Source organism: Takifugu flavidus, chromosome 17 (assembly GCF_003711565.1).
Source record: "Takifugu flavidus isolate HTHZ2018 chromosome 17, ASM371156v2, whole genome shotgun sequence".
Classification (NCBI taxonomy): Eukaryota; Metazoa; Chordata; class Actinopteri; order Tetraodontiformes; family Tetraodontidae; genus Takifugu; species Takifugu flavidus.
Genome location: NC_079536.1, coordinates 3927923 through 3988870, shown reverse-complemented (window position 1 = coordinate 3988870; position 60948 = coordinate 3927923). Strand labels below are relative to the sequence as shown.

The following is a 60948-nucleotide window of genomic DNA, read 5'->3' as shown; positions in this document are numbered from 1 at the left end:
CTCAGTGAACTGGGCCCTGTCCTGTTGCGACTCTCCTGAGGTAGCAACAAACATCACATTCGTGTATTTATATATGTTTTATCAATGATACAACTATAAGATTTTATTTAGCCTTGCAACAAATGTAAAATTTGGTTTAGGTACTTTAAATGCACATGTTATATATATTACAACTTTACTTACTAGGTTTAAAATGTTTTTTCCCCCCACTTTGTACTGGAAATCACAGACTATGTCTCAAGCATAGTTTAAACTTTTTAGGTTAGAACGCATGAATGTATACATTTGAAACGTTCTGTCATTAAAGCTCATTGTTATGAGTAAATAAGTGAACAAATTAATTTATATTGCATTGGAAACTCGGTGGATGCGCTGTAAAACAGATACAATCCACTAGGGGCGACAAACAGCTTCAAATCAACGCTAATCGCCTCTCAAGGAGCAGAAGAAGAAAACGGCGCTGAATGATGACGTTATTCCAGCGCAGAAATTTTCTTTTTCGAGTTTATTATTAAGTGTGGAGTTATTAATCCGTCGTGAGCTTGTTTTCTGTGTTTTTCCTGTAAAGAGTTGTATTTGTCAAGTCGGATGTCTTGGTTAAAAGCTGCATCGAGCTGCGGGGACGACATTTTTGACGAGAATGCGGATGAAATGAGCGTGATGAGCAAAGAATGGGCATCCAACATGAAGAAACGAATCCGGGTAAACACTGCTCGCTGTGTTTGCAGTATTGCTCAGTCTCTTAGTTAAATTACTGTAAAGTTATGTGAAGTTGAGTTTTTGTGTTCCTGACTGCTGTCGTGGACAGGATGGCTATGTAGACGGGTCTGATGCAGGGATGGAGGCCTCGCTTCAGGTCGGTTTCAAACAGGGGTACCTGGAAGGAGCTGCAATGACTGCACCCGTTGGCCGCCTTAAGGGGATGTTAAGGTGTGTTGTATCAGTTTGTTTGTGTGTGTATGACTGGGTTGTGTAGCTCAAGACGAATTATTTGTCCATTTCCCTTTTCTTTTTTTTTACAAACAAAACCAAATTCTAGGACCTTTTTAACAGTCGCACAGACTTTAGGTAACGGTGCCATCTAGTGGCCTTACATGGGTTAACATACTTTGTACCATTTTTCGTGTTTGTTCCATTGTGCCCTCTCGAGGATGTCTTGTTTTGGGTTCGTTGTTTTTCTTGTCATCATGGATTCGTTTTACACATAAAGAGGCATTAGATATTTCCATCTTTTTCTTACATGGAAACATCAGGACCCTCTTTTGTTCTTGCTATTATTGAAGACTTTTTTTCCTGTCACTTCTGTGTCATTGTAAGTGACTCTGCTGCCTCTTTGTGCCTCTGTATGCCACAGTGCTCTGTATTTCTGGTACCAAACCAAGCATCCGGAAAACCCCATCCCACCCTCTGTGACAGAGCTTCTGCATCGGGTCTCACAGTATGAAGACACAATCATTGATGGGACCAACAAAGCTTTGGAAAAGCCTACTCCCAATGTTAGCTCTGTGTCCGAGACCATGGAGGAGCTGGACTTGGAGCAGTCAGTGTCAGGCTGTTGTGAAGAGGGATGTAATGACATGGAATGCTGCAAAGAGGCTAAAAAAAATGACTTGAATGTTACAAACACACAGGAAAACCTTAGTTCTGGGTCATCTGAAAGCCTAAGTTGCCTCTTGCAGGAGTGTATAGAACTTTTTTCAGAATTTGGGTTGCCACAGGAGCTGATCCATCACATGGAGGAATTAAAGCCTATGTAGCAGATTAACTTGAGTTTAGAAAATCACTTGTTTTGAACTTTAAACAATGACAATTAATTTTATATAGCAATAAATGTGTGAATACTTGTATATATATAAAATGTAATTGTATATTCACAGATTTGTACATAAAAGATACATTTTGAAGCTTTTTTGAAAATAAATGTACAGCAAGTATCTACATGTAAATGGTTTCTTTAATTAAATGTGATAAGATGCAGTTAGAAAATTGATGTTCAGCGTTACTGTGATTGCTTTATCGGCGAGCACTTGAACGCAGCACAACTCCGCGCATTCTTGTGACGTCACGGCTTCGAACTGTGCGCTGACCTGCTACGCTGGTTATGCTAGGGCTTCCTATCAAACAGGATCTGCGAAACACTGTAAATATGTTCAGAACGAATGTTAACCATTAAGCCATAAGTGTTAAATACTTTTCTCTTGTGACTCGAGCAACAGGAATGTTTTTACAAATGGTTATCAGCATTCAGTGGCGTAACTGTATTTTAACTTGCGATCTGGCTAGCTAACTGAAGCGGATACAGGAAACGGTTCAAAACAATGCACTTTTTTATTCAGTTGCGCTGTTGTATTATTATTTGAATTATTAGAAGGACGCTGACTTTTGAACGTGTGATGTGCAATCGGTGTCCCTGTGATTAATGTGCGCCATACATTTAAAAAATGGATTCCTTGGTTGTCAGATTTAAAGATATATTTTTTAACATGTATCTGCAACAGAGATTGACAGATGTGGTTTCTTAGTGCTGGTGAACTGTGGTTGACTGATAAGTTCTATTTCGCTATGTTCAAATGAAGAGTTTCTTGATTTTACGGCTGTACATCCACTTCCCTAAAATTTCAGTTTTGTTTTGTAAGTCACGTGACGTCGGATCATGTGACATCTGATCCCGAGTTGTTTTTAAAGGGATTTTAATGAAAACGCGTTTACACGAGTGATTTTTGCCCACTAATTCATCGATTCTCTCTAATAGAACAACCATGGTTGCTCTCTGGCCATAGCTGCACTTTAAACATCATCATGAACTCCTAAAATTATCAGGTCGCTTGCCGACCTTTTGGAATAGAGGTCACCGTTCAACCCCCATTTGACCTCCTGGGCCACAGGGCTAGATGGGAGGCTGTTGCTGCCACGTTGAGAGTCCGGGTTGTAAAAGTGGGGAAGAAAGAAGTGGATTGCTGTCTGATAACTCAAAGGCCTCAACACAGGAAGCCAAATTACTGCTGGGCACCTGTGGGCCCGAGGGAGACGGAGACATAAGGTAAGACCGCAGTTTCTCTAAATACTCATTATTTTCCCTTTCATCCTAATGAGTCTAGCTCTAACTTAATCAGGTTTTGTATTGATCCCCAGGATGTGTTCTGAAAGGTGATGTTGCTGATCTTTTCTTTCACATGCTTAGGAATAAACACGACAACAATGTGGAGGTGCGTGAGGACGTTAAAGCTGTGGAGCCGAAGAATAGTCCCGAAGTCCGAGAGATCATGAACGGACCCCAGAAGGTGCTCGCACCAACACCGCCTCCCACGAAAATCCCAGAAAGTCCCCACACAGCACAAACTGCAAATAGCGCTGCAGACGCCGCGCACGCTAACCTGCCCCAGTGCACTTTAATCTTGCCCGAGAAGCCGTTGAGCTCGACTCATTTCAGCGCAGTAGAAGCTGAAGCTGCGTCCTCGGCTGCTGCGGACGGGCGCCCTGATATCAGCGCTCCGTTGGCTCAGGCCGTTTGTGCTGAAAATCACGCGGAGATAAACACGATGCCGCGCGCTAACCTGGCCGCTCCCGACGATGACGGCGACGAAGCTGAGGCGTGTGGACAGGCCCCCGGAATAACCGACGTCTTATCTCAGCCAAACACTCAGCTGCCGCCCGTTGTGGTCGGACAGGAGGGGTGTGAGATCTCTCTGAGCTGGTGAGACACTCGGGGAAAACCGTTACAGTTCAGCGTTGAATGCATCTGATGGGGAGAGTTAACAGGTTTCGTGTGTTGATGTCAGACTTCAATGTGTCTCTAATTACAGCGCTGCCACTGAGCCTCCTCAGACGGAGCTCGCTTCAGCGTACAAACTGCCCGGTCCCCCTTCAGAGGAAGTTGCAAGCTGTGACATCACTGAGTCGTCTTCCAAGCTGAAACCCGGAGGACTCGATCACAATGGTGAGGAGGGAGATTCCGGGGACGTTGTTGTACCGCCTGAGATCGCAGCTCCGGAAGAAGGCGGTCGTGAAAGGTCAGTAGGTCCTTTACAGCTGGTGTATCCTTCTCGGGCCACTAGGGGGCGTATAGGCACCATTATACAATTATCTACAGTTTCAGTTTGTTCAGCTAAATAAACACATATAATCTCAAGAGTAACGATAAATTGTTTTGTTTCTGCAGCTTGGAGTCAGAACAGGATGTGAAGCCTGACCTCACCAGCCCATCAGAGAACATGGGACAGGAAGAAATGATCCTGAAAGGACAGGATAAAGACGGAGATGTTGATAAATCAGAGGAGAGTGAGGAGGAGGAGGAAGTGAAGAACGTGCTTGCTGAGTCCAGGATTCAGACTGGGGATGATGCTGAGATCCCGGAGGTGACTGGAGAAGAGGAGTGGCCTGCAGGCAGCTCAGTCAACGGTGCTGACGGGCCCGTTCTCCCCGAGGAAGGAGCCGAGGACGACCTGAGGAGCAGGTCTGGGAAGTTATTCAGTCTCAGAAAACCATCCGGTCTTTAATCACATGTTCCAAACACGCGTTCTTAATTTAGCTGTTCCAAAAATAGCCAGCTGGTCTCCTCCAGTCAATGCACGTTAAAGGTTTAGTAAATTCCCACCTAAATCCTGTAGCAACCGAAGGGATCGCAGCAAGCATGAGCAACACCAAATATGCCTTATCTCTGGCTTTAGATGCACTCTGTCCTCTTTCTGTCTGTCTTGGTGGCAACAAAGATAGAAATCATGAGGCTTTCTGTCCTTTCCAGCGAGGAAGATCTGTACAGAGGAGCCGAGGAGCTGACGGCCTCTCAAGATAACGGAGCGGGATTCCTGCCCCCAGGTCAGTCAATCACCACTCTCTTTTCCCTTTTTCTTGTCTGCTCGATCCCACTCGGGGGTCACAGGGAGGGGATGTCAGTCCATCTCTGGAACTCACCTTCCTAAAGCAATCGTGCTCTGGGTGTCACATACCGACGCTTGTGTTGATGTTTTTCAGTGTTAAATGTGGAGGACAGGTGCAGCCTGGCTCCTGCCATGGATATTCTGTCTTACAGCGAGAGGGAGTGGAGAGGAAACACCGCCAAAAGTGCCCTCATTAGGAAGGTCGGTGACGGCTTCCACTTTAAATCCAGTTCTTTTGCATGGGGGCGTCCAAGAGTCCTCCTGTGGTGTTGCTGTGTGCTGCTGCAGGGGTACACGGAGATGTCCAGCAGGTTCAGCAGTCTGAGGAGAGTGAGGGGGGACAACTACTGCGCCCTGAGAGCCACGCTGTTCCAGGTGTTCACCCACAGCACCCAGCTGCCCTCGTGGCTGCAGGACGAGGACGTCGCTATGGTAATAATGCTGCCCAGCAGTTAGCGTGCCAACTATCTTTAGCTCTGAAGCCACAACCGTGCCTGTGCTCAATTAGCTAGAGGCTAACTCGGGCAAATTCCTTTAGATTTCAGCGCAGCGAGCTGCATCAGAAACTCCCAACACGCCTCATGTTGTCGCCATCGGGGCACTGGCTGATCCTGATTAAACTGGCCTTTTTAGGCCATTAAGGGGCCCCTCTAAGCTGTAGTGTGTCCCAGCTGCCTCCACGGCATCAGCAGGCATCATTGTTGTGGTCAACTATGCCATGTTTGGGGTTTTTGGTCTGCTCTGGTGTCTGACGTCTGAGCGGTTTGAATTTTCTGTTTACAGCTCCCGGATCAGCTGGAGGCCCAGGAGGGGTTGATAAGTGGGTGGTCATTTCCTGGAGAATGCCTGCAGGGAGACGGGAGAGGAGATGCAATCCTGCAGATGAAAGGCTACACGAAGCTACTCAGAGCCAAGGTAACAGCACAGGAAACCGTCGTCTGTGTGTGTGTGTGTGTGTGTGTGTGTGTGTGTGTGTTCATCTCCTAAAGCATTCCCAAATGGCCCCTGTCTTGAGGCCCAGTCAGGATCACTGCTGCCTCACACCACTCAGGGTTTATGAGAATTAGCCACATGCTACGCTGGCTCCAGACTTTATAGATTCCCTGTATTTCCTCTCAGAATAGACTGTTGTTACTCTGGTATGTGCTGTTTCCATAAATATGAGTTTATAAGACTTTTTAAATGCTGCCTCCCACCCTTAGAGCAGTTCATAATGCCAGAGAATCGATTTGAACTCAGGTTGCTTTGTCCTCCTGCCGTTTCTGCCCTCTGATTAGCATTATTTATTTCATAACTTGGCGCTTTGTCACTGCGACAACATTGGAAATGAGTCTTGACTCAGCGTTTCCAGTCTCAAAAGTCCAAATCATGACTGGTCGTGGGTTTGTGTGGTCACGAGTGCGACACCGGCTGAGTCGTTAACAGAGAGAAGCAGCAGATAAGAACAGATAAGAAGAAGCAGAAGTGACGCTGTCCAGCCTGTTGAGCCACACACGTCCCCCTTCTCTGCTTTAACCCTCCTAATTAATGAATCAATTCCTCTAAATGGGGCATTCGGGGCCGTCTAGTCATGAGGAAATCAGCCGTTAATCTAACCTAAGACTCCAAAGGTTAATATTATAAGACTTGACGAATATGAAGCAGCACTAACGTCTGCTGTGATCTGCCCCCAGTGGCAGGCAGCGGTGGACTGCCCCTCGGTGGCCGAGCGGCAGCGTCTGTGCGAGCGCTTGTTCCAGGGGGGGGAAGAGGAGCTGGGTCTGCTGGAGGCGCTGAAGCTGCTCATGCTGGCCAGAGCGCTGGAGCTGCACGGCCGCATGCAGGCGGAGGGAGACGTGCCGCTCTTCTGCTGGCTGCTGTTCGCCCGGGACTCGTCCGACTGCCCGCGCTCCTTCCTGTCCAACCACCTCAGCCACGTGGGCCTCAGCGCCGGGCTGGAGCAGGTAGGAAGCGCCCGGGATCAGCGCCTGACATTTTCCAGTCCCTCAGTCCAAACGTGCTGCTGCGCGTCCCGGCGTTCTCTCCCCTGGGAGTTTGCTCCTTTCAGGTGCCGTCGGAGTGATTTAATTGCTATTTTCCAGCTTTTAAATGGGGGCTGAAGTGATCCCAGCTGTAAATCTGGCGTTCTTGAGCGGCTGATGACAGTCAAAACATTCTCCAACTCTGCAATTATTCCCCTCATTCTCTTTTTCCTTTTGTGAAGGTGGAGATGTTCCTGCTGGGCTACACCTTGGAATGCACTATTCAAGTTTACAGACTGTACAAGGCAGACACGGAGGAGTTTGTCACCTTTTACCCAGACGACCACAGGGACGACTGGCCGTCCGTGTGCCTCGTCACCGAGGACGACCGTCACTACAATGTGCCCATTGTAGAAGCCGTCGAACGCGCGGAGCTGGACTCGAGCTGATGGCCGCCGCAGGAGCGACCTCCTGCCATCGCGACAGTCCTCAGGTGGACCGCCAAAACGAAGGGTTTAGTAAAGGAATAGTTTGACATTTTGGAAAATGTGCTTTCTTGCTGAGAGTTAGACGAGAAGTAGCCAAATAAATATGTAAGGCGGCTCTGGGCGGAGCTAATAGCTGGGCGGAGCCAATAGAACACACCAGCATATTTAAGGTTCGTTGCTGTCAATGGTTAACTGGACTGCTCAGTAAATTTGGCCCGTTTGGCTGGTGTTGCCCACTTTTTCCTCACTGAACAGAGGTGTTTACAAGAGCCACCTAAACTGCACTGTTGAGATCCCTCCCCGGGCTGCTTGACCCCCCCACCCCACTCATTTACACCTTGACCCTTATGGCCCTGAAGGGTGACAGGCTGGATTTCTCTCAGGACCGCCTCCGAAGCCAAACCTCCTAGCGTTAGCCTAGCATAGCGTACAGCCTCTCTCCAGATCTACCTCACAGTACGACCAGTTATGCATATTAGCCAAAATGTCTATTCCTTCAAAATATGCAGATTTGAGACCTTGTACAACTTTATTTGTACGCGCTGCACTGTAAAGTTTTCAAGTTGCTCGTCGTGCGTGTTGATCTGTCCCCGGTTTCGGCGTTTCTCTGTAAACGACTGATCAGAACGCTGCCGCGAGGCTAAAGCGGGGGCGCTTTTGGCTTTTAATTTATTGCTGCGATGAAATCGAATTTTAACCGAGCGACTGCGGCGAATCATCGGGAAACGGTCACCGTTGTAGCGTGTGTGAGTGTCTGATTCCTGTAACATGCTGCCTTTAACCAAGCCGATGGAACCGTCAGAAAGATCCTGGCCACAGCCTCCGGATCCAGTCGCAGACGCCCGCTTGGTCCTCCGCGTTGCCTTAGAAACGATGCACAACAACGAGCGAATGTGGGCCGCCGCACCGGCGCCCAGCGCGAATAAACGGCGTTTCCTCGCCCATCCGGGTTTGTCTCCTTAATGGTCTGATTGAGGCGAAAATTCTGTTGTTTTTGGGCGAACTGGTCACCTGACCCGACGCCATTCGTGGTTCTCTTCCTCTTTTAGCCCCCCCCCCCCCCCGGTTGGTTTGTGCAGCATCACACTCCGTACCGTTACCCGCCATCGCCGCGGAAACGCTCATTCACTGCACATGAGGAAGCAGTTCTGAGTAACAGGCTTTTATTGCTCTTTAGAGTGGGGGGGGTGGAAAAAAGTTAAAGCTAAAGTCAAAAGTCGTAACAATAAAGCAATTTATTTCCCAAATAAGAATGCCTATACAGTATTTACAGCACATGTGACAGTGGGAACACTACCAGCAGAAGGAGATGGACCTCAGACTGCAGAACCAGGGAACGATCAGAACTGATAGAAGGAGAGATTCCCGACCCCTCTTAAATATTCCCGTGGCGACGCCTCTAGAAAACAATCTGTACACGGCTGTATGTCAAATACGATTGCACAACCCAACAAGTCCCACAACACGTCTTTAAGTCGGCGTGCTCCCGCCGCCCTGTCCAGAAAAGAACACAGTTAAAGGTGGGGTTGGTGTCCCCGCGGCGGCTCCACCGAGGCTCAGGTGTTTGGCTCGTCCGGAGGAGGACGGCTTCTCCACGCCGTCTCGCCATCTTTTTTTTGTTTTTTTTGGCTTCCCTTGTTGGACCGGCGGACACACACGTGTTGATACACCCACTGATGATGCGGAATCTTAAGAAAAAACAGGTATTTACACTTGGAGGTGCATGGCTTTCTCTGCTCCTGTGGGTCAGACGGAGAGCCTCCGCGGCGTCCTCCGCGGCGTCCTCTCAGTCCTCCTCCTCCTCCTGGAGCTCCGTGATGGTGTCCATCTGGGACCGGGACTGCACCTCGCTCATCTGGGCCGAGTTGTCGCTCTCCGCCACCAGCACGTTGGACATCTCGCTGTTTTTCTGTTGGCAGACGGGGAAAGGCGAGTTTGTCGTCTCTGCCCCTCAGCGGCAGCTGGAGCTTTACTTCCGTTGCCGTTTTAAAGCAAGCGCCAAAAACCGACACCCAAGGTTGAGGCGAAATACAAAGAGCTCCGTCAGCTCACCTGCTGTCGATAAACGTAGCACGCCGCTATGGCGACCATTGTGGACTCGCCTACGAACCCGGCCAGGAGGGAGCCGACCCCGAGCGTGGCCCCGTGGACCCTGAAACGCCAAACGAGAGCAGTCCAAGAGCCGCATAATCCAGAATTATCTCACGTTTGACAACTTTTCACCGCCGCTGACCTTCGTGACCTCTGGCGTGGCGACTTACCCCATATAAGGCAGCACAACGAGACTGGTGATGAGAACAATGATGCGGAGAACTGAGCTGGGGGCCAGCACAAAGGTCTTTTTCAGGGTCATGAGCCACGCGGTCAGATGAGCCCGGAGGGTCACTGCAAACACACACACACACACACACACACACACACACGATAGAAACGTCCATGATCGGGAAGGAAAATCTGCCGTGCGCTGAAAAAAAAAACCCTGGGGGGAGGGGGGGGGGGGGGCGTCACCTGGCAGAGGAAAGAAGGAGAAGATTCGCAGCGGGACCACGCACAGCTCGGCGAAGGCGTAATCCACGCCGATGATGTCCACCAGGATCTTCTCCGACACGTGAGGAGTCCAGAACAGCACGAAGCAGAGCTGCGCGACAAAAGCACGTTAGATTACACATTCCCCCCCCCCCTTGGCCCCCGCACGCCTCGTCACAGCTCGCTACATCAGCGGCCAACGCCAAATGTGAGAAGCTCGGTGGAACCTGGAGAAGCCTCCCTCCTCTCTGCGGGGCACCAGGAGGGTCAGTTCTGCTCTGCCTCCGTCCCGACCGGCCCTGATTACAGCCCTGCGGCGCCTCCCTGTTATCACTCAGATTTAGAGCGTTAGGCCGCGCCCTGGATTAGACACCCACAATTTGGCTTTAAGAGGCCCCAGGAAAGCTTTTGTGAGTCCCAGGACAGAGAAGATGCCCCCCCCCTTCCCTGGTGGGACACAGGGCCTGCCCCAAAGTTCCGTTTTGCTGCCTCTTGCGTTTTATTAGCCACTTACTGGGATGCGCCGCCGTTGTCACGGCGCCCTCTGCTGTTTTGTCTTGTCCACTTTTTTTCACACCTCACCAGGACAGCCCCCCCCCCCACACACACACACACATGCGCACACATCCCAAGAGACCCGACTCTGGCCACAAACTTCCTGTTATTCTTTCTGGTGCAGTTATTGCAACAAACTGGGACGTGAGTTCCTTTTTTCCTCCTCAGAAACTAGCTTAGCATCGCGGCAATGGGAGGCGCCCGTGGCGCCGCTGGCTTAAGGATCATCTGCCAGGACCTTCTGGAATGTGCTTTTATGTGAATGTCTGGTTTTAATGAGCTCTTAAACATCTGAGTCTCTTCACAAACTTCCATCCTAATGGGTCGCAACTCTAAACCAAAGGGGGGGGAAGCTCTGAGCGTTAGCATGAAGCGTCCAGAACAAGGCTTTATGCAAGAATTGGTGCGGGACGGTATAGTATGGCTGCTCTAACTGGTTATACTGGTTCTGGAAGAGAAACCTGCTGCAGGTATGAGTGAATCACTGCTTGACCCGAGTTTAGGGACGTTCAGACGTCTGACAGACGTTTCCTCAACTGCGAATAACAAAAGAATCTTATCCTGATGTAAATATTGACCCGTCAAACAGCGCCGCTGCAATCTGGATCTGCCTTTTTTGGATCGCCTCAGCAGAGGTGCAGCTAACGTAGAAAGATTGCGCGGAATGAGGCGGGACTGTCACCCTGGAGCTGCGTCGTTTAACATTTAATCCAAGTGCGGGCTGATGGTTCTGGGGTCGTCTGAGGTGACGATGTCAGCGAGTTCATGTGGGTTTCCAATAATGTGTAAGCAGCTGGAATTATCCAGTAACCCACGATCAACCCATCACTAGTTAAAGGCTACACTACTACGGGAGCCTGGTCCCGATAGGGGTTTCTCCCTGTTCAAATGAATAATATCGTCTCTGGACGTGGACGGTGGACGCAAGTGCCGATAGAAGCGGGTGCGGCGTGCCGGGACTCACCATGAGGGACAGCGCCAGGCAGCAGAAGGTGAACTTCTTGATGTGGGACTTGGTGACGGCGCTGCTGGCGTTGATCTTGTTGCTGGGATTATTCTGCAGGAGGGAGAAACCGTTCACCTGCCGTGATCTCTCCGAGCTACAGGCGTTGGCGGTCGCCGGGATTACCTTGTCGAAGGCTGGGTACACGGCCCTCAGCTCCGTCAGCCACCCGTAAGGCATGTGACCCACGGGATACGTGGCCGTGAGGACGGCAACGGCCTGGAATGACAAAGTCGCCGCTGCGATTAGCCGCGGGCACGCTAACGCAGGAGCAAAATTAGCCTGGTGTCTAACAATAGACTTGAACGCCACGCGCTGGGTGTGTTTTCACAGCCTTGGTCTTGTTTTTGTGCCCCCGAACAACAACAGCCTTGCGCGGGAACAGTAGGGCCGCGTACTGTAGAAAATGTTTTCACTCGGGATAATCGGGCTCCGCGTGGACGTGGTGAATCACCCCAACCGCTGGCAGGTGGCGTTGTCAATGATTTCCAGTTCATTCTGGTAAACAGCTTTGTGTTGCCTCCGTTAGTGAGGGAGCCAGAACGCTCCAGAGGGGAGGGGGCTTGTTAGCATCTGATACTTCATCTGTGACCACTTGACTGTGGGAAGGGAGGGGGGGGGGGGGAAGGGGAAAATAACGTAGGGACACAAAGACGTGTCCCCGGTTTGTGGAGGTAAACACCCACCTTGGTAGCGTCGGAGGTCCCCTTCAGGTCACGAGACACAAAGAGGTTGACGATGGGTCGGCTGATGCGCTGGGTGGCCAGGATGAGGGCCAGGGGCCACCAGAAGCTCAGCATCTTTTTGATGGTGGCGTCGCCCTGAAGGCATCAGATGCCCGTTAGCTTGTGTGTAAACAGAGCTAAACGGAATCTAAAAAACAACCCAAACTTACCCCCACGTCCAGTCCGCTGGTGTCCGGGATGTTGTCGTGGATGTTGCAGTAATAACCCAGGCCGACGATGGTGAAGCGCACCAGGGCGCCCATGTACAGGGACAGGATGGGGATGAGCAGCGGCTCGGCGCACTCCAGGTTACTGTGGAGGAGGATGGCCACGAAGACGATCTGGGGAGAGACGCACGCGCTGAACGGCGGAGTTCAAAAGGGCGCCCGGGACCCTCGGCCGCGGCGAAGCGTACCTGAGCCACCACGTCAGAGACGGACGCCGAGCCCACGATGAGGCTGTACTTGTGCTTGAGGAGGATCCCCGCGTGGATCCAGGCCTTGGGAGTAAAACAGAAGCAGAGGCGGGTCATGGAGGGCGCGGCTCGGGGGCGTGTCCCACCGCGCTGACTCACCATGGCGTCCAGCAGAGGGAACGCCGCCAGGAACAGGAACGCCTTCCTCGTCTTGCGTCCCACAGAGTCGTCCACATGGTGGAGCTTGTTTATGATGTAGTAGCCTAAATCGGTGTACGCTGCGGAGAGCGGGCAGGCGTTAGTGCACGCTAGCAGCACGCCGTCGCTAATGAGGGCTGCGCCATCTATACAGGTTGGGATTTCTGAGGGGAAACATGCTAACCGCTAGCATGGGCTAACTCAGACGTTAGCCAGCGGGTTAGGGTTAGCCTGGCGGCTGACTGCTGCGTCATGGCGTCCTTTTTTGAGTGTACACGTCTTGACACGCACCTATTAAGATGTGGAGCACGAAGGCGGTGGCCCCGGCCGTCACCAGCAGGAACATGGCCTTCCGCCGGTCCCGCTTGCTGTTGACGAACACCAAGCCCACGTTCTTGAAGTCGCTCAAGGGTCCGGTGAAGAACTTCATGAGCGAGTAGGCCAGGCCGTAGCTGGCCAGCATTTCCACGGCATCTTCTTTAACCGTCGCTATGCCCCTGTTGAGGGCCTGGAAGACATGTGGAAACGTGCGATGAGTCGGCGCCACGTGAGCGTGACCATGACCATGACACGCGTTATCTTCCAGCGCCACTTCTGCTTTTTAACATCCGCTATGCTGCACCATCAAATTGCATTTCCACGCTCATTTTATCTCGCGTCAAAGGGTGTTTTCCAGGGAAATGTTGCCCCAAAAGAGGAAAAGTAGCACTTTTAACGTCCAAGTTGTTGGATTTTCCTCAGCTTTAACTCGACATAAATGAGAATTTCTGATAAGGCGTCAAAAGCCCGAGTGGCGTGGGACAAATCTGCCATCTAAACCTGCTGTAATCTCCTGTCCTCATCCAGTTCTTCCTCCAGGAGAGTCCCTACAGCTGCCCTCTTCCTCTGCTTCCCTGTGCTATTTATAACAGATTCCAGCCGTTGCATAAGCTTAATCCTGACATCTAGCAGCGTTTGTTTTTAATTCAAATAGTCCAAGCAAGACCAAAAAAAGGTGAAGGAATTAGAGATGACGCTTCTGCCATCTACAAACCACAGCATCATACTTTGCTTCTTGTTATTATTATAAAAACCGGACAGATGTGCTTTGATTCCAGATTAACAGAGAAATAGTCCACAATTTGTGTGGAATTTGGTGGCCGGCGTGACACAAATTCAGGGGGAGAAAAACAAGGGCGTGATTTCCTTTTCCCTAAATAATGTATATAATCATGGATTCCTCCAGTTTCCAGCTAGGCTAGCTGAAGCTAGGCCGAGTAATCTGGGGCTCAGCGGGGCCGTCGCGGGGGAACTGCGGATTAGAGAATTAAAGGTTAAAGAACCGAGCGAAATAAGGAAAAAGACGCAGCGGCGGCGGCGGATGCGTCCCACGAGGAAGCAAATCCAGTGTTTTGCGTCGTTAGCCGCGGCTAACGGAGACACGGTCCCGTGTTTGGGACCTAACGCGCCGAAAAAGGACGAAGAGAGCCGAAGCCTTACCTGCTCCCCCAGGTCGATGGCAACATTGGTGATCGCCAGAGGCACCAGGAAGCGGATGAGGGGCCAGTACGGGCTGAGGGATGGGAACTCCACCATAGTAGAAGCCGGGCTGACAGAGCGAGGGGCATCTGCCTCGGTCTGGGTGGGTTGGAAGGGAAAACCCGCTGCTGGCGGCTGCTGAGCGGTCCGAGCACCTGCGTTCACTGCGCGGTCGAAGTGGGGCAGCGGCGGGAGCCGAGGCGCTCCTGGGGCGGCGGTGGTGGCGGCGGCGGCGGCGGCGCGTCACAATGCTTCGGTGCTGCGGAGCGGAGGCGAAGGTCAGCGGAAATCTCACACATCTTCCTCTCAAATCATCCTCGAGGGTGGGGGGGTGGGGGGGGGGGGGGGGGGATGGGGGCGGTGGCGGAGACGCGGGCTGACACCTAACAGCGCGGAGGTTTAAACCCGAGGGGGCGTCCAGGTGTGACAGCGATCGGAATGCGGGTCCGAGCGCGCACCGGTCCGTTTTTGCACGCTGCGCACTGGGCTGCGCAGTAGGGCTTCCTCCGAGGCTCCGCGGCCGTGACATCAGCAGCGCGCCGCGACGTCACACACGCCAATGCACACTTTCTTGACATTAATCACACGCCGATGCCCCCCCCCCCAGATAATTGATCAGGGACATTTTAAAATATAGGCGGGTGAAAACGGCGTTCTTTGATCAATAAGCGGGGGCTAACTGTTCCAAAGTCAATAAAAGTGTTTCGTTAATTTTTATATTGTATATTATAAAGGTAGGAAACTTCCAAATGGTAAAGAGGGTAGATTCTGTAAAGGCGCGACCTCTGTGTGTGTGTGTGTGTGTGTGCGTGTAGACTCGGGAGCGCCTGCAGTGATTTTAACTGTTGACTCGGGTTTTTTTTTATTATTTTTACAAGCAGACATGCCTTAACTCGGCAGCTGTAAAGTCAGATGTTTACTCGTATCCTGCAAGCATAAACTGGAGCTATAATTCCATCATAACTTCAGGATTGTTGCTGTAACTGTGCTGTTCACGTGTTTATATACAGCCATGAAGGGTGTTTAACCCGGCCGCTTGTGGAGTCATTTTGAAGTTATGGTTCAAGGAAAACAGCCCACAATGCTGCAGAGTATTTCAGAAAACGTCTCATTATTGCTACAGCAGATTGTTGTTTTCCAGGTTTAATCAGGGAAACGTTACACGGCGTTTAATGTTCTTACTTCCTATTTACCTGTGTCTCTAAATTGAAGACCGGCATCATTTGCAATTTAGAGATATTTTGATCAGTTGTGAGAACATTTTGCTATCATTAAAATAATAATAATTCACTAATTACTCACCGCAAAATAAAGTTTTTTTTAACCCTGTCCGTGTATTGGGTGGTGTTTTCAGATGGTGCGACAGCTCCCTCTAGTGGCCATAAACTGCAGGTGTGCTTTTTTGCAGGCTCGTAAAAGTGCACATTTGTCTGCACTTCGCAGCTGCTTCGTGTCATAAATAGTTGACTCAAACACGCAGATAAGATTAGAATTTTTATGAACAAAAAGATATTGTAGCTCATAATCCTGCTGGAAAAACCCAACCCACATGTGAACTAATATTTCTGACAATATAATATGATGAACAGGGACAGAAATGCTTTTAATAATTCGACTGCACATAGAAATCTGTTTTGCAGACTTCGTATGTTTTAATGGAATTTGGCAGAGCTTCCAACTGATTTTTCTTTTAGCATATATGTGCGACACATTTGCACCTGTATCTGTCCGGGTCCATTTTAACAACCATCTGTTGACAGCATCCATAATTAATGGAGCGATGAGCTCTGGAGTCAGGCGACTGTTTGTCATGTGTTTCATTTTCAGCTGCTTAGTTGGCAGTAATCTCCCCCAGGAGTTGAGCAACTATTGATTTTCTGTCTCTCAGGAATGGTGCTGCTGATGGACTGTGATGCGTCTGTAGAAGACCATCCTGGGACTGTCAGGAGACCCATTTCAGCTGTGACTGAAAGCCTTTTTTGGGGGGTTAGTTTCTGGAAGAACGCCGGTTGTCACTCTGTGTTTGAGTGTGATGGGCAGCTTCCTTCCTCACCAGCATCCAGAGCTGATTATGCAACGGGTGAAAGTAATATTCCCGTAACATCTGTCCCCATCTGCGCTTTTTAGAACAGGAAACGACATCTATAGTTAAATTTGGACCATCTGTTGAAATATTCGAGATGCAATTTTGAGTATGTTTAAGGGCAAATGTGATAAATACGTAAAAAAAAAGAGAACAAAACGTTTTATTTTTAATGGGGGAATAAAGTCAAAATGTAACAAAAAGAAGTTTGTTGAAGAATGATCTGTTGCAGTGTTAAATTACCGGAACATTTATCCAACATAACTTTATTAATCTCTTCCATGAACAGATGTTCCAACAGCAGATGAGGAGTGATTTAGATCTCTTTTCACAGGAAGTGATGTCAGACGCTCTCAGAGTGTCTCCAGGCGCTCCAGAGCATCTGATAAATGCACCGACCACAACTCAGGCTCTGATGGATGTGGATGGCGGCTCAGCATCCCCAATTGGGGAATAGGAGAGAAGGGGCAACAGTTAAAGAGTTTTTTTATTACATCCTGGACAGTAAGAAAGGGGTTTATCACCCCCTTCCTCTGGTATGGATTTAAAGAGTACGCACTGTGGGTCCGTCCAAATCCCAGCCTATTATTAAATTGACTGACTCTTAAACACAAAAATTTCAAGTAAAGCTGACATATCAGCCTATTTTCAAGAAAATCTCCCTTTTGGCTTGGACCCCAAGACTTGTAATCATGATGTCATTTAACTGGAGCGCTACCTTGTCGAGCAGATGCAATAATGGCTTTAACTTCCAGAGATCCTGTGTTCAGTATAAGGTAAAAACCACCCACAGTAATGAACGAGAGCCTACAGTCTTGAATTATTCTCTCTAACCACTTGTTTGGGGACACACTGCTGGGCATTTTTACTTTTGAGAACTCAAACGATCAAATAAACATTGCCTATTTTAGTGGAAAAGGTTGATTGTTTTCCCCTATATAATCCCCCCATCTGACTGACGTTCCATACCCATGGCCCATGACCGCTGCATGGGCAGCTCGTGGGGTTCAAAGTTCTTGCATCAGTGACCTTGGACCCACCTGGCTGCCGTCCAGTCCTGGCACAGTCTGGCCGTCAGGGGGCGCTCAGAACCCGCTGAATCTCTCCTCCCCTCCACGGCAGAGGAGGGCACTTCCATCCATCCGCAGCACCCATCTGATTTAATTGCTTCCTTCCTGTCGTTAATTGATGCCAATCTCTCCGGACGACGACTAGAGCCACTTTACACGGTCACCATCCCGCAAACTCGCTGTCATTTATCTCCACCGTCGTTTGCAGCCTGCAGTTGTTGCGTGTGCCCGTCGAATTCACCTGTTTCTGGCCGTCTGGGAGCTGTGAGCACCCGCAGAGACCGAGGTAAACTCCCACACCTGTTAGCTCACACGTTCACTGCTGCTGAGATCGTGCATACGTTGCAGTTTGGACTCTTTTTCTGCAAAATGTTAATTAAAAAAGTGCAGCGGGCATCTTCCTCTGTAGGATATTAAAGCTTTTCCCCCAAAAAATAAATGCGTGGCAACGCCCAACAGGTTCTGATTCGTGTATTTGACAGTGTTTTTAAAAATCTAACAGTTAAACACATCGCACTAAATAGCTACTACTACTACATTGGTGTTTTTTTTCTGCACGTCAGCCGTCAATGGACCTCCACTGTGACGTCCTTAAAATTCAGAGCGAAATAGACTCAACCGTATTTAAACGCTTGGTTCGATTCATGGTGCTCAAATGAAAAATCCGTCACCATTAAACGCGTTATGGTGCACAATGTGAGGTTCTTTGGGGTTCGAAAAACGGGGAAATTAACTGGCGGGAGGTGAAATCTTGAAACCGGCAAGTGTTTCGCGGGGAAACACGCGGAAGGACACAGCGGGGTAGTGCTGAGGTTTATAAATAAGCGTAGTAAGACGTCTGAGCTCTGATTCGCACGCAGCCGCTGAGAGCGTGCGTGTCGCCGTGATCTGTCCGCTCCTCATGCACGCCTCACTCGGGCTGAACCCGCCTGCATCACTGTGGAACTGGAAGGATTTAATGCTGCTTTCGTGTTGGATTAACTTTTTTGCGCCTTTCGGATCGACTTTGCGCCGCATTCTCAGGACGACGGTTTCATAAAAATTGTAAAAGAAAGGTAAGAAACGGTCGTGCACGTCACTTCTCCCCGCGAGTGTAGTTTTTAAAGATTATTGCTCTTTGCCAGCGCCGGTTCATTCTAGTTTTCTTTCTTGCACTACATTTGCGTGTGCTGGAGCCCCGGCCGAGCACCTGCTGCAGCAGCCCCGGTGCACGCATATGAGGCGTGCACACGGTTTGCTGTTTAAGTCACCATATGACGTTGTAACGCCGTCGTGCGCTCCGAACCCGCACACCCCTTTTCCAGATGAATCAGATCTTCTTTCTTCTTCTTCCACTCAGCTCCGTAATAAAAGGTCGACAGCAGAGACGACATGCCGCTGAATTCAAGTTTGGCGAGTAAAAACTACGACTACGATTACGATTCTCTCCAGCCGTATTTCTACTATGACAACGAGGAGGAGGACTTTTACCCGCAGCAGCTTCAGCCTCCGGCGCCCAGCGAGGACATCTGGAAGAAGTTCGAGCTGCTCCCGACCCCTCCTCTCTCCCCGAGCCGCCGGCCGTCCCTGTCGAGCCTCTTCCCCTCCGTGGCCGATCAGCTGGAGATGCTCACGGAGTTCCTGGGCGACGACGTGGTGAACCAGAGCATCTGCGACGCCGACTACTCCCAGTCCTTCCTCAAGACCATCATCATCCAGGACTGCATGTGGAGCGGCTTCTCCGCCGCTGCCAAGCTGGAGAAGGTGGTGTCGGAGCGGCTCGCCTCCCTGCACGCCGCTCGGAAGGAATCGGCGGGCGGGGACTGCACGGAGCCCTCCGGCGCTCTTTCGTGGAAGCTTAACAGCAGCTATCTGCAAGATTTGAACACGTCTGCGTCGGAGTGCATTGATCCATCCGTGGTTTTCCCGTACCCGGTGGCGGAGACGCCGAAGCACAGCGCAGGGACGGTGCATAGTAAGGATCTGGGACTGGATACGCCGCCCAACAGTGGCAGCAGCAGCAGCTGTAGTGACTCAGGTAAGCTGCATTTTGTGGTCACCGTGCCAGTTTCACGACTGCCACTGGGAATTCACCTCCTATAGAAAACTTGGGTGTCAGTGGTTTTGATTAATTGACAGGCAGGAGGTAGACATGCTGCAGACATGTTTCACCCATGTTGTGAGATTAGCTGGGGGCTACAGCTGCAGCGTCAGACGGTGTAATGATGTGGAAGACTGTACAGAGTGTTCAGTCAGAAGCATGTAGCCTGGACGTGACACAACTGCTGTGACACGTGTGATTGAATTATTTTTATGTTGCAGACGATGGAGATGATGACGACGACGACGACGATGATGAGGAGGACCAGGAGGAGGAGGAGGAGGAGATCGATGTGGTCACGGTGGAGAAGAGACAGGCGGTGAAACGCTGCGACCCCAGCCCGTCGGAGACCAGGCTCCCCAGCCCGCTCGTGTTGAAGAGATGCCACGTCTCCACCCACCAGCATAATTACGCCGCCCATCCTTCCATGAGGCACGAGCAGCCGGCTGTCAAGAGGCTGAAGCTGGAGAGCGGCAACGGCGGCCACAGTAGGGTCCTCAAACAGATCAGCAGCAACCGCAAGTGCTCGAGCCCGCGGACGTCTGACACCGAGGATTACGACAAGAGAAGGACTCACAATGTTCTGGAGCGCCAGAGGAGGAACGAGCTGAAGCTGAGCTTCTTCGCCCTGCGGGACGAGATCCCCGAGGTGGCTAACAACGAGAAAGCGGCCAAGGTGGTGATCCTGAAGAAGGCGACGGAGTGCATCTACAGCATGCAGTCGGACGAGCAGAGACTTCTCCTACTCAAGGAACAGCTGAACAGGAAAAGTGAACTTTTAAAGCAGAGACTGGCACAGCTACAGGGCTCACGTGTTAAAGTTTGAATCATACACTTTCTGGCCTTTTTTTTATTTTTGTTTTTTTTATTGCAAGTTCAAGACTTCGGGTGTACAGTTGTTGTTGTTGCATGCAAATGCAAAAAAAGGATTAAGTTGTTTGGAATCTTGGTTGATTTCAATGTTAAAACTGCCTCAATTGAAGTTATGGGTGGATTAAATATTTAAAGTTTATTTTTATTAATAAAATATTAAAAAGGGGACTACCCTGTTTGAGTACCCAAACTAAAATATAAATTTTTATGTTTTGTATATACTTAATATTTCCTAAGAAAATGTATTTTTGGATCTCAATTGTCTGGATGTTCAGACCCAGTGTTTGTTTATTCCATTATGTTCCTGGATTCTTTTTGAAATATAAAAAAAATGTTCTTCTCAAATTTGTGTGTGTGTCTTTCAAAGTGAATGAGCAGATGTAAGGAGGTGGGGGCACATTCAGGGTAAAGAAGTAAAATAATGACTATCAGCTCTAAGATCACTTAAATTAGTCCTCCAATAGGCTCCTGAAGCACATGGTTTGGCAAAAAGTGAAGCATTTCCTTTTTTGGTTAATGTCTTATTGTGTGCTGGAATGTTGGATTTAAAATTAATTCCCTCAATTTCCTGAATTTTTAAAAAAAAACTGGACAGGAAACAAAGTTTTGTGGTCAGTGATTCTAATGAAATCACTGCACTTCCGGTCTTTGAAGAATTTGAATCTATTTTTAGCGTCAGACCAATCCTATCTTCAAAAGAAAAACAAGATAAAAAATCCCAAACAAACACGGGAATAAAACCTTTAAATCCTAATCGAGATATAAAAACAATTACAGATTTAATCGCTAAAAACGCGACGGCGCCGGAAGCGTCGCGGGTCACCTGACCTGGCTGACGCACCTGCGGGCTGATTATCGGTTATTGATCTCGCGCAGATTTTCCGACCCTCTCGCCGTCTCGCCGTGACGTCACGCGCCGTAACCACGGCGCTCCGCTGAGCGCGTGGTCCCGTTCGCGAGCACGTGGAAGCATGGTGGAGATTTTGTGTCTGAGAGACGCGACTGATCGCCGCAGGGAATAAATGGATATAAAAGCGACAAATGGGCAGCGAAACGCAGCAGAACATCACGGTAAGAGCTGTTTGGACTCTCCCCCGACGGACACTTTGCATTTTATCCCACCAAAACATTGATAACATGAATTATTCGCCTGATAAATCTGGTAACTCCAGCCTCTGCAGTGTCTGCTAAAAAAATACTTAATTCTCACCTCCACCTCGTCGTGCGTTACCCCGGCTCATGTTAAACCCCTTTTTGTGCTCCATTCTTCAAATATTGTCCTCATTAGGAGTCTATTTTCGTCTTTTGTCGACCGAACTCCTGTTGCAGCCCAGAGCTGGAGATGTTTACAACACATGTTCTGCCATTCTATTGTTCTTTAAAGTGATCGCCACACTCGTGTTTTCTTTAATCTCCATATTCTTTCCAAACCTTAGTATTCTCCATGGACAACAAAGTCTGTTGCTGTTAAATCTCTGCTGTCAGTGTGCGATCACAGTCTTTTGGCTCATGACTAATCATGACAGAATGCATCTGGGATTGCGTCAGGTACTGGTCACAGTGTGTTTTACACATGACATAGGGGGTTTATTTTGCATGCAACAGTAGGAAAAGTCTGGCTCAAGTCGGTTTTTGAAGGCATAAAAGTGGAAAGTGTTGGAGCGGCGCGCCTGAGACATGAGCTGCACACTCTGACACATGGGTGGACCACAAAAGATGGGATTAGTGCAGGCGTCTTTGTGTGGACTTGCATGGTGTATTGTGAGCAGGGGAAAGTGTGCTGTAGCTGGCTGACCCGGGAACACGCCCCCACGGCGACCCGCATTCACCCCGCTGGAGTTCAGGCTCTGGAAAATGCAGAATTCCCATGCAGGGATCTGTCAGTGGTAGACAATGGTAGGCGGAATTTTGTCCCGCTAGGAAAAAAAAAACAGCCACAAATGGAAAGTTATGCTGTATTTCTTTTTTTTAGCCTTCAATCAGAATAATCCAACCAAAAATGAGGAGGCGTCTAATGGGCGTGCTGATTCTGTACGGTTGTTATTAAATCAACAAAACCTTATTAACCCATTATTAACGTCAAAACTGGGAAACAAAAACGTTGCTTTTGACATAACCACCTATTTTTTGCTGATGGGGGGGGGCTAACGCCCAAATTTAAATTCGACTATCAACACAGCGCATCACCGCAGGCGCTTAACGACCCGTCGTCATGGCGACACAGACAACAGCAGCTCTGATTGGTCCGCTGGTTTGTTGTTTATTTCCCTCCCGCAGGTCTCCATCCGGTTTCTGTCTACCTCGTAGAACATTTACCGACTCGAGAGGCCCGCAAATAGCCGGCCAGATGGCCGCCAATTCGCAGAAGCAAACTCCTGTTCGGGGCAGAGCGAGAAAACGTAGAGTGGCGCCGACGCACCAGCGCCGCGGGACCCGTGGGGTAAGCTACACTCGGACAATTACCAATCCTGACTGACCACAGGGGGCGCAGCCGTGGCCGATACAGTGGATTGTGAGATTGCGTCAGCTCCCCTTGCGAGACCTGTGGGTCCCCGCCGCCGTCGCTTCGCCCCACATGTTGCTCCCCCTGCAGCGTGTCTCAGTTGTGTGTTCCCATTTCCATGCCAGCTTACTCATAGTGAGACTCGACTGCCTCGCCGCAGCGACTGCACACATACTTTTTAGATACTGAGAGGCCCGGGAACACATCGGAGGTCTGCTCTTATGTAATCGGGGTTGTTTTGGTTTTTTTTTTCCACTGCTGAAAGCTGGAATAGATTAGACGACTTCATACTCCTGAAGTCAGAACGGTACCCAAGCCAGTTAGAACTTTCTCTCTGGACGCATCTCATTTCGCTCTTTTATTGTGATCAGTTGTTCTCCACGTCGTGTGTTCCTCACTGACGGTTTCTGTCTGCTACCCCACAGTGGTGACGTTTCTCTCGACGACCTGTTTATGACACCAGGACGACCATAATGTTAACCGCACCTTTGCACCATGCACGTTTTGCACGTTGGTATCTCAATAAGTATAGTTTTGGTATTTCACAGCCCTTTGTTTTACTTATTTTTTTTTAACTTTTATATAATTATAATTATAATTATAATAATTTAACTTTTTTATAATACCTTGTTTTCAGATCCTGCATGTAGCTTTCGACTTCTCCATTTCACGTGAAACGAGGGAGCTAACCATTAATTAGCCTCCGCGCTAGCCGGCCCACGTTCCATCCAGGAAATTACATCATTGAAACAAATGTTCAAGGCTTTTCTAGCAACCAAGCAGGGGGACCCCCATCAATATTTGCATAAAGGGCTCCCTTGTTATTTAACAAAAAGGCGGTAATTAGTATGCTAATGTAATTATATGCTTTTTAAAGCGCATTGGTTACACCTTTTAAGTGTTTTTGCTCAAAACAATAAGGTTGGAGTGACTACCTTTTAACAGTTTGAAGCTGCAGAGAAAAGCCTTTTGGAGCGGTGCTGAGGTCGCCCACAGTAAAGTCTGGTTGTTGCGTAACAGTATTAGTCCCTGGTGAATGATGTCATCGCCAAACCTCATGCGCTCTTAATATATGGACAATTTGATAAAGCAAAGTAACCAAAATGTGGAAAAATGTATGCTGCGCGCACCAAAGCCCTATTTATACATATTTAATTTGAGTTTTGGATGTTGCTAAACCTTCCTCATCTATTCAAAGTGGTTCAAGTCCTGTGAGTAGAACACAGCAATTATAAGCGTGTATAACAAAAAGATTTTTTTTTCTGTTTAGATTGATATGACCTCGTGTAGGAAATTGAATTCCTGTCAGATTTTCCTTTCATGGTCTCAATCAAGGCCTGAAATGATTTCTAGATTGTGTAAAACATCATTTCAGGGGAAATTGAAAATAAGAAATCTAAAGAAAGCAGCTAGGTGCTAACCCAAGTGCTAATTGGCTTAGCCTGGATGTAAAGCGTGGGTTGAGGACTCTGGCCTCGCATACGTAAGTGATAAATTCAGACCAAAAATGACACGTGGCTGCGTTTCTTGTGTTGACAGAGGGCTTACGTTAGACCACAAGTGTAGGCAGTTGTAAAACCATCTATGGCATTAACCGTCCTTATCAAAGAGGAAGAACTCTATAGATTTATAACTGCCTGAAGGAGACCTGTCCAAATTGACTTTATCAACACGTTTACTTCGAAATGTGAAGTAGATTAAAACCGCAGTTATTTGCATAACCCCGCCTCCGGCCAGGGATACTGCACAGGCTCCGCCCCCACCCCTTTAGGTTTAGTGGCTGATACACACACAACCGTACTGTGATGTATGGCGCGCCCAACCACCACAAATGCCTTATGTTGTCTTCACATTGAAACCCTTGTACCCGGTGCCAAAGGACGTACTTTATACGTCCGCTCGTGTAGATAACTGATAAGAGTAAGCTGAAATAAACCCTTTCATAATGTTTAACACATGCTATAGGAGTGCTTTCCCTGGAAGCAAGCCCGCGACCTTTTAGCTCTTCTGGACTAAATCCAATAAATAATATGTTTTAGCTCAAACCAGAAACTGTGTATTTGTTTCAAGGATGGAAATGTGAAACACACGGATGTTGGGTCAAAGCAAAAAAACAAAAAAACCCAACCTGTTTCCACAATGACACTCGGGTTGACAGACGCCGTCATAGAACCAAGCCCACGGCGAGCGGCGGCGCGCTGAAAACATCAGGTGTGGGTGGAAAAAAAAAAACAACCAGCGCAGCGTCTTTAATGTGGAAGCTTCAGAGCATTTCCTTAAACTTCAGCAGCATCTCCACAGACAGCCCTGCAGTGTCTGCCTTTTTTTAAATACCAGATTTACTCCATTTAACCCCCCCCCCGCGCTAATTCTCGACTCCTTTTTCACTTACAGTTGGAGTTTTCCAGTCGGGCTGTACGCTAGTGTTCCACATAATCTCCTGCCTGCTCCAGGGCTCAGTTGAACTTCACCACAGAAAGTTTTCACTCTCCCTAACAGCGCTGTCAGATTCAATGGAAAATCTTGGGTTCAATTCCCATAATTTATATGGTACAAGAAGGGGTGGGGGGCACAGCTAAAATGCCCTGAATAAACACCAGGTCAGAACTGACCATCAGTCGTGTTCTCCGGGGCAGCAGGTAGATGTTTGTGGTTGGCGGAGGCGAATTCCGGTACCCCTCCCTGGCTCTCTGGGTCACATGAGTCACCCTCTGCAAACAATGCATTTGATTTTGCTGTCTGTTCACCTCAGGCGGGGAGGGAGAGAGCCAAAACCACCCGTCCGCCTGACCTACATAGTGCGCGGCCCGCCGCCCGTGGTGGCGGAGCCTGAACGGAAACAATCCCACACGTTTACTGAGCGTGTTTCAGAAATGCCATTGTGTGGCTGACAGGGCAGCGGAGGAGCACGTGATGGAGGGGCTCCTCTGTTTGCCTGCGGTGAAAGGTAAAAACCCACACCAGCGGCGATGGCGGCTGATGCACAGCGACTCCTCAGATGAATAATCCGACCATCAGTTACCAGCACTGAACACATGAAACATTCTTTTGAATGTTAAACAGTGACTTTGTTTTGGTTCCCGCCCCGGGAGCCATCTGAGGGATCACAAGATGACTACCAGAGAAGGCGCTAAGGAAAACAGACGCCTTTGACTGTTACACTGGCCCACATTTTGACGGGTCATGATCAGCCCGCGGGACTGTCAGCTAATCCTCCACTGCACGTTTGAATGATGCCTAAATTCCTATCAGGTTACCGCACAACTTCCTGTTGCCTCCTTTTCTCCGAAATTTGCAGTATCTCCTAAAGAAGGGGGGGAATTTTTATGATTGAGGGGACGGAGTGAAGCCGTGCCGCCGCCGCCGGGCGTCGCCTGCATCTGATAGATTTACAACGGAGTCCAGAAAAGCCTTGTCGACCATCCCGATTAGAGCGTTAGCTGCCGAGGAGCGCTAAAGGACCAGTTAGCAAAGGCGCTCTTAGCCAGGGGAGTTAAAATATTAATTGCGTCCTCTCTGTGACAACTGTTTCCGTCATTTTCTCATGGGGGGTCAGGCAGCGGTGTGTCTGAATCCGCCCGGCTAATTACCACCGCCAAAAGGTTAATGTAGTTGTTGTTCGCAGATTGAGGGCGCCCAGTGTGCTGGTTCATTGCCAAAACCATTACGGAAGGGAGTCGGGCTCCTCCCGGATGCTCACGGAGACGGCTTTCGCTCCCTTTGTCTGCTCCTGATGCTTTTTAATCAAAGCAGCTGGTGTGGAAGCGTGAAAACCGCCGCCTTCCTAAACAAACAGAAGCACGTTTGCAGTGGCGGCGTGTTTTACATTTCACAAGGCGGCCTTTGACACCTTAATGCAACCCAGCCCTGGATTGTCGCTGATGGCTGCCTGGCTGGAGTTGAGGGTTTTTGGGGACTAGGCAAAATGACCCTTGACCCCTCCGGGTCCGGATCAGGGTTTCTTGCCTGCAGGGTTGAGCGTGGATGGATTTTACGGAAACCTAAAACGAAGGAAGATCCCTGTAAAGACAGGTGTGAATCGGCAGGAACGGCGTTTGGCGACTGTGATGAATGAAATGGACGCGATCTGACCACTGGCAGCAGGCTGGGCTGGGCCTCGACTTGCACCCTCTCACCCAATCCCTCCCCCTCTGCTGAAGCCACGCTGAGAGGACACGTCTTATCTTACTGCATGAGATGTGGAGACGCCGCTGCCAACTGGGACTTAGGTCAGCGCACGCCAAAATTAGAGCAACATATAAAATGGGGGGGGGGGGGGGGGTTGCAGGTAATAAGAGGATGAGACGGCGTCTTGAAAACACACTTGTATCAACTCGCAATATACGAAAGGGTGATTTGACCTCAAGTGCGTCTTTAAGAATACATCCCGGGGTCGAAGGTCACTCAAACCACCTCTTGAAGCAGATGTTTGTTTATTGGTGGCGGCTCGTAAATTCTTTCCCCCTCCTTCACCTTTCTCAGTTATTCTTGGAGGACAGTTGTGAAAACACAGACAGAGACAACAGAGGAACTGAAACGGCGGTCGGCTGACACCTCCAGCCTCGGTTGGAGCTTCAGCGTGAAGAGGAGGAGGAAGAGGAGGAGGAGGAGCGTTTGCGCCACTTCTGGCTGGCTGCCGACAGCCCAGTAGGCCTGCCTGGTCCTGATTGATGAAGCTGTCTACAGGGACTTGATGGGGAAGAGCAGGGCTGTTTTTATTTGCCTACAACAGATGGGCCCCCCGGGGCCCCCCTGGCTTGTTCACACCCCTCATGAGCTCAGCATCCTTCATCTTAATCAGCGAACAGGTTCCTGAGCGCCACCACCTGACCTACAGGCGACCTCGATGACTGGGGCGCCTTTTCAAAGTTAACGGATGCTGGACGGACTATGGCTCATTACTCCACAGCTCCCAGTCAGGAACTGGAGGCTGTTAGGGTTTGTCGTCTCCTGAAGGGCAACACAATGACAGATCCAGCTGTGCCCATGTTATATTTAGTTTGCCATAGTCACAAGAGAAAGTGGAATTGTAGGCGAGTTGGTGTTCCCTTAATGGCGTTTGCACACCAGTCAAAATAATTGCTTACTGACATTGCTATGCTAACAAGATAGCCCCTGCCAAACTGGTGTCACTCCCAGGTCCTCAAGAGACACAAACGTGTCAAACGGCGACGCTGAGAAACGCCCCTGCAGTGCTCGACAGCACATCACCCCGGGGCGTTGAGATTTACCGAAAATCTGCAGAAAAATGACACTAGGACGGCCGTAGCTGTTGTTTGAAGCATAAGACGACACGCGTGGGGAGTCGTTTTCATGCGCTCCCTTCGCTGCAACCTTCGGAATTCCATTTTTTTCCCTCTCTCCTTTGCTCAAGGCCCAAATGTATCCTCCCTCTGGTTTCTGCCAGCTGTGGCTCATCAACCCTACCTGCTGTCGTCTACCTGCCCTCCAACAGGCTCAGGTCACAGGCTGAGCCTCACATTCCGTTGCTGTCATAAGTTAGCGGGTTCACGCCGCTATTTTAGCTCCTCTTGCTAAACAGGCTCACTGTAGCTCACGTTCCGGACAGCTTCTGGTTTCAGCGCTTTGCCAACGTTTTTGCTCCAGCATGTGTGTTTCCTTTCAGAATAAACCCATGTTTGGCGTGGTTGTAAATCTAATCCCCACATTCCGCCAGATCAGACAAACGCGGCGCCAGATGCAACGCCATGCCATGTTCCGGGCTGGCGTTCCGATCGTCTTTGTCTGTTCTTGTAGAATTCCTGCGTCTGGGAGACCGTTTTTCAACCCCCCCCCCCTTCATTGTCACAAATGTAAGAATTAATTTCCTTTGTTTAGGATTTGGGAGAGCCGCGCGGGTCTTATCCCCCCTCCTCGCTCTCCTCTGTGGTGACATTGGACATTGTTTCCTCTTCCTGCTGATGGCTGTTGTTCTTTTCACTATCAGGCAGAAGCAGCACAGGACTTTTACAGTTGCTGCTGATTCACCACAGATTAGATTGCACATCCCTGAGAGTGAGATTGCTCAGTTTTACTCTGAAACCTTACATGAAGCCTGCCACGGGTCTCCTGACCCCAGAACGCAGAGGAAGTTTAGCTCTTGCAAATCCCATAGTGAGACAGCCACTTCCTCTATATAAGTGTAAAACAGATTCTTTATCATAGATGATCAGATAGCTCTCTGGCTATAAAGACATCAGGCCCAAGAAGGTTGGGGTGAGCTTTCAGTGATAGTGCACCTTTTATCTTTCAGCTTCCTAGCTTTTGTCTTTGTTTGTTTGTCTTTAAACCCCCTATTCTCGTCCTCCACCATGTTTTCCTGTATCACAGGTCCCAGTAACAGTCTTTTAATTACATGTACTTCAGAACTAAGTGTAAAGAAAGCTTAATATATCTCCAACATCTGGGCATCGTGGTGCAAACTACAGGCTGCAAGATATATCTCGCTATACGCGAAGAATCTGACAGCTCCGTCCAAGTTCCCCACCCCAGTAAAGAACTTTGTGTCTCAACATTTATCTGTTTTGCTAATAGGTGTAATACCAACAGTAGCCACTGGGCTGCATTTGATGTAGCTACACCTGTAGAGCGTCACCGTATTGAGGTTGTGGGGTCATTCGGGTCATTTGTCAGGAATGTCAACAACATAACGTAGCGTGTTCTGTCTTTTCTTTTGTCCCTGCGGGTTCCACAGTGAAACTGGGTGCTGACTAGCTGTTTGGGCCAGTTCGTGAGGCAAATGACTGGATAAACATCGCGACGTGTGGATTTTCTGCCTAAAAATCAAGCAGTGGTCCAAGAAATTCTCGAGAAAATCCGGATTGGGAAAGTCTAACAGTGCAAATGGCTAACATGCTTCTGGGATGGTGAGCGCCATGATGGCAGCTGATCGGACGGCTTGTTGTCTTTGCCCTCACATGGTGTTCCTGCTCACTTCCACCTATTCTCTTTGGACATGATCCAGCTCTAAATGCACAGATCGCCTCTTTTCACAGAGACAGCAGAGTCAGCATGGCTACAGCCCCCAACAGACCCCTGGGTCACTGTCTCCCATGCCCTGAAAAGGAGGTTGAACCTTTGGGGGCCAGCGCCGTGAAGTGGCCTGGTACTCATCAGCCGCTGGAGGTGTTTTGTCTAAAGCTTTTTCATTCATTTACTGTGCTGCGCGAGCGCGCCCTTAAATTAAACAAGCAAGCGCAGACGTGTAAATATTTATCCTTCCGCATTTGAGGGCCGTTCAAAGCGGACAAAGACGTGAATGGGGACGATAAATTTAGATATTCGCAGCTAAAGTTTGCAGTTTTTATTGGACGATTCCTTTTATTCCGAATTTTTATTTATTTATTTTTTCCGCTGCGATTTTTGATAAGTGATCGGACGGAGAGTTGTGAAAATGAGGTCCTCGACCTGGTCACCGGCGCTCCAAGAGCCGTCCACGTAGTCTGCTGAAGTCTTTTAAACTGTGTGGGAGACACATGTGAAGCTATTTAAGGGGGACGTAATTGACGCGGCGGAAGATTTTTCTCTTATCCTAAATGTGACTTTTTTCCACTTAAAAATGCAGCTGAACTGGAAGCAGAGTTTCGCTCCGCTCGAAGTCAAAATGTGGAAAAAACCCACATTAAATGCTTTAGCTGATTTTCTGTGCATGATAATGCTGTCATTCTTGCCACAGGAAATGAACGTTTTTCCGTCCGAATGCTAATGTGAGGCCTGGTTGTTCATTTATTGGATTTGTGTGGGATTTTTTTTTTTTTGTCCTAATGACTAGAAGTGAAGATGAAAGAAGCATAAACGAGTTTAAATTCCACAAATACCACAGAGAACAGCCTGCATAACTCCCGATCCTTTCTGGGCAGAATCACATGTGTCCTCCGGCTCTACTGTATCCTTATAGGACACCAGTGCGTCCTAATAGGACACCAGTGCGTCCTTATAGGACACCAGTGCGTCCGTATAGGACACCAGTGCGTCCGTATAGGACACCAGTGCGTCCGTATAGGACACCAGTGCGTCCGTATAGGACACCAGTCCATCCTTATACGACACCAGTGTGTCCTTATAGGACACCAGCGTGTCCTTATGGTGTGTCCTTGTAGGACACAGTACAGCCACAGTACAAATCCTACACCAATATTTACATCATCAGACTGGGATGATGTCACGGGCTTCCAATTAGTGTATTACCAGTATAAATTTCCAAATGGGAAGTAAACATGAATGAATTCATATGAATGAACGTGACCCCAGCTAGAGTTAATGCCCTTTAAGCGGCAGCCCCTTTCAAGAGTAGATTCCTCTGTCACAGACATCCCAGCAGTGACTCGTCTTAAATTTGAGGCTGTTTTTTTCCTCATTAAAATATTGTTTACTTGCGTCATCGCGTGCTATAATGTTCCAGGAAATGGCACCATTTCATGCTCTGGTTTGGGAGTCATGTGATGAAGGAGGGAGTCTCAGATGATCGAGGAATGGATCATTATTCTGATCAAGCGTGAACACGGTGACGAGAAAAACGCCGCAAACATCAACTGGAATTTGTTCTCAAGGGATGAAACACCAGATCTACGCAAGAAAAGCCCCATTCAGGCATTATTTAGCCCACATGGTCCCTCCAGGAACGGGGTCTGTATTTCACCTCCGATGGCTCATGTGACATCATCTCTCCCCGCGTCGCCGTTAGCTTCACGCGGGAGGCCGCGGCTGCACATAGAGTTGTCCGACTGTTTCATTCAGGCGAGAAGTTATAGCCTCGGAGTCGGTGAAACCAGCCAAGTTTCTGTCTGACTTAATTTGCAGGGCTCTAATGAAGAACAGGCTTTGTTTTAGCCCGGGCCATTTCAGGACCCCAGATTCCCCCGTCCTGACGCGCCCCTCTTTGTCCTTGCCCCTAAAATTTATTTTAAAAAAGAGAGAGACACGAGGCGCTTTAGGGTTCATCTTGTATCTGCACCTGTTGATTTGAGTGTATGTGTTTGCCATTTCCCATCTTGAATTTACAGCCCTCAGCTGGGGGCAATGACCTTTTAGTCGGCCTCTGAGCAAAAGCCGGAGCAGCTGGGATGACTTCACTGGACCCTCGTGCAGAAAGGACACTGACAAAGGTCCACGCTGTCCACCTAAATCCCGCGCGCAGCCCGATTTTACAGCTGTTTCTTTCTGATGCTGCAGGTTTTTTAACAACTCAAAAGGTGCATTCATTCCTCATCGCTGCGCCATGTGTCTTATTCACGAAAGTGAAAGCGGGTCCAGGAAGAAACCGCCGGTTCCTCCCATGTGGTCCTTGGCATCGCAAAATGGATTTTTATATGGGGCTGGCAGCTGCGTGAAGCGCAACATTAGCAACGCCGGCTCGTTACAAAGGGAAGCTGAACGGTCCGTGTCAAATTTATTTCTCGTTTGGCAGGGCACGGCGGGCTGCCACAGTGTCTCAGTGTGAGGAGAAATGGCTGGATGGTTTTAGGAAGTGCCCCATTACCGGCGGGCTCCTCTTGCCTGTTGGCTTCCCTCTGGAGCAGCTGTCGGTCAGTGTGTCACTGGGTAAACCTCGGGACCACGGTGCTAATGACGCCAGCGTTCTTAAAGAGACGTCACGCGTACTTAACGCATCAAAGCAACTTTTCGTATCGATTCTGCGCACCCGTTCAGAGCTTCCAGGTTTTAGTGCTTTACATCAGGTGGGCTCACAGCGGCTCCATGTCAGACCTCGAACCCACTTCCTTGATTTTGTCTCGGCCGTCTGCTGATCTCACCCTTGTCAGTCCGGGTCAAGAGGTTTTCGGTTAATGAGCGCGCTGTTAAAGAAAGAGCGGCGGCAGCTCGCGGGAGCAGCAGCAGCAGCTGCTAGCATCAGCGCTGGCGCACATTCCTGCAGGTTCACGTTACAAGAAGAGAGATGGAGCAGCTGGAGTTTGACAAGTTTAGAAACTGGTGACTCAAAGGGGCTGACATTGCTTTCATTGAACTGGTCAGAAGCGGCATGTTGCAGCTCCTCAATGACTCAGTAGCCAAAGATGGAGATTTAGAACGTGGACTGAATGACCATTATTATGTATATAACACGCAATTGTTGCTCTTGGCTGTGCTGCTACCTTCTCGCCGTATCTGCCCTTTGGTATTTCAGCGGTTGAAGGTCATAGTTAACGCTTCGAATTTCATTTGCTACCAAGCTAATTTTCTCACCACTGTCCTAGCACCTTAGCTTTTGCCGGCGGCATGTCTGAATCGGTTTGACTGGGCCGCCGTTTATTTGAAAGCCACAGTCCAGGTGCCAAAAATCCACCCGTCCCTTCCTTTTTTGGTACCCCGCTTTTGGGGGCGTCCACTGATTGGTCCACGCAGGCTGACCAGCTGTGCCGGCTACAACTGAGAGGGATCGGAGTGAGTACTGGGTGAGTCCTACCACGTTAGCGTTTCTATTTTTACCGCTAATGTCAGTCCATAACGTACTGGCACTCCAGTGTTATCCGTTCAGGTTTTACTGTGTCACGCTGCAGTGATGTCACACGGCTTATGTAGCTGACTCAGCGGCCTCGTGCCCCCCGTTAGAAACGCGACTCGAATGAAAGCAAATCATCTTTCTCTTTCCTCTGCACTGAACAGTGAGGTGATATTTGATCAGATTTAAGCCAAATGGAGGAGGGGGGGGGGTTCTGGTGTAGGATCACAGTTTTATGAATGGCAACCCGGCGCTTTCGGTGAGTGATCTATCGTGGGCCGTTCTTTTCTGCTTTAATCAGCATCAGATGAAACAGGATTTCCCACAGATCAGAAAAATCCCAGCCCTCCCACATGCCTGGTGCTTTTAGCATTTCGGTCGCTCCTGATTTCGTATTAATAGCAGCGGCGGATAGATGAGAGTGCGGTCCTCTGCCGGCTTCATGCGAATATGCAGCATCTGCATGTTCGCCACATATTGCACGAGCGTATGTGAGCGACTGCCTGCGCGTGGATTTCGTCGCCTCGCCTGTTATAGTAGGGCCGCGCTCGGATACCAGACCTCCCCAAATAGTGCGGTCACGTGAGGAGGCACGCTGCCAGATGGGTCGAGTTGCTTACAACCTCGCCCACATTCCTTTATTTCACTGTCATCCCCCTGGAAATTCACTTTCTCCGACACGTGGCGTCCCTGAATATACACCGACTCGGAAGCCGCCCGCTGAAATCAACCTTAAAGCCACGAAGAGCCTGATTCAATATTGGCAGGAAATATTGTAGGGTGTCATATTTTAACAAAAATGACACCCTTTAATTAGTCATTCTGGTAAAATCTAACATTTTTCCAATGCTACATTTATTATAATAAAGCATCTCTAAAAATGCTTTAAAAAAAACCCCCAAAAAGCTCATAATTCTTAATGATCAGTATGAGGACTGCAGGTTTTATTTCTGTGCAAAAATCATCTCACACGTGTGCCATCCGCTGCCGTTGCCGAGCGACAACTGTTGCAGTGACAGTTGAAAGCAGAACTGCCCACTGTGGCGCCCGTATCACTTCTGTGAAATGTTCCCCCCTTTCAGACAAAGGCCAAACTGTCATGTGTGTTTGCTTAAACAGATAAAATGGCCGTAAAGCCAACGTGTTTGTGCTCCTTTGATGCTTCAAAACTCAGCGCGCGAGTCGTTGGACCGACATTCAGTCGACTCAAAGTATGAATTGAAACTCGTGAAGTCGGCGAATCAAAAAGATACCAGCAGAATTTGAGGGAGCTGTGAATAAAGGACGCCTGATTTAGGGGAAAGGGCTGCTCTGCCCTTTTTCTTGTCTTTTGGAGGCGTCTCTGCTGGCTACATCCCAAAATCAGCTGTGAAATTAAAAAAGAGGTGCGAACATGTTCTCAGTGCTATCAATGTTGATCTGTGGCGAATGTCGTCACCTTCAGGAGAGTTGAAAAACGACCAACCCCAAACTCCCCCCCCCCCCCAATCCCCAGGTGCTGTTGCAGACCCTGGGGGCCAGTTTAAACTACTGAGGTGTAGAGGTTGAAGCAGGCGGCGTTGGATTGTGTTTCGCTGAGACACATGTGTGAACACACAGGATATGGGTTTTACTACTTCCTCCTTTCTTTGAGAAGATGCACCCCCCCCCCACCCCTCTGCATGGGCCCCTGCGGTGATGGACAGTGGTTGGGAAGTACCTAGCGCTACAACTGTTGCGCTGTCATGCAGAAAGGGGCGACTTTCGCGTCCGTTGCGTTCTGCACTCGTGAGCGAGGGATGGAAGCGGGAATCGTGCTGTGCTGGGGGTTATTCCAGCCCGTGTGCTCGCTATCGCTGTGCATCGGCGCGTCTGGTGCCGCGCTGCAGAGAGGGAAAGTGTTTTCTCACACTTCTCACGTGGGCTAATTTAGTTGACGTGGGCTAATTTAGTTGACAGTCTGTGCATCAACTGCACGAGCTAAAACTGATTGTTGCATCATTTTCAATGGAAGGCATTAGCTGGAATTCATCGAAACGTCCGCGGTGTAAATTCCAGCCGACGTGCAGAACTGGCGGCTCATGTGCGGTGTTTAACTGTTCCTCCGACTCTGGCAACTGTCGTAGCAGGTGGGCAAGTGCCTTGCTCAAGGGCGGCTCTGAAATCGCTCGACTTGTCCGGCCTTTCCGGTTCGGTGTCCAACGACGGGAAAACTTCATGTCTGCCGGGAATCTTCAGATCCAGGGCAGTTCTTCCTCTCCGGTCCAAAACGTTAGCGGGTGAGTCCGTCTCACGCGTGTTCGGGTTCGGAGCAGGAAGAGAACCCGATGAGGTTAATTAATGAGAGAAACTCATTAAAGCGCAGCGCTCGACGCTCCCACTCGCTCCCTGTGTGGAGCAGGAATGTGCTGCAGATCACTCACGGGGTCGCTTCAGGTAATGAATGAACTCAGAATGATGGCGCACCAGTAAATTCCAGGCCGGATTGTAAAGGCTGAATGAGTTTCTCACAACTGACACCTCAGCACACACACACACACACACGCACACACCCAGTTCATTCATTCATTAAGTTATATATTTACATTACTTGTGGTGTCGGCTCACTATAAAAACGCTGTCAATGAATGGCCGGTAACTATTTCCTGTTTCTGCCACATTTTTCTCTCTTCTTTTTGTTTCTTAGACTTATTTGCATTTTTATTCTGTATATTTTCTCATTTCTAAATGCTCTCAAACACGACAGTGTTGCTGACCTACTCGTCAATAAATCATTGGAAGGAAATTCTCGCGGGAATATCAAGTTTTTTTCCCTGTATTCCTTTTCATTCATTCCTTTGATTTGGCCGATCTATAGTGAGAAAGATTTGAAATCATTAGATTGGCGAAAGCTCGGCTACATTTAGAAAAGGTTTACCTCCAGCGTGAATGTTGACGTGGGAATAATGAATAAGATGCTGAAATATCAGGACAGGTTTTCTCCTGCTCGTGCACGTTATTTGCATTTCTTTGCATTCCAACGCTCTTTCCCCGGCCGCCTGACCCCCCGTCGGTTCACGCCCTTTGCCTTTTGATGTGGCTGCTCTGTTTGTTCACCAGCGCCAGCGGTCTGTTCGCTCCCATTCAGCCGTCCGCCACTGGCTAAATCCCTCGCCCCGACCGGGCCGCGGCTGCATTGTTTGCTTCGCGCCAGGAGGCGGGAAACACGTGGCCTCGTTCACGCGCCTCTGCCTCGACGGCCCGCCGCCGAAGAAACAGGTGTGGCTTCTCACCTGCGTCCAACCTGACCTAACAGCCACGGCGGAGCCGGAAAAGTGAGCGTTTGAGGCTAATAAACGGCTAAGGTTGATCTTCCTTCTTAAATGCCGCAAAAGTCCTGACGGCCTTAAGAGAAAGGTGAAACCCAGGTGACTCATTACCAGTTTAAAATGTCATTTTTCTTTTCTTGTAAAAGTCAACTGGTTTTCAGAGTCTCATAAAGAGAAATTCTTATATGACTCACTATAAACATTGAAAGCAGTTGGGTTAGTCATGCTCCGGCCCGGGAGGCATCCGTGTAATTACAAAGCAAATAACGCGATAGCTTTAGTTTGCTTAGCGACGATTAGCCGGCGAGTTACAAACCCAAAGGCGTCTCTGAACTCGTGCATCCTGCAGTTATTTTTAAAATTCATTGACAAGAAGAGGCAGCAGTTAGACCAAAGAGAGGAAGCCAGAAAAGTGTCGGCTTTGGTTCCCTTTTGTCTTCGCAGCCGCCCCCCCCCAGCTCGCTTCATTCACGAGCCTGCACGCTCTGAGACCGCGTCTCATATACCGGGTCGCTTGCGGCAATAAGCCTGTTACCAAACACGTACAAACACAAATAGTTCACTACTTCACTTCCTGTGTGTAATTTCTCTAGAAAGTGCTGACTTAAAAGGTCAGTTGAGTTGTGGCCGCCCTGAGCAACGTTTGATTCTGAGGTCGTCCGCTTGCACGCTGAACCTGTGCGCCGTCGCTAACACGCTACGTTGCCGCAACAGTTGGTTCTACCTGCGCACGTTAGCAACCGTTGCTATGTGTCTGCAGGAGCAGCAGCCGATCATTTAAGCTCTTTAATGGCCAAGTTGATCCCAACTTCTCCACTCTCCAAGATCAACAGGGCCAGATTTTTACTCGAGTGATGCGCTAGCATCTCCTTGCAGGACGGGGTTGATGACCACCGTTTGAAATGACATTTATAGACCTTCTAATATTTGAAATATGTTTTCACAGTCAGCTCGGCAGCAGCGATTCCAATGGCAAAACTCTGTATGTTGTCCTTTAAGTTCATTATGTGGCACCTCAACACATTTTTTTTGGTCTCGCCCAGCGACCCGCCCGCATTCACATCATTTTTCCCGTTCTCACATGTCTGAATTTGCATGAGAATTTCACCCATTTCAGGGCTCTCCCTGCAGACATCCCACCTCCAAGCGCTCCGGGGCTCTGCCCAACACCTCCATTTTTGTTCCTCTCTGATTTTAACGTATCCTGGTCAGAGAAGTGTGTTTTTAAGTATTTTTTGAGTATTTTTGTCTGAGCTAGTTTAAAAAAAAGGCTTTGTCTACTCCAAAAGAGTGTAGTTAAAACCAGCCGGCGTGAGTATTTTTCCATTTCATGGATCAGATTTCGAGAGTTATTTAAGAGCATTAATGTCAGTGATATATTTTACTTTGACTTTTTGGCAGCGCGGTCTACTTAAGGTCAACAAGGTCGAGATGAGCTAAAAATAAAAATGGCCTATTAGGTCTTACTATGTCTTCATCAGCAAATCTTTAATTAAAATAGACTGCTCAGACCTCCAGTCACTTAATCCCTTTATCTAAAGGATAAAAAGACAGCACCTATGTGAGTGTGTGTGTGCAGTGACATCTATATATATGCTCTATCTTTTTAAACATTTTAGACAGATCTTAAAGGCAGCAGTTTTCCAAAACTCTCCGAACCGCAGCGTCTGTAGATTAAAAAGTGTCCAGGCATGTCGCAGGTGAGTAGCCGCCCCAGCTTTCCCAGGCTCGTGTTAAAAACAAAAAAAAAGAAAGAAAGTGCGACAGCTGTGGGAGGTCTCGGAGCGCCTGGAACTTGGCAGGAGCCCATTAGAAAGTATTCATCTCTCCAACTCAAACGCCGCCACAGGCCGCCACTCGCTCCTGCCCACGCGCGGGAATGCTCTTTCCAGGAATCGCGCTGCGCCGATCTCCCTGCCCAGCCAGGCACTGTAATTTCATTTAAACCCACCTCTTCTGTTTGGGTTCAGAAGATTCTTTGGAATAACGTTCCGCACTGCGAGAGGCTGAAAAGTTCCAGCAGAAATTTGAAGAGCGCTCTTTAATCTGTGGCTTGGCTCGCCGCCGCCGATCCAGTAACAATGACACAGCGGAGAGTGGATTTAGTGCGTCCAGATCTGTTCCACATTACACTGCAGAGGCCAGATCTGCGCCGCTGATAATGATCACTTTGATCCCCCCCCTCCTCCCCCAGAGGTCAGATTCAGCCCATCTTCCCTTGACTCCTGAGGTTTTCAGGTTAGCTAGCTAATGCTAGCTAGCTGCACAGAGCTGAATCAACTGTTCTGAGCTTCTGGGAAAGTGGAAACTGCACAGCCATTCAAGTATTGAAAAATTCAGTTCACCTTCTTCGCTTGGCAGCTTCGCTTTGAGTCACGGTTAGGGGAAGTTTGCGCCGATATAAACCCCAGGCTTGTGAGAACCGGTTCTTCTTTAAAGTTGCTGTTTAGCAGCCTCGGGGCCTCCCCCCAGGTCAGCCCATCTCTCTGTTCCGCTTAGAAGAACTTTGTCTTTCCATTAACCTCAATGAGTGTGTGTTTTACTATTTTGGGTGGGGGTGGGGTCAAATCAGACTCAAGGTTGTTTAACTCTATTAATGCCTGGTGTAAAAAGGTGTAATTATCTTCTGAGAGGAACCACAGCAGCTGATCAGGAGGACGCAGCAGGAAGCTACCTTAGCGTTTACACAGATGCTGACATTTAAATGGGGGGGTGGGGGTGGGGGGGGGGGGGGGGGGGGAAATGGGAAAGAGAGGGATCGGGTTGCAGGCGGTGAATCATTTTGTCCACCTCGGATCAGGTGTGTTTGTGGTGGACCCTGTTGTTCCGGGCTAACATAACAGCCGGAGAGAGCGGCGGCTTAGTGGGTGTCGCTGCGGCTCGCTGCCCTCCCCCGGGTCTCTCTGGGTCGCCCTTTGAGGCCATGAATGTGGGTTAAACAAACTCCCCGAGACCCGAAATGCAGAAAACAACAAGGAACCTGGAAAAAGACACAGAAGCTGATAGAATCTACACACTCGTTTAAGCTCGGAGAGGAAATTGCATCATAAGCTTTTCTATCAAAAGCCGCTGTGCATTATAGCTGAAGCGCTCCGCAGCTATAAATAAAGCAATCTGCATCTCGGAGCGGACCTTTGCACGTTTCAAGGAATGATAGTTGTCACATCTGTGCAGAATGTCACGCACGTTCTTCACGCCGCCCTGAAATAAGACAGAAGTTAGCGTGGAGTCGCCTCTCGAGAGGCTCTGCGAGGAGCCGCTGCGTCATCATCAGGGGTCAGAATCACTCCTAAAAGGCACAAAGGTGCATCAAACATGCATCAACGCCAGGACAATTTGCTGGAGGCTGAATTATGGAATGTTCCACGTCATTCCTGAGGGTGTCGGCATATCGAGCTGCGATTTCCCGCCCCCCCCCCCCCAAAGCACCACTGTCCACGCTTCCCTGGCGGCGCCTTTAAAGATCAAAGAACCAGCCAATCAGAATTATTGATGTCGGCGATTCGTGCAGGGGGGGAGATTACCGAGGGCGGCAGACGTGCGCGTGCGTATGTTAACGGGAGGGTTTTATGGCCGTGCTAATATTCATGAGCGCCCGTGAACCTGTTTGACTGGCATTCCTTCTGATCCGTCCCTTGTTTGGATTGACGCTGTAAAAAATGATCAGGTTGTTCCCACTTGGTGATCAACCGCTCGGCTATCGGAACCCTCCAGGTTGGAATTTGATTGACCAGATTGTGTAGCTTCACCTTTTAAAGTTCAGTTTTTTGAATTTTTTACAGTGTATTTTATCTCCACCATAAATCTTTCCTAATCATTCGCTGATGATACAGCTGATTTGATATGTTTTGAACACTTCTTTAACCCTCATTGGGACTAGCAACTAGATTTAACATAAAGAATCTCATTAAATATAGTTGGAGTGATATTTTCCACCCTTTAAAACGCTCCAGCTGTTCACACGATCTGAAATGGAAAACCTTTGCGTAAACCTTTTGTCCCCTGCCCGTCCATGCGTGCACGCTGCTGTGAAGGCTTTTCAGGTGACACATGCAAATTCATTCTCAGTCATTTTGATTCCAGGTTACTTTTCATTTTCTCTTCCTCTGCAGACCTTCTGACTCAGACCGGATTAAACCCGATCACGGGCCACGTCGATGACTAAAACCTCCGCACACCCTGATTCACTCCCAAAAAATCCAAGCACCGGAGCGCCGGCGTCACTCGACTGTAAACCGCCGGGATGACGAGGAAGGAGGGGAGCGCTTCCGCCCACCGCTGGTGATCTGATGGCCAGAGATCATGTGACGTCCGGGCAGGAAGCGGCTCAGACTCTCTCTCTCCGGCGCACGCAGAAACCACAGTCGGAAAGCTTGTAATTTTCTGCGCCGCGGCGTTCCAGCGTCCCCCTCCGCTGCGAGCGGCTCCAGCTCGGGATGAGTGTATTTCTGGAGGAGCAGCATAGAATCATGTGCATCCACAAATGACAGATCAGCTCCTGAAAAAGAAAAGCTGCTCGGCCGCTGGGATTAATGCCCCGTTTCATCGTTTCGGATCCAGTCGTTGGGGGACAGAAAGGACGGCTTAAAAAAGAACGTGGGGCCGGCCTCCTCCGTCCCGACGCGCTGACTTTTCTCAGCCAAACTGACTAAATCAATTGTCATCTTTGTTTGCAGCCAGGGCCACCAGACAAGATGTCTCCTTCAGAGACGGCGTGTTAATGAGGGGGCTGATAAAGAGCGCCGGGGGCGTGAGGGTCATGTGCCGCAGTGTGACGGGCGCTGAATGGTCAGCTGTGTTGGCTCACAGAGGAGGAGGCTCAGGGATGCCGCGTACGTGAAGGCGCCCTCTGTGCGCCCGCCGTGCACGCAAATATGCATGTCATTAGTGATTTTTGGACTGGAAGAGCTCCGCTCAGGCTTCTGGGACGGGGCCCGCTCAGGCAAAGACGCACTGTCTCACCTCCCCCCCTTCCCAAAAAACTATAAGATATCCCTTTCTAATAACACACCTGGAGAACGTCACCTGTGTCAACAGCAGCCGTGCAAATATTGTAAAGTATCTGATATTAAAGCTTAAACCTGATGTCAACATCATTAAGAGGAGTAAATGTGTGATTTGTACTGTTTGTGTAAGTGTCCCTGGGAGCCAAGGCAAACCTCTATATTATCTAAATGCAAATAAAGATAATTTGGAAACACAGAAAAGTGCAATATTCATAAATGCAGGGGAGTGAACGTGCGCTCGGGTGCAGTTAATCGGGGCTAAAATCTGACGTGGAGCAGCTCCAAACGCTCAGCATGACCTCGGGACATAAAACAAGCCAGAGAAAGAGACGAGATGACCAGAAAAAGGCGCATTTGAAGTCATCTGGAACGTTTGAAGTGCAAAACCTGGGTAAAATTCTGCCCGTCAGCAGAGAAAATCACAGATGACAGCGCAACTTCAGAAATCCGAAGGCATTTACATACTCGTGTCTCTCAGGGCGGCTAATTAGGAGCTCCCGGAAAAGCCCGTAAAATAAAGGCTGAGGTCATTATCCAGTACTTTGCATTTTACCCTGTTGGGGATTTTTAACTGTCGAATATTCACGGCCGCTGAAGGTGCCTCCAGCCTTCTCAACGCACAAAAATGGTCAAACGTGCAATTAATAAATGTACGCACGTGAAATAAGTCCCCAGTATGGCCAGTGGATCCAAAGTTCCCAGAACTTTCTGCCTCATTGTATCGTTTGGAGTCATAAATCTGTTGGGATTGCCAGCAGCAAGTGTGCGGACGCCCAGCGGGGTGCCTCCGTTTAGCCCGACACGGTGAACCCCGCGTCTGTGGCGTGATGGAAGCCCACAGCTGCTGCGTGCACGTCGCCGTCCCTCGCTGTCGAAGCGTGGCAGCCAACCAAAGCCCTGCTGCCCCCGGTGGCGGCGGCGGCGGCTGCACGCTACCCGGGACCACAGCCAGGGGCTCTGCAGAAGGATCCTGTGTGTAATATTACAGCATTTGACATTAAACCCTCCCCAGATTTATATCTGTGTGTGTGTGTGTGTGTGTGTGTGTGTGTGTGTGTGTGTTGCACTGTGTTACGTCCAGCTATGAGTGTGGTTCCACGTGGGCTCAAGTTGGCTCCGACTACACGTTTTTAGTGCGTATTATCTGGTGGTCCCGGAGGCTTCTCAGTACAAAGATTGCAACATTTATGACTCATATCTGCGTGATTTATCTCTGGGCTCGCTCTTTTGCGGCCTGGTCTGAGTGTGTGTAGATACGGGGCGAATCTCACAGGCGAGAAAGGGTCTCAGTGGAAAGTTTCTTCTTAAAAACAAAATTGAAAGCCTATTTTGGTGTTTGAACATAAAGTTGACAGAAAACATTCATCCCTCCTGACACTGGATGTGGTCAGGCAGAAAAAAAAACACGATTTTGCACCATCCTTCTAGTGGCCAAACAAGGAACTGCACATTTACGGGGCAAGATTTGCTTCGGGAGCCACCTCTGTCCATTTTATATGTACATTTCTCACCTCTAGCCATTCTTCTTCATTGGCTTTTATCTGTCGTTCTTAATCTCTACCCTTACACTGCCCCCTATGATTTCAGGCGGTACTGCAGCATTATGAATGGCATTAGCATTGGCAAAATATGTAAAAATAGGAATGACGCTAAAAGAGTGCCGACAAAAGGATCTACTCAACATCGCCTTTGAAACTCCATCCATCCATCCATCCATCCATCCATCCATCCTTCAATTTGTCCATCTCTTCCTGTTTATCCAGCTTGCTCTAAACTGGGAATTTATGAGCAACACACTTCTTTGGAGCTCTTTGTGGGAGGGGTCGTCCTTCAACATTTCCAGCCCCAGATGTGATATTTAATCCTCCCAGTAACTGTAATGAAACCCTGTTGATGTAATTGTCCTTGCACCATGTGAAATCCTTGAACGTTGAAGTGGTTCGCACACTTTCTACCCATTTGCATGTCAGTAGTGAGATCTATCTAAGAGGAAGGGCACATTATTGATTTGTTTTACAAACTAAAGGCTCCACACGCTAAAACCAAACCACGATTACAATACAGCTGGCGAATACAGCGAGGCTGCATTCACTGTACTGTTGGAAAATGGAAGATTTGCCAGCAAATGTGCCGAGACGTGGTGGCTGTTGTTAGCTAAGCAGGCCTGAAATGCTGCAGGTGTCACCCCGGTGTTGCGAGCTCATCTGACGAGCAGCTGTCTCCTCAGGTTAAGGCTCAGCAGCTGTCCCGCAACTCTGTTTTCTCATGGGAAACAGGACGACCTCCGCTCAAGAGATTGATCGCTCTCTCCTCTCCCCTTCCTTTAATCCCCAGCTCGAAAGCGCTCTAATATTCATACCTGCGTCTATCTCCCTCACTGACAGCGGCGGCGGCAGGTGGTCCGCGGCTCCCACTGTACCTACAGTAGTTTAGCATACGTGGCTAAAGCCGTGGGAGGCTCGCAGAAAGGGGATGAGTCACGGCTTCACGTGTAACCGCTCCATGTGACGTACCTGTTATTGACACGGCGCATTCAGCAGGGCTCCGGTGGGACCCTTGAACTTGGGAAGCAGTCCCTGGGAGCAGCACTGCGGGGCTGAAGAGTTCAGCACAGTTAATGTTCAACTCTTTGATCTCTGCCGAGAAGTTGCATTCCACGAATTCCTCACCAACATTTCCAGCAGCAGCCGGACTATGAATGGCTCTACAGAAGACATTAACGCCCTCCTGCACCCCCCCCCCCCCCCCCCCCCCCCCACCTCCCATAACTGCAGCAATGAAACCAGGTTTCACCTTCGCTCGGCTCATTTTTGCTATCGAATTGCCGCTATCGTCACATGGACTGAAAAAGGACGGCGTAAATGCTTTGTTTTGTCCCCTAACATTCCCCCGCAGATTCTCAGAAGCTCATTTCTTAACTTTCAGAGAAAAGGTCTGATCACAAACAAATGTGGGACATGTGGCGCCGCTGCGCTGCCATACGTCGCCGATGACTCCAGCCGCAAAGTGGCGTCCTCGCGAAAAAGTTTCAGGTGGTAAACACATTCGCAGCCAAATCAATAGGGGTGACATCAGCCGGGGGCCCTTCCTATCAACCCACCGAGCAGCAGATAAACAGGAGAAACGCCGGGTTGCTATGGCGCTCTCGGGGCCAGACGTTCAAACTCGACTCAAAATAGTGTCATTTACGCCGCCTCCTCCAGGAGTGCTGGATTTACGGTTGTGTGTTTCTGGTCACGGCTCCTGCACAGAGCCAGCATTCATGCTGATGCACTGGGACGTGTCCGCAGCGCCGCCGCTGCACAGCTGATGGACGCGGTCGCGGCCGCCCGGCTGCCTTTGTGACGCTTTAACGAAGACGCGTGCAGATGCAAATATTTGCAGAAAATTAGCCGGCAAACGGGAGGAAATGGGGCAGAAAGTCAACTGTGGGTTTAGGAGCATAGCGTAGCTTTTGTCCCGTGCTCCTCGGCGCCGCTGGAAGATGCAACTCGCCACCCAAACGTACAGCGACAGTCAGCGACCTTTCACCTGACGCGGGGTTCCCTCTTGACTTTAAACCGAGCGCCCCAATCCCCAACATCAAAGGATCAGATAGCGTGGGCCGTGCTGTGATTTCGGGGGGGAATTCTGCAATCATTACTCAATCTGATGAGATCACACCGGCAGAATTTGGCCCGTTCACGTGCGACTGTGTACCCAACCGATCTGGTCAGACTGCCCCGCAGCTTTGAACTCGTGAGCGACAGGTTAAGCGTGGTTGGGTGATACACTCGTTATCTTCAAAGCCCAGAAGCTTTTATCCTGACTACGCAATCGGGTTTGGACACTTACTGCCTGGGAGTGTTAACCCCCTCAGACATGAAACCTCTTTAACGACCTTAAAAGTGATCACTCTAGCGAGGGCAATGTGTTTGGTAATTGAGTTAAAATGCCTGCCGCGTGGATGCCAGACTTTATTCCCGGAGTTCCAGCAGCTGTCGCAGCAGAGACGACCAATTTATGGCCGCGTGAATCATACGTTGCCGAGCTGCTGATCCGACCGAGCCGCGACGTTGTAAAACGCTGATTGATTGTGTTGGATGTTTTCTATTGTTTGAGCGCCGAGGCTTAGGAGCTTTAGCGCGAGAGTGATTAACTAATGGAGGGACTTAATCCCAGGTAAGAGTCAGGCGCTGGGGCCCAAAGCAAACAATGAGCCACCTCCATTTAACCCCGGCAGAAAAACCTCAACCCGCAGGCCTCCGTCACCTGGAGGACGACATTCTGGACGGCTGCCTGTGCTGGAGAGGACTGGACAAGGAAGTCCAGCTGGTTTGAGAACGGGGGGGGGGGGGGTGAACCAATTAGAGTGTCTCGGTTGATCCCCGCTGCCGGTGACATTAACTGACGGAGAGCTGCGCTCGGGCTTACGCCTGTCTGGAGGGGCGGTGACAAAGAGAAAGAAAGTCTACCAGGGGCTTAGGACTGTCCAACAACTGCACCCACACTGCAGGGCTGAGCCCTCCTTCATGACCCCAACCCCAGGATTAGGGGTTGGGCATCGGAAATCTGGAATTCAGCCAATACTCGAGCTGCCATGGCAACAATAGCATCGCTGTCCAATACACATGGTCCGCACCATGTGAGCGTCTGATCCATTCTTGAATGGAGGATACCTGTTCAGCCACCTCATGCTAATGGGGATTAGTAGAATCTGAATCTGCATCTAATTTATGGGCTAATTAAATCTTTCAGTGTGCTGGCGAGCCGGAACCTGCTGGAAATACGGGCCTTCTCTCTCAGTGTGTTTTTTCCCCTGCTTTATTACCCCCCTTAATCAACTCCTGACTATGTTGTTGCCCCTTGGGTGGGTTCCAAGACCTCCTGAAATGGTGCTGAATGGTTTCTCTTCACGAGCGAGCTGTGGTTGGAGGAGACGTGATCTTGGATCAACGGCGTCCAGCAGCCAGTTCGGGAGCAAAAAGCGGCATTCCGAGGGAATTCCGTGCAAGAGCTCATCTGTGTCAAAGAGCAAATGGCGTCTATAAGGTCTTGAAGGCACCTTTCCTGCCCCCATATGGCTGACTGTGTCCCGAGGCCACTTTGTCACTTGTTCCGTCACTCAACCCACTCAGCGACGTAAAAAGCATCCGAGTCAGTGCAGGAGCGTCTGTGGTCACTGTCCTTATGGGAAGGGGGGAGGGGGAGGGGGGGGGCTTTGTGGTGACATCAGGGGATTGGTGATATAATCCTCTTAAAGGACCCTGTGCGCTGGGTCCAGACAGACCTGGATCAGGACAGTTGTGACAGGTAAAACACGGAGTTTCACTTCCTGTCAGACGGGGAGGGGACCTTTGGGACCCCCCAGGCACGCTCACAGTGTCGCGGAGCTGCTTTTGGAGGCGGCGCCGCTCTCGGATGCTTCTGCGGGCACTGATTCAGGAGAAAAACGGCTGTGATTTTTCTGTAAGTGGCCTTGAGAGCGAACGCTGTGTTTATCCACCGACTGCAGCGCAATAATGTTTTACGAGTACATGTTGCATTTTTATGAACACCTGACTCCCTGAGTCGTGGATCAGGACTCCCTGTGCGAGTAACCTTTATGTTTGACACTTCCATAACTCAGCTGATATGAGAGTGGGGTTTTTTATGCCTCTGAAGAGCCTCTGGCCTGGAGTCAGCTGTCTTTTAAAGGCTCAACTCAATCTAAATTTAGATTTAAGGAGACACTGTGCTGAAAGTCAGGCTTAAATGTGTAAAAATCCTTATTTTGCAGAAATATGAAGTGTTGAGTGTATACAATTTGGCGACATCTAGTGGTAAGGATCAGTATCCAGCCCCCGTGTTTACATTGATATTGTACTGCTACAATTCTCTGTATGCTCATCCTGTGACATTCGTAATAGTAGAAGTAAATGAGGAAGTGCAGCCGGGTTTTCGGATCATTTGAAACCAGCAGGATGAGTTAATTTGTTTATAGCCGTCCTGGAAAACTGCATCTGAAGAACAGCAATGCATGTGGACAGATGTCAAAGGTCGCCAGCCTTTAGATGACCTTGTTAAGATCTGCAGGACTCCAATTTGGAGCATTTTATTAGCATAACAAGGTGATCTGTCAGCAGGAGTGAGGGGGGGGGGGGGGGGGGGGGGGGGGGGGGGGGGGGGGGGGTAACAGTTGTTGGATCGAGACGTCTCCTCCGTTTTGGTTAACGTCACTTTAAAAGGTCAAAGGTCACAGTTGGGACCGGCCTCCTCGGTGGGACTCGTTCAGACGTCACCCGACCTTAAAGTCTCTGAGACCTGATCAGAGGCTTCTGAGAGCGACGCTTCGTCTCCGCAACGTTCACACCTTCAACGGGTTTCAAACGTGCTTCAGAGAAGTGTGGGCGGGGTGGACCCGGCGCCGTGGGTGTTGAGGGAGGGGGCCCGGGTCCTGCTGGAGGACTCTGCTGCTGCTGCAGCAGCTGCAGAGTTTCTCACAGTAGCAATTTCAAGGACGCCAAGATGAATTACGCACGGGGAGCGCGCGTTTGGTGGAATCTCTCCGCCTGATCCTTCCAATCCACCTCGGCTAATTCCATATCCGAGGAGCGCCGTCCGCCCACCCGCGCCGACGCTCCCCCCCCGGTCCCGTCGTCCCCTCGCGCTCCGCCATCCTTTCACCAAATTGCGCGGTCGGACGAGTGAGTTGCGAGCAAAAAAATTTGGGGGTGGGAGATTTAAACGCCATCAGAGAGTGTTACCCTGAAGAGGCTAATGGTGCGTGTGTGTGGTGTGTGTGTGGTGTGGGGGGGGGGGGGGTCATCAACAAGCATCACTCAGGCTGCAGCCATGTGTTCTACAGGTACACACAGGAAAAACAGGGTAGATATGAGAAGTTGTGTTTGCTGGAGTGTGTGTGTGTGTGTGTGTGTGTGTGTGTGTGTGTGTGTGAACCAGCAGCCGGTCTGGAACTGCTCCATCCTTCACCCCGCTCTTATCCCACAAGGCCTCGGTCCTTTTCTCATCTGCTAGCGTCTTATCAGTGGACAGCTCGTCAGGGACACACGTGCCATGGTTCTGACACTGACCGCGGGTCATTGAAATGCAAACACAGAACACACTCAACCGAATGGGGTCGAAGAGCAGCAAATATTTGGCCAGGACCCCCCCCCCCCTTCCTTTTTCACTGATGTAGCCGTCCTGTTTATGGTCGATGAGACGGGGTTAGAGCAGATGGACGTCCGGCCGTCGAATGGGACGGTAGAACCGAACGGAACCGACGCCGTTAGATCCAGGCGCGGAGGGGAGGTGACCCGCCCCTGACCCGATCCCCGCGCATTCAGACCTGAATGAAAGGAAGGTAAAAGAGGAGGAATTTTAAACAAATGGGGGGGTGGAATGAATGATTTTCTCTCCAGGTAAACAGGAGGCTGCTGATGAGCCTGGAGGAGCCGGACAGCAGCTCCCTCTCCCTTCCCCTCGCACCGCTCTGGAAAACCGGGAACACTCTTCCCTGCCACCACTCCCTCTTCAGTGCCCTTTTCACCGTTTATTCCGATGCGCGACTCTTGATCTCACCTCGCCGCCGAGTTGATTTGCACAACAGACCCGTCGCTCGCCGCTCGGGACATAAATTCAGGACAAATTCGGACCTTTTTTGTCAGAACCGACTGATTTAGTGATTCTTTTTTAAACTCAGCTGAGGTGAATCACATCTTGCGGTCGAGCGCTTCGGTGTGAACGCGAGAAGAAAAGGCGAGGGGGGGGTGAACACTCATAGTGCAACAAATACAGAGCAGATGTAAGAACACTCTGACTTTTGCCTCCTTTTGTGTACTCGGCGCCTTTGAATCAAAAGAAAACTCCGTATTCAGAGTGAGATGTTGTGCAGTCGTGTGTCTTCTACATCTGGAGCTTCTGGCACGTCTGCAGAGATCCTGTCACATAACGAAAACACGGGAATTTTCTTTTCTCCCCCACACATGTGACACCCTCCCACTTAATGATACTTTAAGAAGAAGAAGAAAAAAACCCCACGTCACTGAAATTTACATTTTTCAAGAAACTGCAACTTGGAGTTTTCTGAAATGATCTTCAGTTTTGTTTTTGCTGGTATGTTAAACAGTGCACGCGAATCCTGGATCTTCTATAGATGTTATATTCATTCATGACGTTTAGTGCTTGATTTCCGCTAATTAGTTGTCCAATGATATTCTTGAAAGCAGCGTATCACGCGCTTATGCTTTCAAATAAAGATAATCTAGTAATCGCTTACGCACCGACGGTCAAATGTCATTTCTCAACGTGCGCTCTTGTCATCAATTGCAAGCACGGCTCCAATTTTAGGCGCGCAAGCTTCCGTTTGGCTCTTGGTGGCAGCTAGCTTATCTGTGTGCTGCCTGCTAACAGAAATTGAAGGAAAATCTTTAAAAACACAACCCCAGGCTGTGTGTGTGTATGGGGGGGGCTCTAACCACTCAGGGATGTTACAGAGGAGAAATCTTCCCGTCCGGGGGGCTTTGGTGTAACATCATGTACTTTTAGTGTCTTTGGATCACGTCTGATGACCGTAACCTGATGCAGGTCTACGGTTAATGAATCCTCCCTCCGTTACCAAATCAACTTAAAACATGATTTTTTCCGTCAATGGAAAATGAGGATGAGGTCACCGGGCCAGCGTATTATTATCTGTCGTAAGCTCCCTTCTGAGCAGCTCAGTGCTGCTCCAGCTGGGAAATGATGCTTTTGACATTTATAGCAGCGGCGCGTCCATCCCTGACGCACTTGTTGTTTGCTCTTTGTTTTATTGAGCGTGATGAGTCAGTCTTTCCCTTCCACTGTCCAGCAGAGCCACCTCTGTTGCCACAGTGATGCATCCACCAGACGGCATCCGCCGCGCCGCTGGAGGTGACCTGCCGCTGCCACGGTGGGCGCCGCGGCATCAGACCTCCGACTCCCGTTAGAATCTCATCAGAGCTCCCGGGGAGACAGAAACTCGTTATGTGCCCCGCATTTGATGGTAAATGACCGTGTTTAGTCCGGCTGTGTCTCATTATGGCCGCGGCGCGGCGGTTAGCAGGGGGGCTGTAAAGGCTCCGCCCCCTTTTATTTTATTTCCCCCCGTGAGGCTGTTTTGTTGCCCTAGCCTTGGCTTGCTTTTCTTGAATGGGGATCCCACACCTGCAGCCTTTACAGGCTGTTCTAAGGTCCGACGACGGGAACGCTGGGGCAGAAGAGCTCCTGCGTTATTCAGCACATTCCAGCCTGAAACACTTTCTATTTTGTCTCCGAGCTCTCTGTAATTACACAGCCGCTCCTCCCCACAGGCCCCAGAGGGCCAGAGGGCGCTGACCTCCGCGCGGTTGTCCAGAAAACCTCTGGGCAGTTGTGCAGGAAATGGAGGAAATAGCGCGGCTGAGCTGACGCGCCGATATTCCAGAAAATATGTGAATAAGTGACGTTTTGGATGGTTTCTGTGGGGTTTTTTTTTTTTTCTAACTGCATAAAGTTTCAGCCAATCAGTAGCTGCAATTTGTATCGAGCAAGTTAATTGTCAAAACTGTCCATTTACTCTCGCCTGAGAGTAAATAAGAGCCTTATCATCGTAAAACCTGCAGGGAGCACATGTCAATCAGGATTTATGGGGCTGCGGAGAGCTGCCAGCAGCACAAATCAACACCGGCCGGCGGCGGCGGCGGCGGCGCTCGCACCCCGACAGAGTCCACACAGCAACACGCAATTATCCCGGCCATCAAGTCAATACTCTCCTCCTCAATTAACCCGCGAGCTGCTCCGACATGGACGGAGGCGACAATGAAGCCGCGATGGCAGCCGACCTCTGACCCCCGCCGCCGTCTTCCAGCGTCCTCCCTTTGATGTTTTATCGCCGGCCCTTTGAAGGGACGCGAAGGCCCACAGACTCTGATTTCACATTGTCCTCTTTTTAACCATTTAATTGATTCTTCCCCATTAGCCACGCAGATCGCGGCCCAGCGGAGGATAAAAGCTTCCCTTTATTAAACGTGTTAATGGGGCGGAAACGCTGCGGGCGGCGAAATCGCTCAGCCGGGGGCGTCCCTAGCCCGATCAGCCAATGAGTCCATTTCGGTGATCGAGAGAATAATCTTTGTCATGTTTTACCGTAGTTTGAAACGTAGATTTTTCGCACATTTCCTTCCTAATTTCCGGTTTTGATGCTTCAGGCGCTCCTGAAATTAGCATTGAGGCTAATTGTTATTGGCATTATTGGACGCGCTCATTTACCTTTTCCAGGGAAAGGTCGGCGAATGACCTTTAACCCGCCTGAAGCTGAGGTGGTTCCGAGGAATTATTGCAGCTGCTCTCAGCTATGAAACCAATTTCCTCTTCCTATGAATTTTAGCGCTCATCAAAGCACTTAGCGGCGCCGTAAGTCAGTGCTAATGATGCCGCCGTCCTTCCTCCATGAAACAGCACTTAATCCAGCTTAAGTAGGCGATCATGAAGTTGTAAAATAATAAGCTGTCCTGACGGTCCGTTGGCAGCGCTGGGAAAACATAATTACAGGGTAATTAGTCATTTTCACCAATGTCGTAGCGGCGGCGCAACAGGTGCGACAGTTGAGCCGAGTGAATGGTCGATAGTCCGCTCCGGCCCCCGGGCCGACTGCTGGGAAGCAGGTGGGCGTCATCTGCCCTCATACATCACCGCTCCAACAGGCTCCTCTGCCGGCCGGTCGGGCCGGCGCTGGAAAAAAGCGTCAATAGAAATGAGGCGGTAAAGGAAAGAGAAAAACAGACAGAGGGGACAGCGTGGCCTGAGAGACGGATCAAACCGGGGGGGGGGGGGTGATGTAAGAAGAAAACGCCGGCTGCGAGCGAAACAAAAGAGTCAGCTGCTGGAGTCGTGCGCGAACAGCTGGTGCCAAAAACAGAGCCGAGGACAAAGTGGGTTCTGTTTGGACTGGAGCGGCGCCAGAGCTGGGCCGGGTTAGCGAGCAGGGAGCGCCGCCAAAACCAGAAGAGGCCTACGGGAAGATCGTTATATAACCAGGAGGGGAAACCTCAGCAGCACAACAGAGATGCTCTTGACTCCCTAATGATACGGCTGAGTTTAAAGCCATGTCGGGGGGGAGACAGGCATCTATAAAAAGGAGAAGAGGAGCGAGGGGAGCGCAGCCCGTTGTTTATGCATTAACCACAGCAGCAGAACAGAGCCGGGCCTGCACTCTTTCACCCCCCCCCCACTTCACAGGGAGTCACACGAATGTGCAATGACCCCCAAACCCCCAAACCCCACCTGGCTCCTCGCAGGTAACTGGAAAATATTACTGCTGAAACCACTGCGTTGGGTCGCTAAATACCAGCACAAAATCTCATTTTCACCAACAAAGATGCACAGATGTTAGCTTAGCATAACAGGGAAGAGGTATGTTCCTTCTTATATCGGAACTTTGACGGCGTGCTAGCTCCTCATATACAGCTGAGTCCTGAAGACGCCACCCCCGAATATCCTCCCGCCACCATGGAACCGGCTCAGCTAAGCTAACGCTGAACTTAGCGTGAGTCCGTTTCGGAGGTACGGAGTTGCCAACAGCAACGCCAGCTTGACTCCAGGACGGTGGCGCGTAAACGGCGGGTTCCAGTCGCGCGTCGGCCATCTTTTCCTGCCGCTTCTCTTCACAAGCTCGCGGCAGCCGTGCACGCTCATGCCCGGACATGTCCCCGTCCCGTCTTTCTTCTTCCTCTGAAACCGTCTTTTATGAACAGACACGGGGTCAGCGGCGTTGATGAGCAGCGCAGGACGGGGAGGCTCGTTAGCGTAGATCCCTGACTCAGGCTGGATCGGGAATACCCGCCCAAATTAATCAGCGCCGGCATCAATTCCGAGGCGACCTTGGGAGGAAATTGGAAGTAATCCGAAAGCGTCTCGTCCATTAATCAACAGCTTCAAGGATTTTATTACGGCAGCTGAAAATGACGCCTTTGAGGCTTCTGTATTTACATTTCTAAGAGTAAATTAGGACGCAGATACAGAACTGTGGGGGGGGGGGGCAGCATGGCGGGTATTAAACCCGGCTTAAAAGAAGAGGAAGCACACGCCTGCGCTGAATCTGACCTCTGACCCTCTTTGGTCACTCATTCAGGATGAGTTATGGTTGCTCCTTACCCTGCCCCATCCCTCAGAGAGGGCGACCTTTGACCCGGTACACCTAACCTGGTCCTCCGAGCGTCCAGATTTACAGTGAATTTAAAAAGGGAAAATCTTGGACGGGTTCCTATGACCTCTGACCTTTGGCCAAGACGGTTTAAATAAAAGTCAGAGGGTCGCCTTTCAAACAACCGAACACGACCTTTAGCTTCCGACATACGGTTTAAAATCCCTTTGGATTAAATTATGAGATCAATAGTGAAATTATGACGGCTAAATAACTGCCCTCTAAAATCAAACAAGTCCTTTTTCAAAGAAGATCAAAGAGGATGATGGAGACCAGGGAAGAGGCCGTGTTTCCCGGGAGCAGCAGGTGACTCCGGGCCTCAGGTTGCACCAGAATATGAGGACCTGGGATTAAGTCTCAAGGGCCGGATTTCAATTTCCCGCTACTTTGGCAACAACATCAAGGACGTCTCTAATCCGCGTCCAGCTTCAACGCTCGCTCCGGCCCTCGGTGGTCCGTCCCCCTCTGGATCCGCCGGAATAAAAACACTTGTTTCTTTCAAACCGAATCTGGCAAATTGCATCAAATCTTCCCATTTGAATGATTTCAGGAGCGGCGGCGCCTCGCCGACCCTGCTCTGCCGTCCCCGCCTGGATCTGGCAGAGCCGGTCGGAAAAGGTCTCCCTGTCCCACAATCCCCTCTTTGTTGTCTTTCCCTCTAATGGCTGCTTTATCGTTTCCTCCTCTGTTCGGAGGCCGCGTCGTACTCGACTGCCTGTAAATCTGTTTGGAGACTAATCTGCCACTACCTACCAGCTGCTCTCTTGGCACTCGCCAGGGCCAACATTCCCGTTGCCATGGAGATAGCCGGCCATGCCAGTCACACATAAGGCTTGGCGCCGAGCCGAGAGGGGAGCGCGAGCGTGCTCCCGCGAGCGCCCCGAGCGTGCCCGGTAATGTGCCTTTGTGTTATTAGGAGTCAAACCATGCGGCCCGTCAACCGCCGCCGAGAGAGGAGGTTGTTGATTAACCGCCGCCGCCGCCGGCCCGGGCATGTTAAGTGAGGGCAGAACCTGGAGCGCCGTAAACGGTTTCCTCCGCTAATGGCAGCAAACGTCGAGCGGCTTGTTCGGCTTCCTCGTTGTGCTCGTGCACACCCGGATGTTTTCACCAACTGTGGTTTCAGCGTCCCCGTAGAGCTTGTGTATGTGTAGCCGCAGCGGCAGGTTTTAGCTAATGTGTAGGCTCAAAGGCATGGAAGGAACCATCCCGCCACGGCTGGAAAGACCTGAATAAGTGACCTTTTAACAAGCTTTTCACGTGTTTGGTGGTTGGGGGGCAGTTTAGCAAGTAGCTAGCTAACTTCTGCATTAGCTCAAGAAAACTCCCAAAAAGCCGACACTGATTAATTAATCTGCCAAGCCTTTACTTCGTACTTGTTTAAGATGTGAATATGAGTCAGGTCAAGAACTAATTGGCTAATTTTTTATTCATTTTTTATTCATTTTTTAAACGGCTTCAGGGCAAAGCAGCTGTTGAGTCGCAGAACATGAGAAAAAAACAAAGAGCAAAATAGAAAACTAACGAAAAAAGCTCTCCTTGTCCATCACACACACCCCCACACACACACACACACACAGTACCTGTGCACCGTTCTTTTTTTTGTCTTTTCCCGTGTTTTTCTCAGTACGACTGAGCCCTTTCACTGAACACAACGCACAGGAAACAGCTGTGGTTTGATGAAACCAGGTGAGAGTGTGCGTGCCTCTGTGCACGTGTAGGCGTGCGTGTGAGTGTGTGTGTTCTACCGATGACATCACACCTTCCATGACAACAGCCAGTTGTGAGGGGCGGAGTTTCAGGCCTCAGTGATCAGGTCTATTTGTGTTCTGTAGATTTTTAAAGCCACAAAGAGCCATGAGGGGAAATCTGTGAAGGGAAAGCCCTGATATTTACTTTGTTGTCTGTTTTATTCGGATCACCTGGTTCCACTGAGTCACACACATGGTTTTAATCAAGTGGATCTTCCCGCAGACGGACTTTTAACCTCAAAATGGGTTTTTTGTTTTTCATTGTTCTCATTGATGTAGTCATCATGCAAAGTGCTGTTTCTTTTTACAAGTTTCAGTTTTATTCCCACTTAATCTGCCTTTTCTCACGAGCGGCGGCACAAAACTTGGACTTTTTTTTTTTTTTTAAAAACGCCCTGCAGCTCAGAACCTTAAAAACAGGGTCCCAATCGACGTGTCAAGAGAGAATAAAGCCACTAACGTCTGAAAGAGTTGGTGAATGCTAGCCACTTAGCTGATGCTAGTTTTAACAGGTACAGCTAGGTCCCATTATGTGGGGGGGGATGGGGCATATTCTAACATCAAAGCTCGATTCATTATTACCGGCCTCCATTTTCCCCTCAAAAGGATCCATTTCAGTGATTTCTGCTTCCTCCAGTTCAGGTGTGATAAAGCAGGAGGAATATTACGGTCCGGTTCTCCCAGCAGGAATCTGCCGAACCATCTCGAGCTGCTTTTCACTGGGCCGACAAAACCGCCGTGCGTGCGGTGGCGAGCTGGAGAATCGGTGCTCAATAGATCGACGGGAGCCTTTGGTTCTCTAATCTCGCTGCATTGTCACAGGAGGACGCGCGAGATGTCGGGAGGAACGGAACCACGCTGGAAATCCTGCCGGGAAAGTGAGAAACGGGCCACGTAGCGGCGGCGGGCGCCCAAACCTCGCTGCCACGCCCCTGGTTCTTTCCCAGATAGCGGCCATATTCTAAACCTTTCCCCGTAGGAAACACGTAGCAATAAGAAAACAGTCAGTTTGCTAATCCCCAGCCTGGCCCCGGGTCACGGAGGGAAGGTACCAGCGCCGCGTGCCCTCCCTCAGCTGCCTCCTAATCCGGCCCCGCAGCCGTAACCCGGCTCCAACCTCTCGGCCCCGCCTGTGTGGTCCAGCCAATCTCACCTGTTGCCTTCTCCCGCTTCTCTCCTGCCCCCTAAAGCCCAGAATTCCCTTTTCCCACTGAAAACACCAGCGTAGCGTCAAAGAACAGCATCATTTTTTTGAGGGGGAAAAAAAGGCAACGACCTCCTTGGAAAACTTCTGGAGAACGTATGTTTTCACCAGGAAGTGACTAAAGCGCAGCGACGCGTGGAACCGACGGGCGGATACGTGGAGCGGTTTGGACGAAATCGCAGCGTCACAGCGGATTCCTGACCCGCTGCGCTGTACGTTGAGGTCGCTATACGGTGAACTTTACGCCGCGGTAATTGGTTGTGACTGTAACCTTCCTCATTGTTGCGGAAGATGATGGGAGAGGGAGAAATAGCGCTTGGCAATCAAATATTCCCATGTCGTCGGTTTGCTTGGCGTGCCGCTTTGAACCTCCCGGATTCACATGCATTCCTCTCCCAATAGGAGCTGTCACTTTGCGTGGACATTGTCCCTCCAGTGTGTGTGGCTTCTGGGAGCGTCTGATGTCCACTCCGGGCCACTTGTGTGTGATGTGAATGGGAAGACAATGAGACCCCCAGTGGCTCTCTCTCCCCGTGACCCGCCCGGGGTCTGATTTGCCTTGGCAAGGGGGACAGGGGCCCAAAACAAAGCTGAAGGAGTCTCCAGCGAAGGGGTGCAGAGGTCATCCCTGACGCCTAACTAACAGGCCCGTCCTCTGGTTTAGGCTCCTAAATGGGGAAGAGACACAGAGAAGGAGAGACAATGGGATAAAAGGGAGCTCCAAAACCATTAAATTCTGAGGAAGTGATGGCCGTGAATGATGACAGAGACTGAATGGGAGCTCTTGAGGTGGGAGGTACGCTCCATTAATGACCATGGATGCTCCATTATGGCGGCTCTGGGAGGTGCTGATGAGGTGCTACATTTTCTCCCATTAGGCCTCTCTTCTCTGAACCAGGAGACACTTCCAGATTGATGTTGAAATCCCGGTGGCGACCCTCGGGGACGACGTGACGAGACTCGGGGCCCCTCCGGAGGGACGGCGAGTCACGTTACTGTTGGCGTAACTTCGAGCCTTTCAAGCCGCGTCCTCCTGATTGATGGACGCTCCCTTCTGCGGTGGTAGTTTACGGTTCCACGGCGTCAGGGATAATGGGTGCGCTCCCGATTGCTACTTTGTCTTCGTTTCTAAGGGCTAAAAGGAGTCGGTGATGTTAATGATGATTCATTCGTTACTGTCTGCCGACGGCGGCCACCTCTGGAACTGTCCGCGCAGGAGGAATTCCTCACAAAAACACCATCATCTATCTATATTTTTGAACCCTGGTGAATGTGAGCGTCAACGCTTCTCCGGTACCTTCAAAATAAAAGCACCGGACGTTAAAACCTCACAAAAATTGAGCTTCCGATTTCTCGGCCCCCAGATCTTCACATTTCTGCCTCCAGCTGCCTCCTGCATAACTTGGGCAAGTCCCTGCAGCTGGAATGTCAGAAAATAGACCCCCCCCCCCCCACACACACACACACACACACACCAGACATTATTTCCACAGACTCCTCAGAGAGGAAATAAATGCCATGAAAATAAATAAATAAAAATCTCTGTTGGCTGGGAATGAATCATGATTTAAAGTCGCGCGTCGCCGTCGAGCGTGTTGGAAGACACCCCGAAGCACTTAAGAAAATAAAGCACGAGTGAATCATCCAGATCTGACCGCAATGAAGCATTTTCAGCATAAACCGTTCCTGCTACGGGCTTCAACTAACGATGACTAAATGTTTTGTTAAGAGAGTAGCGTTTTTGACCATCAGCGCGCTGGTTAGCGCACATGTGGGGTTAGCGTGTTCTCCAGGTTTGTGGTCACGTTTAGAGCCGATTCCTCTTTGTGAAGAAGCCAAGCCTGTATTGACTGAATCATCAGCACCTTTTAGCGGCTAATGTCATCCTGTACGTCCAGGAGATCATGTGACCAGGCGTGGCGGCATTTGCCGGCAGAGCTGCCGTTTCTTTATGGCCGCAGCCTCGGTTTACTTTGTTTAATCAGCGTGGGGCAGAATTTGAAGGTGCGGTTTGGGAGTGATTAACAGCTGCCGTCCTTGCTAGCAGGTAGGATAATTTTTGCTGTAAAACCAGTCCTGACAAATCCTCCATCGCCCCCCCCCCCCCCAGTGCTTTTCTTCATCTAATTGACAGGGACCCAGACTCCTCCGAGTCTGTCTATTATCTGTAGATTCAGATTAAATTCCAGATTCGTGTTATAAAGCAGAGGCATGTCTGGACGCTAATTACGCAACCGCAAATGTTCTGATTCGAGGAAGGCGGCCACATGTTCTGAGTCCTTCAGACCGGAGCAGCACAACTGGCTGCGTCTCCTCAACAATGTTGGCAGGAGGATTTGGGGCTTTTTCTCTCCCCCCCCTACGCTGCAGCCAAAAATAGGCATTCCGCAGTGTGAGAAATTGCTTGCAGGATGATATTCTATAGCTGTTCTCCAAAGCTGCACGTGGCTCAAAACTTAGGCATACCCGGCATTCTTGGGGGGAAGAGGCCGCTGACGTTTAAGGCTTTTGTATACAAAAGAAGGATGCGGCCGGCGTTTATCTTCCAGATGCGGTTCAGAATGTGGCGGTGGAAGGGGGGGGGGTCGCTCGCAGTCCGCTGATGTGCTGATCGATCTGATCAAAGGAAGTGTGGTGAACCTCAGGTGCAGCTGGAGATCCCGGTTTAACGCACATGGGAGCGGCTGTCTGGACCGGTAGCTCCCAGTAAGCATGCTAATATGCTAATGTTAGTATGCTAATCACAGATGTCGACGCAGGGATTTAGAAGAGTGAGTTTGCACCGGTGGGAGGGGCCTAAGCGTGGATTAGATTGAAGCCGTATTGATTGGCATAAACTGTGAAGTAAATCTCCTCAGAATCGGGAGAGTCCCCAAAACGGAGCAACCGGTCTGGTTCCTCCACGTGCGGAACCGCAACGTGATACACAAATGGAGCTCTTCGCAAAAAAGCTCTGTTCTTTAAACTACAGCGCCTGCGTATTGTTGGAGGGCCTTTGTCTTTTTAATTAAATTGCGCATTTGCTTTTGTGTCCCGAGCACTGCAGCATGCATAATTCAATCTCCCATCTGCAATAACCCTCCCAGCCCCCGCCGGCGGCTGGTGTCAGGGCCCTTGAATGGCTCCGCGGGGCCCGCTTCGCTTTACGCCATAATCAGAATTGACTGACGGACAATTGGTCCGGTCTAATTTCCAGGATGGCACCAGGCTTCTTCTCACCTTTGAACCCCGGGGCTCGACACCGGGCCAGGTCGTTCATGCGCCGCTGGGCCTTTGAGTTCTCCGAGATGGTGGATGAGCATTCATCAGCGCTGTCGTCGTGTGAAGCGGCTCCCGTGACACGGGTGAGACGCCCAGAATCCCAAAGGAAGTTTTCACCTCAAACTAGTTAATCCAGACTCGTTATTCTTGGGTTATGCAAAGACGCAGATTAGAGCACGCTTATTGTACGACACATCTTATCCTCAACTCAGCTAGCTAGTCCTTTTGGTAGCGAATCAATGGTGAAGACCTGTTGCCATTGTCGTGGTGACCCTTCGCTCTTTACGTCCCCTCTTCTGAATGTCTCCGTCGAAAGGTAGAGATGCTCGACCGACACAGGGAATAATTTGAATTTAAGGGGTGTTAGCATGCTAATCAGACATTGGCTGCAGTCCTACCTAAAGCACGAGGCGTTTTTTTTTTTTTCTTTCTTAAATTTCACATCAAAATTCTTTCTACAAATGTAATTTCTGCGTATTTTTATTATTATTTTTTTTAAATCCAACTCAAGTGAGTGAAAACTCCCTTGATGTGACACTGGAATGTGTAATGGAATCCCAGCCCTAGAGCCTCTTACAAAGGTTGCCGAGACAACCAGGTGAGTGTGACATGCATGAAATTTGAAGGTTTGCGTCGGATTCCCGGCATGACGGAGGGAGAAATACATGGTTTGGCCTCAGCCGGCGTATCTTTCCCCCCAGTTTTAGCTGTTAGCCGCATCCTCAGAAGCGTTGTACTTCCAAGAAGAGGCCCAGTAGAGCAGCTGGCTCGAAGTCCTACCATACAGCACAACGCAGCACTGTCGGCGCTGGAGTCCATCCCCGTCACGTGCGCCTTCCTTTTCTGAGATGTGATGTTCTGAGAAAACGCTGAGATACTCTAGGTGCACATCTGGAGACCAGCAGCAACAACGGCTACTCATCTGTTTCTGGAGATTAGCATACAAGAATTAAGCGTTCCAGAAGA

The 60948-nt window shown here is 49.9% G+C and overlaps 4 protein-coding genes and 1 long non-coding RNA gene across 8 annotated transcripts; 4 read left to right on the top strand and 1 right to left on the bottom strand.

Annotated features, from left to right (window-relative positions):
* The first annotated feature begins 438 nt into the window (after window positions 1-438).
* Window positions 439-1934, top strand: otulina (OTU deubiquitinase with linear linkage specificity a). Its single transcript, XM_057012437.1, has 3 exons — window positions 439-702; window positions 809-930; window positions 1355-1934. The coding sequence occupies exons 1-3, from the start codon at window positions 589-591 to the stop codon at window positions 1755-1757; spliced, it is 639 nt and encodes a 212-aa protein (XP_056868417.1). The 5' UTR covers window positions 439-588; the 3' UTR covers window positions 1758-1934.
* A 108-nt stretch (window positions 1935-2042) lies between these two features.
* On the top strand, window positions 2043-8275 carry LOC130513617 (uncharacterized). Of its 4 annotated transcripts, XM_057012433.1 has the most exons (11): window positions 2050-2140; window positions 2753-3040; window positions 3182-3694; window positions 3804-4010; window positions 4160-4453; window positions 4742-4815; window positions 4972-5078; window positions 5166-5309; window positions 5661-5792; window positions 6551-6820; window positions 7081-8275. In XM_057012433.1, the coding sequence occupies exons 2-11, from the start codon at window positions 2892-2894 to the stop codon at window positions 7285-7287; spliced, it is 2097 nt and encodes a 698-aa protein (XP_056868413.1). In that variant the 5' UTR covers window positions 2050-2140; window positions 2753-2891; the 3' UTR covers window positions 7288-8275. The 4 variants fall into 4 exon arrangements, with proteins under 4 accessions (XP_056868412.1, XP_056868410.1, XP_056868413.1 ...); XM_057012432.1 differs by having other exon boundaries at window positions 2043-2140; window positions 2886-3040; window positions 4972-5309; XM_057012430.1 differs by having other exon boundaries at window positions 2049-2140; window positions 4972-5309.
* A 268-nt stretch (window positions 8276-8543) lies between these two features.
* ankha (ANKH inorganic pyrophosphate transport regulator a) lies at window positions 8544-14602 on the bottom strand. The gene is made up of 12 exons (XM_057012435.1): window positions 14228-14602; window positions 13040-13256; window positions 12710-12828; window positions 12551-12634; window positions 12306-12476; window positions 12097-12231; window positions 11537-11629; window positions 11372-11464; window positions 9835-9964; window positions 9588-9711; window positions 9379-9478; window positions 8544-9235 (listed from the first exon to the last, which is right to left on the bottom strand). Exons 1-12 carry the CDS (start codon window positions 14321-14323, stop codon window positions 9113-9115), a joined length of 1485 nt encoding a protein of 494 aa, XP_056868415.1. The 5' UTR covers window positions 14324-14602; the 3' UTR covers window positions 8544-9112.
* Window positions 14603-18258: 3656 nt separating this feature from the next.
* myca (MYC proto-oncogene, bHLH transcription factor a) lies at window positions 18259-20717 on the top strand. Its single transcript, XM_057012436.1, has 3 exons — window positions 18259-18474; window positions 18759-19436; window positions 19721-20717. Exons 2-3 carry the CDS (start codon window positions 18791-18793, stop codon window positions 20323-20325), a joined length of 1251 nt encoding a protein of 416 aa, XP_056868416.1. The 5' UTR covers window positions 18259-18474; window positions 18759-18790; the 3' UTR covers window positions 20326-20717.
* A 545-nt stretch (window positions 20718-21262) lies between these two features.
* LOC130513621 (uncharacterized) lies at window positions 21263-41807 on the top strand. Its single transcript, XR_008946780.1, has 3 exons — window positions 21263-21443; window positions 22650-22812; window positions 40713-41807. It is a non-coding gene; the product is annotated as an uncharacterized LOC130513621 (long non-coding RNA).
* Window positions 41808-60948: the final 19141 nt, after the last annotated feature.

Excerpts from the sequence above, each read along its gene's own strand:
- otulina (XM_057012437.1), top strand. The coding sequence starts at position 589 with ATGTCTTGGTTAAAAGCTGCATCGAGCTGCGGGGACGACATTTTTGAC. Across the intron at positions 703-808 it reads ACATGAAGAAACGAATCCGG|GATGGCTATGTAGACGGGTC; the intron begins GTAAACACTGCT and ends TGTCGTGGACAG. Across the intron at positions 931-1,354 it reads CGCCTTAAGGGGATGTTAAG|TGCTCTGTATTTCTGGTACC; the intron begins GTGTGTTGTATC and ends TGTATGCCACAG.
- LOC130513617 (XM_057012432.1), top strand. The coding sequence starts at position 2,892 with ATGGGAGGCTGTTGCTGCCACGTTGAGAGTCCGGGTTGTAAAAGTGGG. Across the intron at positions 3,041-3,181 it reads GAGGGAGACGGAGACATAAG|GAATAAACACGACAACAATG; the intron begins GTAAGACCGCAG and ends TCACATGCTTAG. Across the intron at positions 4,816-4,971 it reads AGCGGGATTCCTGCCCCCAG|TGTTAAATGTGGAGGACAGG; the intron begins GTCAGTCAATCA and ends GATGTTTTTCAG.
- ankha (XM_057012435.1), bottom strand. The coding sequence starts at position 14,323 with ATGGTGGAGTTCCCATCCCTCAGCCCGTACTGGCCCCTCATCCGCTTC. Across the intron at positions 12,477-12,550 it reads TCTCTGACGTGGTGGCTCAG|ATCGTCTTCGTGGCCATCCT; the intron begins GTACGCTTCGCC and ends GTCTCTCCCCAG. Across the intron at positions 9,965-11,371 it reads GCCTGGCGCTGTCCCTCATG|CTCTGCTTCGTGCTGTTCTG; the intron begins GTGAGTCCCGGC and ends TTTGTCGCGCAG.
- myca (XM_057012436.1), top strand. The coding sequence starts at position 18,791 with ATGCCGCTGAATTCAAGTTTGGCGAGTAAAAACTACGACTACGATTAC. Across the intron at positions 19,437-19,720 it reads CAGCAGCTGTAGTGACTCAG|ACGATGGAGATGATGACGAC; the intron begins GTAAGCTGCATT and ends TTTATGTTGCAG.